This window comes from Nicotiana sylvestris, chromosome 4 (assembly GCF_000393655.2).
Source record: "Nicotiana sylvestris chromosome 4, ASM39365v2, whole genome shotgun sequence".
NCBI classification, from domain to species: domain Eukaryota; kingdom Viridiplantae; phylum Streptophyta; class Magnoliopsida; order Solanales; family Solanaceae; genus Nicotiana; species Nicotiana sylvestris.
The window spans coordinates 92,856,897-92,928,799 of record NC_091060.1 but is presented as its reverse complement, the minus strand read 5'-3'; the positions used below and the strand labels follow the sequence as shown (position 1 = coordinate 92,928,799).

The 71,903-nt window shown below is 40.5% G+C and overlaps 2 protein-coding genes and 1 pseudogene across 2 annotated transcripts; 2 read left to right on the top strand and 1 right to left on the bottom strand.

Annotated features, from left to right (window-relative positions):
• Window positions 1-210: 210 nt before the first annotated feature.
• On the bottom strand, window positions 211-1,493 carry LOC138889843 (uncharacterized). Its single transcript, XM_070173179.1, has 4 exons — window positions 1,356-1,493; window positions 718-906; window positions 505-627; window positions 211-345 (listed from the first exon to the last, which is right to left on the bottom strand). Exons 1-4 carry the CDS (start codon window positions 1,491-1,493, stop codon window positions 211-213), a joined length of 585 nt encoding a protein of 194 aa, XP_070029280.1.
• A 16,599-nt stretch (window positions 1,494-18,092) lies between these two features.
• Window positions 18,093-31,861, top strand: LOC104237435 (putative transcription elongation factor SPT5 homolog 1). Its single transcript, XM_009791590.2, has 22 exons — window positions 18,093-18,553; window positions 24,580-24,818; window positions 24,927-25,073; window positions 25,195-25,353; window positions 25,433-25,516; window positions 25,801-25,871; window positions 25,957-26,311; window positions 26,426-26,581; window positions 26,674-26,771; window positions 26,864-26,912; window positions 26,983-27,135; window positions 27,228-27,371; window positions 27,485-27,581; window positions 27,770-27,928; window positions 28,174-28,222; window positions 28,296-28,390; window positions 28,485-28,554; window positions 29,024-29,078; window positions 29,161-29,278; window positions 29,379-29,522; window positions 30,554-30,654; window positions 31,468-31,861. The coding sequence occupies exons 1-22, from the start codon at window positions 18,232-18,234 to the stop codon at window positions 31,711-31,713; spliced, it is 3,111 nt and encodes a 1,036-aa protein (XP_009789892.1). The 5' UTR covers window positions 18,093-18,231; the 3' UTR covers window positions 31,714-31,861.
• A 3,159-nt stretch (window positions 31,862-35,020) lies between these two features.
• LOC104237436 (putative transcription elongation factor SPT5 homolog 1) lies at window positions 35,021-59,336 on the top strand (annotated as a pseudogene).
• The last annotated feature ends 12,567 nt before the right edge of the window (window positions 59,337-71,903 follow it).

Here is a 71,903-nt window from a genome sequence, read left to right as displayed (position 1 = left end):
TGTACGACCCTATTCCTTGCAAAGAGTTCACACATTCCAGGAAACCATCCATCTCGTCATCACCAAAATTGAGCAAAACGGCCTCCAACATATCGCCAGCATTGATTGTAGCACTTGTATCATCAATAATAACATCGGTCACCAAGTCCACAAAATAACACATCTCATTGCTATTTGGTTTTTGTATTGACTTACACACATGGAATACCACTAGTTCATCACCAACCCGAAAAGTGAGTTCTCCGGTTTCCACACACAAAGAGCCTTACCCGTATCAAGAAAAGGTTTCCCAAGAATGATAGGCACTTCATAATCAACTTCACAATCTGGAATAACAAAGTCCACCTGAATAATGAAATTATCAACCTGGACCAAAACGTATTCAATCACACCCAATGGCCTCTTCATGGTATGATCGGCCATTTGCAACCTCATAGAAGTGGGTCTTGGTTGCCCAATTTTCAAAGTTTTGAAAACCGAATAGGGCATCAAATTTATACTTACCCCAAGATCACAAAGAGCTTTAGCAAACTTGACACTTCTAATTGTACAAAGAATAGTGAAAGCACGGGGATCCTCCAACTTAAGAGTCATGGAATGAACAATTGCACTCATTTGATGAGTGACCTTAATAGTTTCAAAATTCATTGACTGTTTCTTAGTCATAAGATCTTTCATAAACTTTGTATAACCGGGCATTTGTTCCAAAGCTTATACCAATGACACATTGATTGAAAGACTCTTTATCATTTGAATGAACTTATTGAATTGATTCTCGCCATTTTGCTTGGCAAGTCTTCGAAGGTATGGAGGTGGAGGCTTAGGCAATGGTGCCTTGGCATTTTGCACTACCAGTTCTGGTATACCAATGATGTGTTCCCTAGACGGGTTCACCTCCTCTTGAGTCTATTCAACACTATCATCAATATCAATCCAAACTTCCTCATTTGCTTGAAAAACATTGTTTGGGATCTCTTCTTCTAGCACCACTTGGTCATCATCGACAAGTCACCTTTCACTTGAGTCGGGTGCATTCCCGCCTCTTTCACTTCTTGTGATAACCGCCATAGCATGTATCGTATTGTTACCACCTTTTGGGTTCACTACCGTGTCACTTGGTAGTGCAACTTTTGGACGAGAATTTAGAGTTTGAGAGATTTGCCCCATTTGAACTTCTAGATTACGAATTGACATGTTGTGCGAGTCAAGTTGGGCATTCGAATCAACATTCTTTTCCATCATTTGCTTGAATATATTCTCAATATGTCTCATCTCATTGTTTGAAGAACTTGAATCATGGGAAGTATAAGGAGGTGAGTTGCTTTGTTGTCGATACATTGGGGGACTTTTAATACCTGACCCTTGGTTGCCTTGATTGTTTCACCAACCACCTTGATTGTTGCCTCCCCAATTTCCTTAGTTGTTTCCACTCTAATTTCCTCGATTGTTGTTATTATGCCAATTCCTTTGATTGTTGAAACTCTAATTGCCATGGTTATTTTGGTGGTCACCATTGTTGTTGATTAGAGCCTTAGAAATTATTTCTTTGCCCTTGAAAAGTGTTCACATATTGAACTTCCTCCTCTTGCTCATGATAAGGATTATCTTGATCAAAACCGCCATCATCTTGCACATAGTTCTCCACTCGGGTTTGCATTTGTGGACCCTTGGTCCTCTTCTTGTTCACCAAAACATTAATTCCCTCTGTAGCATGAACTTTCTTAGGAGCTTGTACTTGATTGAGTTGGGCCTTTGCTAGTTGAGTCATGGTTATTATCAATTCGGCAATGCCTTGCCCATGGTATTGAAACTCTTTATAGAGGTGTATCATATTCGAATCACCTTGTGGAACATTAGCTCGGGATTCAAGCCGATGACATTTCCGCCATCTCATCTAGAATGTCGCACGCCTCCGTATAAGGCGTTGTCATGAACTTGCCACCGACTAGTTGGTTCACTACACATTGGTTGGTTGTGTTAATCCCACGGTAGAAGGTTTGTTGCAACATGTTCTCCGTCATATCGTTGTTAGGACATTCCTTAACCATGGTTCTATAGTGTTTCTAAATTCGTGTAGTGATTCATTCGATTCTTGCTTTGAATACCGATATTTCATCCCGAAGGGTAGCCATGTGCCTGGGAGAGAATAACTTAGCAATGAACTTGGCCGCTAACTCATCCCAAGTGTGTATTGAATGGTTTAGAAAATGTTCCAACCAATCTAAAGCTTTACCCCGTAGAGAGAAGAGAAAAAGCCTTAGTCTCAAGGCATCCTCGGAAATATTAGTTTGCTTGATCCCCCAACTTGTATCCACAAAGCCTGTCAAATGTTTGTAAGAATTTTGACTTGGCACACCAAAGAAAAAGCCTCATTGCTCAAGCAAAGTGAGCATCATATTGGTGATTTGAAAGTTTCCCTCCTAATACGGGAAGGGACTATTACACTAGCATAACTTTCGTTGGGCAATATCCGATATTGTGCTGCTTATGGTTGAGGTGGTGGGGTGGGGGTGGTATGGGCACGTTGTCTTATGGCACCCAGCCTCGCCGATTAGATTGTGGCACTTGATGTACCTCATCGAGTTGTTCCTCCTCACTGTATAAGTCCCCTAAAGGCATATTTTCAAACTCATTGTTCGCCATGTTTGTACCTATGATTTCTTCAACAAGTTAATAGCACAGAAGGGAAAGAAGATATTTCAAAAGCACACTCAAATATATAGCTAACACTATTAAAACTCCCCGGCAACGGTGCCACAAATTGATCCACGCCCAATCCACACTCAACAGTGAGTGGAAACAGTCGTTGGAAGAACAGTACCCAACAATGAGTCGGGGTCGCTTTCCTCAGGGAGTTAAATATTGGTGTTAGGGTGTACACCTAATGAGCGTAGATGAAATAGGTCAATTACACTTCCAACCAAGGGGGTTTTGTCATTTACTTCTACAATTGACACTAGCAATAATTAACTAGAGAAAAGAAACTAGAAAATGAGTAATTATTTTTTGTTGTTTTTCAAATGGGTAAAAGGCCTAAGGATGTAACCTTCATCTAGGTGTTAGCCTAATGGGTTAATTATGTTAATGCTTATTTTAGTGATCAGGGTGTATTATAACTCTCAACTCTAAATTAACCACTCAATACATCTCGGTCAATGAGTGATTTTGTCCAAATTGGCTTTCTGAAGCCCAATTGTGTATCAATTCAATTAGTTGATATGAGCTCAAATCGGATTTTCTCTATCTCTTAGTTCAAACCCTTTAATTAGGCTAGCCAAAACCTTAACTAGCCCAATTTTTTGTTAGCCAAGTTTTCCTAGACTAAGTCCCTTTTTCTCAAGTAAGAATCAAGTCAAAAAAAAACATGAATCAATGTTTGCAACCATTAATTCTAGAAATAATACATGAACAAAGCTAAATAATAAACTCCCAATCATAAACAAGCATTAGATTAATTACCATAAAGTTTACACACTAGGGTTGAGTCACAACCCTAGAAAATATCTAACTACTCATAATAGGAATCGAAGAAAAGAAAGAAGAAATACTAATTAAAGCTATATACAAGATTAAAATGATAAACTAATGTGTTTTCACTCCAAATTGGTACAAATTATAAAAAGTAGTATATTATAACAGCTATAGCTCAAAAAACTATATAACTTTCCCTAAAAAGTGTTTTCCGTCTATTTATAGTGGCCCAAAATTCGCTAACAAAAATGTCCTTCGGGAGGTTCCTCGGCCGTACAATTCCATGTGTGGTCCGCACTTTGCTTGGTTCTGCAGGTGAAGAATTTCTGCAGCCGCACAATTTGATCTGCGCCTGCACTTTAGTTTCTACGGCCGCACTTTTCCTTCTGCGGCTGCACTTTTGGCAAGGCTTCACTCTTGGTCGTTTTGCACACTCTCTGAACTTTTTGAAATCTTGTCAGTGCGGCCATATTTTGCGACCGCACAAATTGTGTGTGATTCGCACTTGCGTCAATCATCATCTATGCTTCAGCACCAGATCTGCGGCAATAGAGATAATTCTGTTGTTTGTCCTTTCTTCTGTGGTCTCATAATTACTTCTGCGGACCGCACTTTTGGTCTGCTGATAAGTAGAGATTTAAGCCTATTATTTGCTCTTTTTTACTTAGGTTATGGGTCAAAAATGCGTGAAGGTATTTCCGGAAACTAACTTAATGTGCTTGTTTGTAGGGTTTGTTCAAAATGAGCCAAAGAAACCATAATCAACTCATAAAGGAGTCAAAATTGAACAAATCCAAGTCTGGGATAAGAGCGTGGACCGTGACATAAAAGTGCGACCACGTAAGGATCAACGCTGAGGCGGCCATAATTTGCGAACTACGAAGTAGAGATTCAGAGAAGTGGTTTTGGGCACATGCATGGGCACGGACAGGGACAAAAAGATGCGGCCGCTAAATTACTGGCGCGACTGCGATTGGAATTCCACTGACAGCATGTGCTAAGGTTCAGAGACTTTGCAAGTCATGCAAAAATGAAGAAAACAGTTTGCGTCAAGAATATGCGGCCGCAAAAATTGCCCACGCGGACGCGATGAAAAATACGCGGTCCACGAAACAAGTTTCAGCCCCGTTTCAGGTGTAAAGAGATGCAGACCGCACTCAATATTACGCGGCCAAGAAAGCAAGAGTGAGGTCGCGGTCAGAATTACGCTGTCGCGAAACCTCTGCAGGGGCATTTTTATCCGAAAATTTCAGCCTAGTATAAATAGATCTTTTCACATTTTTAGGTTATGTTATGTTTTTGCTGAGCATGGGAGATAGTTAGGTTTTCCATTTTGGGCAATTTTGTACAAGATTTACCTTATAACATTAGATTTTCATCTTTTAATTTAGCATTATGAATTTTATCTTCTATTTATCTTTGATTTATGCTATTTTCATGAGTAGTTAAACCCATAGCTAGGGTTGTGACCCAACCCTAGTGTGGGTATTTGATGGGTCTTGATTTTTAGGGCTTGAATGTGTATGGGTTAGTGATTTTTAGCCTAGTTCTTGCTAGAACTATTGAATTAGTTGTAACAAATACTGATTTATGACCTTATGACTTAGTCTCTACTTGAGAAAGAGGGACTAAGTCTAGAAAAACTAGGCTAACAAGGAATTGGGGAAAACTCAAGAAATTGATAGCCCCAATTAAAGGGTTAAACCTAGAGATAGTAATACCCAGCTTGAGCTAAAATCACTTGAATTGCATGAATACCCATTTGGACTTGAGAAAGCCAAATTTGGAAAAATCACTCAAACTACCAAGAGGTATAGAGTGAGTACCCGAGTGTGATAGCTATATTACCACCCCGATTGATCACATGATTGCCCTATATTCTTTCTACCCGTTAGATATCCACCTAGGCGGAAGTCACTACCGTAGTCCTTTTAAATCTTTGAAAACAACCAACAAAAATATTGTACTTAGTTTCAAATACTGCATGCTATAGAATGGAAGTAGAAGTAGAAAACAGACCAACCATTTGTGGAAGTGCAATTAAGAGCCAAACCCGCATCTCTACTTGGATACAAACCTAACTCAAAACAAATTAACTCCATGTGGATTCGATCCCGACCTTGTTGGGTAAAACTACATCTACCATCCTTACTACTCAATAGTAGTGCAGGCTTGGACCAGATCAATTTTTGGAACCGTTGTCGGGAAGTTAAACGGTTTTAGCTATATCTCCGAGTATTTGTGTGTTTTGTTTTTCTTTCCTTCTGTTTTTCTAATTTGTTTGTGAATTTCTTTTAGGTACCAAATGGCTCTTAACAATGATGCCCTCAAAAATTTTCCATTGGGGGAGGAGGTAGATGATGATAATGTAGATGAGATTCAACCCGAACCTCAAGTACAAAGGAGAGGTCGACTGCCTCATGATAATATTCTAAACCCTCCCCCACGTCCAGCAAGGGCAACACACCAGGTGTTGCCCAATGAAAGTTATGCAAGTGCAATAGTCCCGCCTCGGATTTGGGCGGGCAACTTTCAAATAACCAATATCATGCTTACACTCTTGGAACAGAGGGGTTTCTTCGTCGGACTTCCACACCAAAACTCCTACAAGCATCTCAAATGTTTTGTTGATACATGCTGGGGGAGCAAGCAAACTAACGTTTCTGAGGGCGCGTTGAGGTTAAGGCTTTTCCCATTTTCTCTAAGGGGGAAAGCTTTGGATTGGATTGAAAGGTTACCCAATCATTCCATCACCACTTGGATGAGTTGGCCGAGAAATTCATAGCAAAGTTCTTCTCTTCGGGGCATATGGCGACGCTAAGAGATGAGATACTCGCTTTTAAATAAGAGCCAAATGAACCGCTTCATGAGATTTGGGAAAGGTATCAGACGATGGTTAAAGAATGTTTGAAAAATAATATGACCGTAGCCATGATCCAACAAACATTTTACCGTAGCATCAACATTACCAACCAATGTGTAGTTAACCAACTCGCTGGGGGAAACTTCATGAACATGCCTTATGCTGAGGCATGTGAAATACTTGATGAGATTGCAGATACTTCTTTGGCGTGGCAAGGTCGAGCTAATATGCCACAAGGTGATCCCAATGTCATTCACCTACACAAGGAGCTCCACAACCACGACCAAGCAATAGCCTAGTTAACTACTACAATGAACCAATTGGCCAAAGCTCAGTTGCAACAAGTTCAAGGGCCAAAACAAGTGAATGCCATGGAAGGGGTTAAATATGATGGTCAACAAGAGGAGGCAATGAAGTAAACAAGTTCAACGAAATCCGGATCAATTTGAGCAAAGTGGTAGTGGTTACAATCAAGATGATGTGTATGATGATCAAAGTGAAGAGGTTCAATATGTAAACAACTACCAAGGTCAACGGTAAAATGCTCTGAATCAACAACAGTGGATATCCCAAGGAAATTGGAGAAATCAAAATCAACAAGGAAATTGGAATAGTGGCAACAACAAAGACTAAAACAACTATGGGAACAACAACCAAAATTAGGGCAACCAAGGAAACCAAGGCAATTGGGGTGGCAACAATAATACCAATTGGGAAGGTAATAACAACCAAGGGGGTTGGAACAACAATAATCAAGGGAATCGGGGGTCGGACTTTCAAAGACCTTCGATGTATCAACAACCAAACAACCCTCCTCCATATCCATCACAAGGTCCTAGCTCTTCCAATAATGAGATGGGGCGAATAGAGACAATGTTTGAGCAAATAATAAAGAAAAACGCCGACTCCGATGCCCAATTGGCCTCCCACAAGTTCATACTTTTCGCAAATTTTGTGATACTTGACTATGAGGTTGACTATGAGGTGCTGATCATATTGGGGAGACCTTTCCTAGCTATAGGGAAGGCCTTAGTTGATGTGGAAGCAGGGGAGCTCACCTTCCGGTGGGTGATGAAAAAGTCGTGTTCCATGTTTGCAAGTCAATGAGGCAGCCCAATAGCAACGAAGTATGTTCATTTGTGGATCTTGTGACCCGAAATGATTGTTGAAGACAGAAGTGTTGTGATTAATGTAGAAGACCCATTGGAAGCTGTGTTGTTGAATTATGATGTGGATGAGAAGGAAGGCTTGGTTGAATATGTCAATGCTTTACAAGGAATGGATTCATATACATATGAGCCCCGGAAACTTTCCTTGAACCTTGAGAACCGGAAGACTCCACTAACAAAGCCCTCAATCGAGGAGCCTGCCACATTAGAGTTGAAGCCTTTGCCTTCATACCTCGGGTATGAGTTCTTAGGCCCTTGTTCCACTTTACATGTTATTCTTTCTTCATGCTTAACTAACGTGCAGGTAGATGCCACCTTTGCAATGCTCCAAAGAAGGAAGAAGGCAATTGGATGGACTTTGGCTGACATTCAAGGTATAAGCCTTGCCTTTTGCATGCACAAAAGTATACTAGAGGATGATGCCAAACCCTCCGTGAAACATCAAAAGAGGTTGAAAGAGGCTATCTAAGAGGTCGTCAAGAAGGAAGTTATCAAGTGGCTAGATGTAGGGGTTGTGTACCCCATTTCGGATAGTTTATGGACTTTGCCGGTACAATACGTGGTGAAGAAGGGGTTATGACTGTGGTCAAAAATGAGAAAAATGAGGTGATCCCCACTAGGATTGTCACCAGATGGAGGGTATGTATGGATCACCAAAAGCTGAACAAAGTGACCCGAAAAGACCATTTTCCATTGCCCTTTCTTGATCAAATGTTGGATAGACTTGTTGGGCGTGCCTACTATAGCTTTTTAGATGGGTACTCAGGATACAACCAGATTCTGATTGCACTGGAAGACCAAGACAAAACCACATTCACATGTCTGTATGACACATTTGTATTCTCAAGGATGCTATTTGGTTTGTGTAATGCACCAACCACCTTTCAGCGGTGTATGATGGCAATATTTACGGATATAGTGGAGGACTTCCTCAAAGTGTTCATGGATGATTTTTCTGTTGTGGGATATTCTTTTGATGAGTGTTTGGGCAATCTTAATAAAGTTTTGGCACGTTGTGAAGAGACTAACTTGGTGCTTAATTGGGAGAAGTGACACTTTATGGTTGAAGAGGGAATTGTCCTTGGCCATAAGATCTCCAAGAATAGTATTGGAGTGGATAAAGCAAAAATTTAAGTGATATCAAAAATCCCTCCTACTTCCGTCAAAAGAGTGAGGAGCTTTTTAGGGCGTGAGGGGTTTTACCATCGGTTCATCAAGGATTTCTCAAAGGTGGTGAACTCCTTGTGCAAGTTGTTGGAAAAAGATGCAAAATTTGTATTCAATGATGATTGCATGAAAGTTTTTAAGCTACTCAAGTAAAGGTTGACTACCACTCCCATCATTACCGCACCAAATTGGAGCTTACCATTTGAGCTCATGTGTGATGCTAGCGATGTAGTGGTAGGAGCGGTATTAGGTTAAAGAATCAACAAGATATTCCATCTGGTCTACTATGCTAGTAAGACCATGAATGACGCCCAAGTCAACTATACGGTGACCGAGAAAGAACTCTTAGCCATTATCTTTGCTATGGAAAAGTTCCACCCGTACCTCATGGGTGCCAAAGTGATTATTCATACCGATCACGCAGCGCTTCGCTATTTGATGAGTAAGAAGGACTCAAAGGCTAGATTGATGAGGTGGGTAATTCTTCTACAAGAGTTTGATCTTGAAATCATAGACTGAAAAGGGAGTGAGAATCAAATGGCGGACCACTTGTCCCGTTTGGAAGAGGAGGGAAGGCCCCATGATGTCCTTGAGATCAATGATTCATTTCCGGATGAACAACTCCTTTCCAACTCTTTAACCGGGATGCCTTGGTTTGCCGATGTGGCTAACTATCTTGTGAGTGGAATTGTACCGAATGAGTTCTCTTCAAACCAAAGGAAGAAGCTCAAACGGGACTGCTTGGATTACTATTGGGACGAGCCATATCTTTTCAAAATTTGCACCAATAGTGTTATCTGGAGATGTGTTCCAGAAGAAGAGCAATTGGGTATTCTTGAGGCTTGTCATTCCTCACCTTATGGTGGTCACCATGGAGGGGCTAGAACTGCTACAATGGATTCTAATGGACTACTTTGTACAAACATGCTAGCGAGTTTGTTAAGCGGTATGATGAGTGCCAAAGAGCCGGTGGGATTTCCAAGAAGAATGAGATGCCCTCACCACCATCCTTTAGATTGATATTTTTGATGTATGGAGCATCGACTTTATGGGTCCATTTGTGAGTTCATGTGGGAACACTTATATTCTTGTTGTTGTGGATTACGTCTTAAAATGGGTTAAAGCTGTGGCTTTGCCCAACAATGAAGCACGGAGTGTGGTGGCTTTCTTAAAGAAAAACATATTCATAAGGTTCGGCACTCCAAGGGCGATCATCAGTGATATGGGTTCTCATTTTTGCAACAAAGCCTTTGACACTTTACTCTCCAAGTATGGTGTCACTCACAAGGTGTCAACCCCCTATCACCCCCAGGAAAGTGGACAGGTTGAGGTCTCCAACAGGGAGATCAAGAGTATTCTTTCCAAGACTATCAATGCAAATCAGACTGATTGGTCAAGGAAACTTGACGATGCTCTATGGGCCTATAGAACAGCTTACAAGGCTCCAATTGGTATATCCCCATATCGGTTGGTATTCGGGAAAGTATGTCACCTCCAGGTGGAATTAGAGTATAAGGCCATGTGGGTGTTGAAGAAGTTGAACTTAGAGTGGGATGTAGCTGCAAATCTTCGATTGGAGCAATTGAATGAACTTGATGAGTTCTGGTTCCATGCTTACTCCAGTTCGTCCTTGTATAAGGACAAGATGAAGTACCTACATGATATGTATATCCGGAACAAAAAATTCAAAGAAGGTGACCTTGTTCTCTTATTCAACTCTCGGTTAATGATGTTTCCGGGAAAGCTCAAGTCAAAATGGAGCGGTCCCTTTGAAGTGGTGCATATGACTCATTTTGGTGCTCTAGATTTGAAAAACAAGAATGATGAGATCTTTAGAGTCAATAGGCACCGAGTGAAGCACTACCTTAGTAAGGTTGATGATGGCCACATTGTGGCATTGATCCATTTCAAGTGAATGATGGTAACATACGTCGTGCCGCGACGTTAAATCATGCGCTTCTTGGGAGGCAGCCCATGTGTTTTTTGTTTTTTTGATTTTCTTCTTAGATTAGGCATTGTTATGGACTAACTGGTTGTGAAGTATATATAGGAATTGGTTGTGCGGTGCATCATATTGACAAAGGAAAAATTTGGCTAAGTGTTGGAAGTTCGCGGACCGCGCCCACAATTTCGCGGTCCGCGTGAGCATTTCGCGACCGCATCTTTTTGGTCGCGGATGCATAGTTGAAAAGAGCAAAAACCAACTCTCTGAAGTTGGACTGTCAAATACTCTTCAGCTTTTGCGGCCGCGTCCATTGTTTGGCGGTCCAAGGTGAATTTCGCCGTCGCGCTCAATATTTTGCGGACCGCGATCAGATGCTTGAAGTTGTTCTTCATCAGGTAACAAAACACGGACCGCGGTATAATTTTGTGACTGCATTCAGGTAATTCGTTGGGGTCCATATCTGTTAAGTATAAATAGGGGGTCCCTAAACCTTTTACATTTTTTCGAACCCTAAAATTTCACCGAACAAATAGCACTATTCATCTTATCTGGTTTTCAATCCCATCTCTTTCGAATCAAGCGTTGTTGTCTTGATAAAAATTCACAACTGGTATGTTCAAATCCATAAATTAATTTTATCTTCCTGTTTTCTTTTCTTTTTGTTTTAATTTTTCTTTTCAATTTTTAGTTAGAGTGAAATACAGCCCTTAATCTAAAATTATTAATTAATCATATGTGGCTAATGTTTACATGCCTAATGGGGGATAGGGTTAGTAACCTTGATTACTAATTGAACGGATTGTATGTACTTAGTGAAAAACCTAGGTTTATTTGTTCATCAGTGCCAGTAGCGTTAGAACTTCGTGGACGCAGTTAATTTTTTGCGGTCCGCGGTAGGGTATGCGGCCGCATTCCTTTTTCGCGGTCCGCGATACCCTACCTTTTCAGTTTGAGTTTTGGTATAAGTTCGTGGTCCGCGGTTGATTCTTTGCAGCCGCGTCCATGATTTCGTGGACCGCCTCTTGAACTTCAGAGAAGTCTGATAACAGCTTTTGCGGCCGCGTCCACTTTTTCGCGGTCCGCGGTTGATCATTCCCGACCGCGTCTTCTTTTTCGCGGTTTGCATTCAGCAAAGATCAGAGAGTTAGTATTCTGAACCTAACCTCTTTGCAGCCACGATTACTTTTTTGCAGTCTGCAATGTGCACTTCACGGCCACGTTCACTTTTTTGCGGTCCGCGGTGCCTGGTTCTGAGAAGCAGTTTCTACATTTCAACTGCACTGGTTTAACATAGCTTGAAGCTTTATTCCGACTGTATTCCATTGCTTTTTTGCTGCAGACAATGGTCCGCTCCAGAGGTAGAGGCGATACATCTAAAGGGAGGGCAAAACCCTCCCGAGGCAAGGATAAAGGAAATACCAAGATACCCCTACCAATCCAAAAATCAATTGGCAAGATGAGAGCTGCCCTCAAGGCTGCGGATAGAGCCGCGGACCACTCATACACTAGTGAGTATGTCCCTTCCCAAGAAGCTTCGGAAGGAGACTTTGTGCCCACTCATATCCCCATACAGTTCCAGGGGAAATTTTAGTTACGAGATGAACCTACACCCTCTTCTGAGTCGTCTGATGGCTCAGAGGAAGGTGGTGAGGCTTCGACATCATCTTCCCCACCTACTACAACTTTGGCCTCACCAGCTGCCCCTATTGATGTTGATGATGCCGACGTCCCAGATGATGGGAGAGGGGGTGATACTAATGTTGGGGGTTTGGCCAGATCCAAAAAAAGCCGAGGTATGGGCTGATAGATTTGTGAGCGAATTAGGTTATCAAAAGTTTCGAGAATGGTGGCCCTAAAGGTCATTCACCCATGAGAGACAATTTATAAAAAGAGACTTCCTTCCCCACAATCCAAATGTCAAGAGGCAGTTTAAGGGGAGAATAGGGTGGAAGTTCTTTACCAGCAAAGTTTCGGATGCCAATGAATATCTTGTCAAAGAATTCTATGCAAACGTTGCCCACATCATAAAGGGCACCACTGTGACAAAGGTCCGGAACTTAAAGATCCGATTTGATGGCCACACGTTGAATGAATATGCTAGTTTTGAGGATGTGGAAGAAGTGCAATACTTGAAGAAGTTGGCACTTGATGAAGCAGCCCGTCCATAGTTGGCAGAGATATTATCCCTAGGGACGACACCGGCATGGCTTATAGTTGGAGTCCCAATATACAGAAACACCCCCAGCTTTGAAGCCAAGGGGTGGTCCACTTTTGTGTGCAGCCGGCTGGATCCGTGTCAGTATGAAAATGTCCTCCCATTCACCCGGTGTGTCTTGATAGCCTCCATCATGGCGGGGTAACCTATCAACATGGGGAACCTCATGCACTATCACATCACAAAGGCAGTTGGAAAGGAAGAAAAATCCTACCCTAATTTCCTCACCATGTATTTCGAGGACCAAAGAGTTGAGAAGAAGATCTATGACACTAAGACAAAACCAAAAAAGCCCTTCTCCTGGTATAGAACCAAAGGACCAGACAACCCTAAAGCAAAGGGTAAAGTCGTTATCTCCACTGGCAAGTCTGAAGAGCCAAGGGTAGTGGCTACCGGATTAGAGCCTTCCACAGTAGGGAGATCTTCAGCTGCCATACCTCCTCTTTCATCTGGGCCATCCATCACTATGCCATTATATGTTCCCTATTCTTCCACTTACCCTCAGATTGCACTACGGGTTTCTCAAACTTTATCCAATGGATGCAAATAGCTACATCAAAGTTGTTTGTCTTATCCAGCACAGTAGCAGTACAGTCAGCCCCAGTACAGTCCCGGGTACCTTCATCAGTGGAGGAGTCATTGAAGAAGCTTCTAGACAACCAGAAGAAGCTTCTGGACAATTAGAAAAAGATCATGGACACTTTGGATATTCATGGAAGGGCTATAAAGGATCTGGGCAAGCAAGTCAAGAAGATGAAGAAGACTCAGGCCTCAAAGGAGTCAGTGGAGCAGCTGAAGAAGGATGTAGAGAGGTTCACTTCTGCTAGAGACATCCCATTGGACTTGCTCCGAGGAGCAAGTCACATCAGCACAGGCAGCAGAGCATGAAGCACCAGTAGCTGGCTAGTCTGAGGAGCCAACTGCCACTACACATACTACTGCGGAGATGATCCTGATGCTCCGCAACCCCGTGGTCCCCTAGTCAGATTTGGAGATCCAGTTAGAGGACCGGAGGGAGCTCCTGATCCTATACAGTCCGAGGACCCTACTCATGTGCCGGACCCGATGCAGACCACATAGGGAGTTTTCTTTACTCTCTAACCCTTTCCCTGATTTTGTTTTGATATTAGCATTGAGGACAATGCTATCTTTTATTTGGGGGGGGGGAGGGGCGATCTATTTTGATTTGGTGATAATTGGATAACATTAATATGTAATAACTATGAGACTATTTTTTTTTCTTTTATCTTTACTTCTCGTTATTTTACTTTTAGTATGTATATATTCGTTACTTTCATATTTGGTTTGTATATATTTTTACCATTTGATGTATATATTCGCTTTCATTTATGTAAATATTCGCTTTACTTCACTTTTGTATATATTCAGTTTGATTTCCGTAGTTTACTTCATAACTTCTTTCGTAATTTTACTTCATAGCTTCTTATTTCCTTTAGTAGTTTCTTTTTAAGTTGTTAGCTTCTTTTTACATTTTTGTGAACAATAAGTCTTTGGTTTTCTTAATGCCACGGTTCTTTCCAAAGGTGGATGTTGTGTGAACCGGGTGGCTCTTCCCGACGATGGATGGCGTGACAACCATCTTAAGGGATTGAGTGCGTTTTTATTTTTGCTTTAATATGTAGTAGTAATGAATAGAAGTGTCTCAGACAAGCTTCACTTGGGCCTAGTACATTTACCTTCGACCTTATGGTTAGAAGCAAGTTGATTTGCAAAGAATAGTTCTAGTTGCGACCTTTAGACTGTTGTGTTGACTAAACAATCATCGAGTGGCTTCTTGGAGCCATTTGTGATGCTCAATCTTAGCTAGAGGGCCCCCGACTCTGTTCTCTTTAGCAATCCAACAGCTTTTGAGGTGAGGTATTGAATTGCAAGTCCAAGTCACGTGCCAATAAGTCTAGAATTTGCCCTGAATGTTTGTCTAGGCGAAATTCTAAGTGTAGCTCGACTTGAGAAATGATTATAGGTTCTCCTTGATCCAATTTGAAACTTGAAATCATCCATAGCTATTTGATACCCCTAGTCAACCCCGTTGAGCCGAAGCCCTTTTTCTTTCAATAATCATGATACAAGCCTTTATCTGTTCTATAATGACCCTCTCTTGGCACCCAATCTTTCCTTAGAATATTGGAAAAAGCATAAATTTAGGGGAGAGACGAGGAATGTGAAAGTGATAAAAGGTACAACATGAAGAAAAAAGCAGGCAAAAGAAAAGAAAGAAAAGCCAAAAAGAAAGTGAATAAGATAGAAAAGTGAAGGGATTCAATGAAAGGCATGGAATGATTAGAAAATAAGAAAAATGATCATCATGAACAAGAAAGAGTGACATTGTGTCTCTCTAGTTCCCCTAATGAAGAAGAAAATGACTCAAAGAGTCAAGAAAGTGTGAGTCGAAATGAGAAAATGAAGTGCTTAACGAAAGATGAAACCTTCATAGACCGATAAATCCTACCTTGATCCAAAAGCCTTTATTACATTCCTGCAAAAGCCCTATATGATTTCGACTTGAGTGAGCTTACATTAGTGGTAATTCACATAAGGGGCAAGCTTATGGTACTTAGAACCGGACTTGTGACATTCCCTTGTGAGAGATGAGTGTACTTCTTCACAATCCTTGTCTTGAGTGCACCAATTCTTAAGTGAGATTTGCTTATGAAAAGTAGAGGAGAAAGAGTTTGAGTTCCACAGCGACCTACGTAATAGAGCGAGTTTCCTTGGCGAATTCAGTCAACTCTTGATGCTCTAGTGTTGCATTAGAACTATGGTACTCAAAAGATTTTGTGTTGTTGATAATTCATTTGTGTTGAGGGTAATTGTTAGTCTCAATTGATGCTTGATGAAGACACCTTCGGACAACTGAAATTTTCCCCTCTTTTTCTTGTGGATGTAGGAATTACCTTGTTTGCTTGAGGACAAGCAAACGCTTAAGTTTGAGGGAGTTGATAAGTAGGGATTTTAGCATATTATTTGCTCTCTTTTACTTAGGTTATGGGTCAAAAATGCGCGGCCGCTAAATTACTGGCGCAACCGCGATTGGAATTCCGCTGACAGTGTACTTAGTTTCAAATACTGCATGCTATAGAATAAAAGTAGAAGTAGAAAACAAACCAACCATTTGTGGAAGTGCAATTAAGATAAAAACCCGTATCACTACTTAGATAAACCTAACTCCAAATAAATTAACTCCTTGTGGATTCGATCCCGACCTTGTTGGGTAAAACTGCATCGACCATCCTCGCTACTCAATAGTAGTGCAGGCTTGGACCCGATCATCTGCTGCACTCCTTCTTGCCTTATGAGCCATAACACTCCTTTTTGAGTTAGATTTCTTCATTAAGGTCCAATTCTCCAATATTCTTACAATTTGCACAAATTTATTGGTTTTGGGAATAAAAATCAATACTTTCGGACTAAAACTAAAGCAAGAAGGTACTAATAAGTGGTTAAAATCCACACTTATCAGTTGTTCACCTTCATCTTGAGTGTGTCTATTTTTTTAGTTTTATATTCTCTTGTACATTACGAAATGAAATTGCCCGTTATTTTCTTTAGGTACCACCTATGAAATTACTAATTATTTTCTCAAAGTCCACCCATAAAATCATTCATTATGAAACTTATAAAAAGTGAAACTCCAAGATAATGTCTTGGAGTTAGAAACTTATTCAAGTAAAAGCTTGAACTATCTTATTCTCGAATTGATAAAGGACCACGCTCCATGATTTTTTATGGAGTTAAATTGATAAAGGTTCAAACTTCATGAATTTGTTCAAGTTTGAATTTCACATTTCAAACTTCAAGTATCATATAAAAGTTTTGAACTGCAAGATATTATGCTGGCCTTTCTTTATCAAGAGATATTTTTTTGTCCAAATTCTTATTTAAAAGAGGCTAAAGCTAAACAATCTTAAAATTATAGCTAAATGTTGATTAGTGAACTGAAAATTGATATTTCTCCATCTTTCTAACAAAGAAATATAAAGCCAAATAATCCATCGGGATATTCTTGTCTATACCAATTCCCACCCTACTTACCAAGCGATCCTTTAGAGCCTAAGTGAGGTCCTAAGAATGGCTATTTGTGGGGACTTTGGCATGGTACGTACCTACATAATTAGCAGAAAAAAGCCCTATTTATAAATATTTGCCACATAGCCAATATATACATCATACCAATAATGTGTATATCAAAATATATATCACAATTTTAATTTTCTTCTTTGTTATATTAAAATTTTATTTTCCTTCTTTTATATCTAAAATATAAAATTATAAATATAGTTGTTTAAAATTCATTATTGTCGCTATATCAATGTATGTCACAATAAAAATAATTACATTATATGTATATCGAGTTATATAACATATCAAATAATGTGTATACCAAAATATATATCATAAGTTTATTTTTCTTCGTTGTGTATATTAAATTTTTCTTCTTTGTATATCAAAATATATATCAGAATTTTATTTTTTTCTTTGTATATCTCAATATATATCAAAATTTTATTTTTCTTCTTTGTATATCTCAATGTATGATACATATTTCTTGTGGATATATACAAATATATATGCTAGAGATACATAGATATACAAGATTAAAATCAAAACTATTTTTTAATTAAAAAAAGATATCAAACGAAATACAATACAGTTGCACTCGATAGCCCAAAAGTTAGGTTTAACAAAGAGATCTGTAAATCAAATCAGCAAAAGTGGTCTTTTCAATCTCAATTGTTTTCAGTTTTTTGGTTTTCTCACAACACGAGGGCTTGTGAATAACCCATTAGAAACCTTCAGTAATTGGGAAAATTTTGAAAAAGATAAAGAAAATGGAACGTGATTTCTTGAATGGACTAAACAAAGACTCATATAATTTAACGAGTACAAACCTAAATTGATGAAAGAAGAAGAATTTGTGGTCTGACCATATGTGTAATGGAATATATCTACACAATGAGAGAGGAATAAATAGGGAAGTAAGTTTTTTGGGAATTGGTTATAAAATGGTAATTTTTTTGAGCTATCTTTGCCAAACGTAATCTAAGTCCAAATATTTGCCAATTCCTTATTATATGTCGTCACCCAATATCAATTTCTCCTATTTGTGCACTTCCCCAAAAGAGTCGCTAGCTATCGACATTGAGCCCAATTGTGAGAAAAGAAACATAGAGCCCAATAGACTCAGAGGCCCAAACGCACTGTCTCTCTCACAGCCACTCACCATTTTCCCTTTTCACTCTCAAATCTTCTCCTCTCACCTAGGGTTCCATTACTCTATACACCCAGAGAACCCCTCCATACTCTACATCTACACCTACACAGATTATCGAAACCTCCCTATAACTCCACAAAACTCTCCAAATTCGGCGGAATTCACACTATGCCGCGGCAACGGGACTACGACGATGACGACGTGGAACCGGAGGAGGAAGAGGAAGACGTGTACGAAGAGGAGGACGAAGAGGAGGAAGAAGAAGATGATCATAGAGGAAAGTCTGGACGCAAACGGCGTAGATCGGATTTTATTGATGACGTAGCGGAGGAAGATGATGATGAAGAAGAAGACGATGATGATGAGGATTATGGCGGCGGCGGCGGCGGCGGTAGACGACGCCCTAAAAGGAGGACTGGTTCAGAATTTTTTGATCTCGAAGCTGCTGTAGATAGTGATGAGGACGAGGAGGAGGAAGAAGGCGAAGACGGTTAGACTTACTACCTATTCAGTTTTATTTTGGTCGTTAATTTGTTTTATTCTGTTCATTTACTAATTTGCCTGCATCGAAGAATGAAGAGTTCTCATAAATATGTATTGAAAATAGTGTTTTGTTGAAATTTGTGGATGAGCAGATGAAGTAGGATTGGGAGGATAGGTAGAGAGAGCTCTGCTTTGATATTTAGGGCTCCTTTGAACATTTATTTGAAGTTTAAGTTGGAAAATATCATTTGAAATTGAAACCGAAAAAAGTTTGTGGAAGTTAAAGTTGTGTTTGGATTGTTATAGTTTTTTCGGTGGAAGAAGATGATTTGAGAAACTTATGACACAACTTCAAGTTGAAAAAATAAAATTTCTCAAAGTTCAAAGTTCAAATTCATTCTTGATTTCACAAAGCTTCAGCCTCTTCAATAGAGACTACAAAACGCCACCTCCTTTTTTTTTGATAAGGTAAATAATTTTATTGAATGAAAAAAGGGGATAACCGCATACAAAAGCCACCACCTTAATGAGATTATATATTGTTTTGGTGATATGAAAACGTGGAGCGCTTGTATATACCATAGGCGAGTATATGTGATGAATAATCATAGGCGTGAGAAAAAGTATGTAGTATAACCTATAGTTGATGTGGCAATAGAGAGAGTTGCTGATGTTTTTTCAAGGGAAGTTAGATGTGGCAAGAGTTGGTGTATGGCAAGTTGAAGAGGTTTCACTTGCCCAGGACTGGTGCTGTAATATAAAATTTTGGGCTTGTAGTTTTGTTCAAGCATTGATGTATATAATGGGCTAACCAACAAAATACAAGATGAGGTCTCATGGTGTATGATATGTGTTGATAATATTGTGCTAATTGACGAAACCAGTGAGGGTGTCAATCGAAAGCTTGAGTTATCGAGAAGCACCTTAGAGAGTAAGGTTTTAAGATAAGTAAAGGTAAGACTGATTTCATGTACTGTAAGTTTAGTCAGCATGAGAAAAGCGAAGCTAAGGTGAGACTAGATGGAATTGCAGTGCCAAAATGCAAACAATGTAGATATCTAGACTCGTTATTTCAATAAAATGGAATGATTGATGAAGATGTTACTATAGGATTAAAACCGGATGGTTGAAATGAAGAAGTGCTACCAGGGTGTTATATGATAGAGGGATGCCTATCAAGGTGAAAGTTAAGTTCTATAGAACAACTATAAGACCGATTATGTTATATGGTAGTGAATGTTGGGCTGCTAAAGTTCAACATATTCACAAGATGAGTGTTGCAGAAATGCGAATGCTAAGATAGATGTGCGGTCACACAAGATAAGATAAAAAATGACCACTTTCACTAGAAGGTGCAAGTAGCACACATTGAGAATAAAATGAGAGAAGGCCACCTGAGATGGTTTGGTCATGTCCGGCGTCGACCTATAGATGCACCGGTATGTAGGTGTGAAACCATGGTGGGAGAGTGCGTGAAAAGGGACGGGGTATACCTAAAATCACATGGAAGGAAGTTATCTCAAAAGAAATCCTTGGAATCGATATAGACTTAGCTAAAGATAGGGCATAATGGAAGAGAAAAATCCGTATAGGTGATACCTACTAGTTGGGAGTATGTTTTAGACCGGATAGGAAACTTCTATATATATATAGAGAGAGATATATTATTACCATTATATATATATATATATATATATATATATATATATATATGTTTTAGATATATAGTATGTTTTAGATATATTATTACCATTATATATATATATTACTTGTATTTCTATTTATTTTGGTAATGATGATGAGTTGAGCTAAATGAAAGGAATGAGGTTTCCTCAACTTGCTTGGACTGAGGCGTAGTTGTTATTACTGATGTATAGGAGGATTGGGACTAGTGGAATATGGTGTAAGCGTGTGGAAAGGAATTAAGGAGAAGGCAGTAATCCATAACTATTATGTGACTGCAACTATAACCTGAGAAAGAAAATTCAGCTTTTCTGTAGTTAGTACAAGGATTTTGTTGCAGACAGTTCTTGTCTATTGACTGTAGAACAAGGATGGACGCTGAAGGACAGAAAACAGGAAATAGAGAAGGATACATAGATTTATCATTGAGGTGTTTTACTTATAAATTTGTTAGCAAAAAATAAATAACTGTTAAAGACAAGGTACTTAGGTTGAATAAGCAGGCGTTTGGACATAGAAAAATGTAAAATTTGAAAAAAGTCATTTTTGAAGTTGAGTTGAGAAAATGTATTTGAAATTTGAGATTGTGTTTGGACATGTATTTGACTTGGAAAAATATTGTACGTTTGTGAGGAACTACATTGTTTACTTTACCACTTCTTCAAACTTGAAGCTCATCTTCAAAAATTCTGTCCAATTTATAACCAAACAATAATTTGAAGATGAGTTCGGGAAAAAAGGAAAAATTTCTTATGGACAAACGGATCGTAAGAGTCGGCAAGAAGTAGCACATGTTTCACAAAGAGGAAACTACTTTAGATAAATTAGGAAAAAAATTACATTAGATTTATCATTGAGGTGTCTTCCCTATAAATTTGGTAGCAAGAAGTAAATAGACCCCTCAAGACAAGGTACAAAGGTTGAATAAGAGTATGCAAGAAGTAACACGTGTTTCGCAAAGAGGAAACAACTCTAGATAAATTAGGAAAAAACTACATTAGATTTATCATTGAGGTTTTTTGCCTATAAATTTGGTAGCAAAAACTAAATAACCCTCAAGACAAGGTAAAGGTTGAATAAGAGTGCAAAAGAAGTAACACATGTTTCACAAAGAGGAATAAAGTGTTGGAGATAAATTAGGTCCCAATTTGAGCAGAATAAACTGAAAGAAGAGGAAACAGTAAAGAAAAAAGCAGCCCTGGATTTTATATTTGACATTTCCAAGACTGACCGCTAAGGTAAAGCTATATAAAGCACCTAAGAATCTGCAAAAATTCACAAGACAACATTGAAGATCAAACCGTTACTCTTAGCCTCTTATTATTATGAATTTATGATTATGGTTATTTGGGAAAACTGAGTTTAAGATAAGACCATGGAGCTTTGAGATTGGGTACCCTGAGTAGATTTATCTGAAGCTTAGTAGGTCCAAGAGAAAACAAAATGCATGCATAATTGTCAGCAAAAGGGCAAAGCCATAATTACCGGGGTCCCGGAAAAGAATGTTACTAAAATATCAGGGACATAAAGTAAAGGACACTGGTTCGAGAATTGAAAACACATTTTAATAAGCGCCATATGAAGTGAGACCAGTCCAAATTAATGTGGTAAGGAGAAAGAGAACATTGCAACTGATTGTGAAAAGGCTAATTAAGTTCTGTAAGGGGGTACGAAGGACTGTCTTTTGTTTTTGTTTGGTCTTTTGGTTTGTTCAAATACCACTTAGGTGTTTGTGTACAGATTTTATGTTGGTGTTTTTTTGATAAAGTAAGTGATTCAGTAGAAGGCATCAAGCAGATGCAAGAGGGTTTTATGTGGGTGTTTATTTGGGTTTACTTGAACACCATTTTGCGGTGTCTATATTACATGGGTATATACATGTATCATCCCCTTAGACCATAGACCAATATTATAATTTACCTATCAAGAAAGAGTGTGTCGATAATATTTCAATTAGCAGTGCATAATTAGCTGAAATTGCAGATATGTCTTTCTCTTAGAATCCATGTAACATTTTGTTCTTTGATGACCGAGAAATTCATCTAGAGCCGACCCTTTGGGCCAACTGAAGCCTCCGAAACTCGAGGATGATGGACTTGCCCCTCTACCCTTCTCCACTTACATACCAAAGTTGATTTGCCAATTGAGCTAACCTCTGGTGGCAGAATTCATGTATGGTTGCCTGGATCAATCAACCTGTCCTAGTTTGCCTTCTGTAATCAGATTTTAGGGAATCAATTGGATGGTGAAGTTGCTTCACACCATTCGATATTGAGTAACTGGAAAATAAACTTGTCCCTAGAAAAGGTAGTTCACTGCTTGAAGGTGAGATCCCTGATACCATCCTCTCTCTGGTCACAGAGGAAGTTAATAAGACAACTTTTTGTTTGCATTTTATGAGATAAAATGATTGCTAAATCAGGATATAGAGCAATCCTGTGATCTGACTGAATGGGCAACATTAGCGCCCCAAAGTGATACGAAATAGCAGATCGTGGCAATAGATTAGGTCGCACGAAATTGTGGGTGATCGTCGAAGCTGTAGTATTGGTGACTCAATTTACATAATTATGAGTTTGGCTAAATGGCTAAATGCACTCTCACAAAGGTCACAATGAGTTTAAAACATTATCGTCTCAATATTTTGACATATTATGTACAATCTAGAAAGAAGAGGGAAGAATGCCTAATTTGCTTACATGTGATAAATTTGCAGCTAATCAGTTTCGTCTTTGGCAGTTGAAAACTAACATTAACCACCACCACATGGTTAAAAGCTACAAAGCACATTTCCATACTGTACCTCTGGAAGAGCAAGATACAATAGACCAATGAGTCCAAGCATTTGAATGTGTAATGATACAGATAGACAGGGATTAAAAGGGAGACAGACAGAGAAATATCTACCATTATGTCAAAAAAAAAAAGGAAAAAGAAAAAGAGAGAAACCTTTGGACACTTTACCAAGAATAGAGTTGAGTGTATTCTTGATAACTTATAAATATTTTAGTACCCCTAAAATTTTCAAAAGAATTTCTCTTGGAATCTATCAGATATGGAAATTAAACATGAAAATATGAATGTGGACATCTGCTTCCAGAAATATAATCAACTCACAAACAAACCATATTGCTTTCTTTCCTAACTCATTGGTTTCTTGCACATAAATGTAACATGTTTAATGTGCAAAATCTCATTTTATTGAAGATAAGCTTTTCACACTACCAATATGAGAGTTTCAAATAGATCATATCTCCTAAAGATGTAATATAGTAGTGCGTTGGCACAATGGTAAAATTTGTCGTCGTGTGACTCGGAGGTCACTGGGTTCAAGCTGTGGGAACAACCTCATGCAGAAAGCAAGGTGAGACCGCGTACAATAAAACCCGATGTGGTCCGGTCCTCCCCTAGACCCGGACATAAAGGGAGCGTAGTGCACCGGATTGCCTTTTCTAATTCGACATTATAAACAAATGTTCATCTAATGCACTTTTTCCTAGAATTCATGCACAACCGTCAGATTATTATCTTCTAGAACCTATTGAATGGTGGTGCGATAGTTTTAGCTATTTCTTTTAATATTATTATTGGCATAAGCTAGATATTGTCATAACCATTGGAAAAGAAAGGAAAAGCGTATGTTGGGAATGGTAAACATTGAAAATTGGTTTATATATAGTGTCTGAACTGGATTTTGATGAGGTGATTTCTTGTAGAGGTTGGATAGTTGCTTTCTTGAGGTGAACGTACGAAACTTTGGGAACCTCAACCTTGATATAGGAGAAACTCTAAAAAGGGTTGCGCAATGAGCGTGGTGACTTACTTTTGCTAATAGTTTGAGACAGTTGTCCCGGATTGCTTGGCCGTTAAAACATGTCTAGGTCGTGGTTAAAGAGAATTTTTTGCTGAAATGTTCCTCACGAAACTGAGTCTGGGATCAGATGGTTTGGTTATATTTACCATTGGCTGAAAGGAAATTATTTGACACAGATCCTCTCTGCAGCAGCCAAATGGTTTGGTTAGATTTAACACCATTGGCTGAAAAGGAAATTATTTGAGACACATCCTCTCTTGTTTAACTTTTGTAGACAGTGGCGTCAGCTCAGGGAAATCTTCAGTAGGAAATACTCCATATAGTTTATGTGCAGTCCACTTTGTGGTTGCTGAATTTTGTTTTCCAGTTTTTGAGTTCCAAGCTAGTGGGGCGTGAATTTGTCTGTCTAGAATGAACCTATCAGACACTTTGTTGTTAATTAATGTTAATAGGTTTGAGCGTTTTCTATTCTTCTATATCTCTCCGTGCATAGCTTCTTTTGGTTGGTGTTGATTGTTAGATTTTTCGGTTTGCAGATTTCATAGTAGATGGTGGAGCGGAGATACCTGATGAGGATGGTGCCAGACGTGAATATCGTCACCGGATGTTGCCACATGATGACCAAGAAGAAGACCTTGAGGAGCTTACGAGAAGCATTCAGCAAAGATATGCGAGGTCAGCTCATGTGGAGTATGATGAGGAAGCAACAGAAGTTGAGCAGCAAGCTCTCTTGCCATCTGTCAGGGATCCTAAGCTGTGGATAGTGAAATGTGGGGTATGATATTGGCAGGCTACCTTAGAGTTCAGCATCTTATCTTTTTGTTTTTTGTTTTTAACCTTAAACATTTAATCTTCTAATTTATTTCTACATCGTATTTTGTAGATTGGTCATGAGAGGGAGGTCGCTGTTTGCCTAATGCAAAAGGCGATTGATAGAGGATCAGAATTGCAAATTCGATCAGTTGTAGCCCTTGATCATCTTCAGGGCTATATATACATAGAAGCAGACAAAGAAGCCCACGTGAGGGAGGTACATTATAAGAGGATACATTATGCATTGTTATGACTCAAATTACAGCATTAATGTTCCATACAACATAATGCGTCTGTTGAGTAACAATAACCGATTATATGTACGCTGGCTGCTACAGGCTTGCAAGGGTATGCGCAGTATATATGCCCAAAAAGTAACACTAGTTCCTATCAAAGAGATGACTGATGTCCTTTCCGTTGAAAGCAAAGCGGTTGATCTTACGAGGGATACTTGGGTCAGAATGAAGACGGGAACTTACAAGGGAGACCTTGCGAAGGTTGTCCAGTACTCTACATTATGTGTTTCAATGAGTAAATTTGACGTCTCATCTGACATTCAACGATTCTGCTTTGTAGGTTGTGGATGTATATTATGACACACAGAGGGTCACTGTAAAATTAATTCCACGGATTGACTTACAGGCTCTCTCTAACAAGTTGGTATGTTTACTTGATGGATTCTTGTACTTTGACATTTACTAGGTCTTTATTTGGCTGGAGAGACTGATAGGTTCAGTATTCTTGAGATACATGATTGTTAAATGTCAATGTTGTAAGAACCTTTTTACTTCCTAATCTCATTATCAGGATCGTTAGTACCTGGCCGACTTATACACCTTTTGTAGAGCATTACTAAAATTTTTGCTTACCTGTTCAAAAGAAATATTGATGTCCTAAGAGCCAGTTGATATGCCGCCTTGCTTTTGTTGATACTGTTTTTGTAGGAAGGAAGGGAAGTTCAAAAGAAAAAGGCATTTATTCCTCCGCCACGCTTTATGAATATTGATGAAGCTAGGTAATTGTTCCTTGGTGTCTTGTTTCAGCAAGAGCACAACCCATGGTCTATATAGAACTGTTGAATTTGTTTCTCATTGTTGTAGAGAGATGAATATACGTGTAGAGCGTAAGCGACACCAGTCAGGTGACTATTTTGAGAATATTGGAGGTATGCTGTTCAAAGATGGTTTCTTATATAAGACAGTAGCAATGAAATCAATCAGCACCATGAACGTACAGCCAAGTTTTGATGAACTTGAGAAGTTTCGCCAACCTGGTGAGGGTGGGGATGGTGATATGGCTAGTCTATCTACTTTGTTTGCCAACAGAAAGAAAGGTCACTTTATGAAGGGTGACCGCGTTATTGTGGTAAAGGGGGATCTCAAGAACTTGAAAGGATGTGTTGAGAAAGTTGAGGAAAATACTGTTCATATCAGACCAAGTGTGAAAGATCTTCAGGTGGATAGTATTCCCCCTTCTTTAAATACGTGTTAAATATGTGTCATTCATTCATCAAGTGTCTCAGAAGGAACGAGTACTATATTTTTCATCATGTTTCCCTGACTTTGGCAGGATACTCTGGCTGTTAGTGACAGAGAGCTCTGCAAGTACTTTGAGCCCGGAAATCACGTGAAAGTAATATCTGGTTCATCTGAAGGTGCAACCGGTATGGTTGTTTCTGTTGAGGGGCATGTGGTAAACTTGGTATCAGATACAACCAAGGAGCTTGTAAGTTGAGGAAGTCTGGTAATTTGAGTCTCTAATCTGAAGTCCTTCAGAATAATGCTGATATATACCATATGTTTTTTTTATATCTGCAGCTCCGTGTATTTGCTGATAATGTTGTTGAGAGCTCTGAAGTAACATCTGGTCTCACTCGTATTGGGGAATATGAGCTCCATGACCTTGTAATACTAGAGTAAGCACTTTCTTGTTATAAGAGTAACATTAAACAGTTTAGTCCTTTTCGAACCAATAGCTAATTTTCTGAATTGATTACTTTTTGTGCAGCAATAAGAGTTTTGGCGTGATTATACGTGTAGACAGTGAAGCCTTCCAGGTGAATACTATAATTTTGAGGTGGGAATTATTTTGTTAATTGTGTTGCTCACATTTGAGTGATATTATAGGTCCTTAAGGGTGTACCTGATAGACCTGAGGTAGCACTTGTTAGACTTAGAGAGATCAAAGGGAAAATTGAGAAGAAAGGGAATGCCCAAGATCGGTTTAAGAACCAGTTAGCGGTGAAAGACGTGGTAAAAGTTCTCGAGGGTCCTTGCAAAGTGAGTAATTGGCGTTTCAAAAGATTTTCTTGTTACTAACATTGTTCATACATGGTGTTTGTTTTCATCATAACCATTCCTGTTACTTGTAGGGAAAACAAGGTCCTGTAGAACACATCTTCAGAGGAATTGTTTTTATTTATGATCGCCATCACCTTGAGCATGCTGGTTATATTTGTGCCAAAACTCAATCTTGTGTGTTGATTGGTGGCTCGCGGGCAAATGGTGATCGAAATGTATGTCTGTATTTTCTTGCTTCTGGAAGTTTGAGCTCGCTTTTGATTTTTCAATTCTATCTTAACTATTGTCTTGCGGGCTGAATTTTGTGCTTGCAATGGAACTCCTCTAGGGTAACCCCTTCTCATCAAGATTTGCGAATCTCAGAACTCCACCACGTGCTCCTCAATCTCCAACAAGATCTTTTAGAGGTGGCCCACCTATGAGCTGTAAGTTTATGATAATGGTGCTATCTTGATGTTTTAGGTTATTTCTTTTTAAATTTTATTCCCCCCTGCGGAGTCCATCTGATCATCTGGCTATTATATTAAATGCTATTTGTTACATTTGTGATCTTTATTTTGCTGTTTTCCGTTTAATCATTAGTCTTTGAACTTTTATGTTTTGTGTGCTCTAGATGGAAGAGGGCATAGAGGTGGAAGAGGGCATGATGCTTTAGTTGGTGCAGATGTGAAAATTCGTCTTGGGCCATTTAAAGGTTGTAAGGGGCGTGTTAAAGATATCAAAGGAACTTCAGTCCGTGTTGAACTGGAAGCCCAGATGAAAGTTGTTACAGGCAAGTGTTTCTTCAATGTCAGTAATTGCCCTCATTTATTTTTTCCTTTTTTGGTTTTGGGGTGGGGGTTGGGGGACCAAAAGTGATTCATTATAAACAAAGAACCCTTTTTGTAATTTTTGTGGAGGGAGACTTTGCTGAATCTGCATTTTGGACAGAATCATCCAAATTTAGGCAGAAATTTCCTTTTTTTCCCCCAAGTTTTGAATGCTTACATTCTTTGCTGACTGCAATGTTTCCTGCAGTTGATCGCAATCATATTGCGGATAATGTTAACGTGACAACACCATTCCGGTAAGTATATTTCCGATTGCAAACTTTGAGTTATTGAGTGTTCACCATCTTACTGTTGTTCTGTTTATTATAGGGAACCATCTAGATATGGTTTGGGAAGTGAAACACCATCACATCCTTCAAGGACTCCACTCCACCCATTTATGACACCTATGAGAGATCCTGGAGGTCCATTTTTCTGCTGCCATGTTTCAATGGTGTTTTTCATTTCTTTTTTTCCCACTTGTTTGACTTTATCTCTTTTCATCAATTTCCTCTACAGCAACACCTATCCATGATGGTATGAGGACGCCAATGCGTGACAGAGCATGGAATCCAATGAGTCCGCCTAGGTATGTTGTATCACTGGCGAAAACAATCCAAATGGCTTAAGCTTTTGAAAATTGAAGTAGTGAAGGCCATGTATCTGTCTAGTTCTTACGTGGCATGAACTAATTGATCTCAGGTTTGAAGAAATGAAAAAGAGCTTTTTCTTTACTTGAAGTATGACATTATGGAAACAGGGATCTGTCCATGTACTTTGATGTGTGACTTTCTCCTCTTTGTATGGCTGAAATTCTTTTCTTTGTATATAAAGGGGTGAGGATCGGATTTGGTCTTGAACTTGAAAGCCTGTGTGTGTTAGCTAGATAGTGAGTGCTGATTTTTGGTCTTCATTTGTGTTCATGATTACACTTTTAAGTGACATGCTCTCCCTTTAGATTAGTCTTGCTATTTCAGTTTGTTGCTTTTACTGTCATAGATTTAGTGAGTTGCAATTCCATTCTCTTGATATTAAATGGTTGCATGGCAAAATACCAGGGATGATTGGGAAGAAGGAAACCCTGCTTCCTGGGGGTCAAGTCCGCAATATCAGGTTTTCACTCTTTCCACTTTATTTCCATATAAAATGAAGTTTTCTCTTTTAATGTGATTATGACGCTTCCTTCATGTTTCAGCCATCTAGCCCTCGTTCAAGGGCTTATGAAGCACCTACTCCTGGTTCTGGTTGGACCAACACTCCCAGCGGTAATTACAGTGATGCTGGGACCCCAAGAGACAATGGTTCTGCATATGGTAATGAACAGTTTCCGTTTACAGGAGTGAAAACCTATTACATCGTCTTTTTCAGGTCCTTGTTGGAGAAAATAATGCCATTTTCCTTTATTCCATATAGCTAATGCTCCAAGTCCTTACTTGCCGTCAACTCCTGGTGGACAACCACCAATGACACCGAGCTCAGCATATATACCTGGTACTCCAGGCGGGCAGCCAATGACTCCTGGAAGTGGTGGGCTGGATATGATGTCACCTGTAGGAGGTGAGTCCCCTGCTCAACACCATAGTTTGTGTATCTTTTGGAATTACAAATTACTATAATATATCTTCATTCAAAAAAGAATTTACTATAATATGAAAGATCAAATGAAAAACATTTTATTCTATTGAGCTGGTGAACTTGTGATCGCTGCAGAATTAGTTATTTTTACCCATAATCTCTTACATTCTAGGAAAATAAAACATTTTATTGAGATCAGCGTTTCCACTTTCCGAAGGATGAACTAGTGGGCGTTGTAATTCATGTTCATGCATTTTACTTCAATGTTTTAGCGTGTAGCTGTCTTCCATGTTTTTGATGGTATTTATAGTGTGTGTTTCAGTAGTAGACCGTTGCAGTATTAGATTGAAAATTTGTCTTTTAGCTTAATGTGCTAAATTTTTGCATATTCACAGTGATATTTGTTGATTATTAATGTGAAAATTGCTCTAATATTAATCAAAATCACTGTGGCTAATACAAAGAAGTCCTGACAGTTGTGTATTTACAGCTTGAAGCTTTAGGCATAGAGGAGAATGACGTGTAATGCTGTTCATTATTGCAGATGCATCTTATTATTTAAGCTTTGGGTGTATAGTTGGGTAAATTCAATATATGTGGATTCTCTTGGTACCTGTTGCTGGTGGGAGGTGGCAGGTATCCCGTGGAATTAGTTGAGTTGCGCCGTAGCTGGCCCGGATACCATGGTTATAGAAAATATATATAAATCTGGATTCTCTTGGATAGTTCTATACAAACTTTTACTTTATTGGCTTGTGTTTTACCTGTTATACGGTAGGAAGAGAGTTGCATGAAAATGTCTGATATTAATGATGATGCATTTCCATAGTCAAATGTGAGCCCCCAAATGTAAATCATAACATCATTGTAACTGGATTTGTTTGATGGTTAGTTGGAGAACCTGTCTTATCCTTGATTGATACTCCCGTGCAACTTCACTCTTCTCGTCTAGTAGAGTGTTAGATAATGCTGTTTTCAACTTTCAGCAATGGTTGGTAACTTTGTAATTGCAGGTGGGGATACTGAAGGTCCTTGGCTCTTGCCTGATATCTTGGTCAATGTACGGAAGTCCAATGATGATACTGTCACTGGAGTTGTCCATGACGTGCTAGCGGTATGTATATCCTATGATGATTTGGCTTCCCTTTAGAAGGCATTTGCTTCATAAACTATGACATGGGTGTGCATGTGATAAATATTAACATGTAGAGGGTGTTATCTTTGGGAAGGGCATAGACACCTCTTAACCACTTCCCAAGCAGATGCATTCAACGTGTAAATATTAATTTGGGAAGTGATTATTAAATATTTATTCAAGGTATCCTAGGCAATGGTAGTGAAAATGGCGAACTTATAATTTATATTTGTAGTTGAATTCATACCTTTTAATTGCTGGTTCGATGTTCATGTTAGAAGAATGAATGTTAATCATCTCTGATTTTGCTGGATTAGATCTTGAACTTTGTAATATAACATCTGCTCCAATTTTCTTACTCTCGAGTCGTATCAAAATGATTGATATCATTCTATTACCATAAAATATTCAAAACTTTCAAGCATTTAAATTCATTAAACTGTTCAAGCTTCAACTTTGATGAGATCATGAGATGTTTTTTTTAAAGCCATTTCTTTTTATATTTTCTTCCGCCATCAGTAATATATATATACAAGCCAACAAAGTTAAGCAGACTTTTTTTTAGCTTATATAAAAGTATGTTAATGGCTACACATGTCATATCATACCAACATACTTGTGCACTTGTTATGCATATCCTGTGAAGATGATTGACTGATTGCATTGATCAGACTTCAAGAGGTTTTTTCTTCTGCTTCTTGGTACCCTAGTTAAAACCTCCTTTTGAAGGAGAATAATTTGTCTTTTTCCGCGGAAATTAATCCTACATTCTTTAACTTGCCGCCGGAACAGGATGGTTCTTGTAGCGTTGGTCTTGGATCGAGCGGCAATGGTGACACTATCATTGTACACCCAACTGAAATTGAGATAGTTGTACCAAAAAAGTCGGATAAGATCAAGATCATGGGTGGTCCCCAACGTGGTGCCACTGGTAAGCTTATTGGTGTTGATGGCACTGACGGGATTGTAAAGGTTGATGATACTCTTGATGTTAAAATTTTAGACATGGTACTTTTGGCGAAGTTAGCGCATGCATAGGGACTATCAATTCTAGTTAGCGAGCACGTTGTGGTCAATAGCAATAGTTTGCATTTGTATCATATTTTTCATGTTATGCTAATCATGAGTTCAAGGCTCAATCTTTATGTGTAAATCTTTTCTTCAGAGTTACTGTCCTTTTGTTCAATGGTCTGTTACGTATGGAAGGACGGTATAAATGCATTTCAAAAGAAACAATGTTTAAAAGGACACTATAAGTGCAGCTCACATTTCTCTCATAGTTGAGCGTAAGACACGGAAGGCCATCATTCACATAATATCTGGTGTGTTCTTTATTTGGGTTTTAATTGAAGGCACTAGTGATCTTCTGTAGAATTCGTTTTAGTTATTGCTATTCTCTGGCAGCTGTATGGTTGTATTTTAAAAAACAACAGAAGACGATCGCTGAAATCTTATTTCACCTTTACTGCGAATTTCTGTATGGGGCAGGCCTCTTTATTCTTGGCTATTTTTAGACTTTTGTATTTTGTATTTCCCGATCGCTGAGAGCACTCTCACTAGCACAAGGTTATCTTCACATAGTGCTTTGCTCCTGCTGCTACTTGCTTACGACTTTATAGGGTCTTGTACTTGAATGTGGGGATTAGGGATGCACCGTCTGAGTTAGTATAATGTTGTGCCATCTCATTATTTGGAATTACTTTTGTTCTTTTGCCTAAACTGTGTAAAAGTACAAGCACGTGAAACCAGCGGAATTTATTACACAGGGAATTTCATTTATTTTCGCGGATCAACTTCTATAAATTGCGGACTATGACAAAAATATAATATTAGCTAGTTTATGTTTTATGGTGTGTTTGTTTTTCTCCCAATTCAAGGCTATGGACAACAAACGTGCGGCAAGGTTTTGATTTTCAATTGGCAGGTACTAGTAAAAAAAAAGAGACCAAATCTTCTTGCTTGGCGTAAGATAATTTGCATGCCCTGTGACAGATAAAGCGACAAGGATTAATTGGAATAAACAATTCATTTAGTGCACCATAAGTTTAAGACTAACATGAGTTCAATTTATAATGAGAACACGGAAATAAAAATAGGGCCAATTAACATCAGAACTTCATCGCAAAGAAGATTAGGAAACACGAACCATCGTTGACAGGGACTCGGCCTAAACAAATGACATCTAGTTATCAAAATTTTCATTTTCTGATTGTATTACATCTGATGACTTTGCACTTGGATTCGGCCCAACCAAATTACCATGTTGAGCTATATATGATAAAAGCAAACCATAATTTTGAGAAATAGTGCGAAATTTATATGAATCTATTGACTGATTAATTAGGATGTTGGTTATATTCGAATAGTTCACTAATCAATTTGTTTATTGTACCTTGTCAAGTCGTGACAGATCGGTAATCACCAACCATCTACTATTATTTTCTTCCATATTTACAAACATCATCAACAAGAAAAAGAGATGTATAATACTCGCGGATATAACTTCCTTAACAATTCAACAGAAATGCAAAGATACCTTCATTATGTCAGTATTATACTATGTATATTTATTCTACAAATAAATTCTTGCAACAAACCAAAATAAGGTTAGAGAAAGAAACATTGTTCAATTATGTTCAGTTATTCAACTATGTTTCTTTTTAAGTTATGCACTGTTATGCCTCGATTCAATTTAGCTTTTAGTAGTAATTCAGAAATTGAAAAGAACAATTGGAACTCTTTATTCAATTTCAATGGATAATAGCCTTCGTTATTACATGCAACTGTCAGAAATGAAGAATTGGGTTTAAGAAAGAAGAGGAGAAGAAGAATCTAGAAGAAGGAATTAGATAGAGAACTAGTGGAGAGTGTAACTGAAAATATCGACTAACTCCCTTCCACTACCTAACTAACCGTATTTATTCACTTCCATTTGGGCTGAATGAGAGAGTCGGCGCTATTGGGCTTCATACTTGGCCCAATTCCTTGGTCTGCCCGTCTGCTAAAGTGGCCCAGCCCATTTATTACACAACCAACCTTATCTACCTACTTTCCCAATTCATAACATTCCCTATCCCTTCGAGAATAAGAGTGTATTGTGGGCCGGGCCAAGCCCGGGACCGCGTGCCAAACGGGTCAGTCTCAAACGGGCCGGTCTCTAGTTGTGCAAAAGCCCATAGCGAGCCGGTCCTTACCAAAAAACCGTGAGCCCGGGACAACGGTCAACCGGTTCAACCGGGCCCAACGGCTAATTTTAAAAAAAAAAAAATTAAAAAGGGACAACGGTCAGATATTTAAAATGTAGCCGTTGGACTGCATTTTTAGCCGTTTGACACTTTCAAAAACAGCCATTTGGCTCCCAAACTTTTTTTTAACCCCAAACTTTTTATAATTACACCTTTTCCCTATTCTCAACTATAAATACCCCCTCATTCTTTCATTTTATTCACAAATTCATCAATCTCTCTCATTTCTCAAACTCAAATTGAAGTATTCAAGTCTTCACTCATCTCTCATTTCTCAAACTCCAATTCTTAATTCAAGTTAAATCATGCCCGGTGATTCTAGATTGCACCCATTTGTTTTGGAACATTTTAATGTGGTAGAAGAAAATGAAGAAGTTTACATAATAAAGTGCAAGAACTGTGGTCGAGTCTACACTCGTCGTCGAAAGGAAGGGAAAGGCTCTTTAAGGAGGCATATAAAAAGTTGTCTTGCGCGTTCCCCAGACATTCGTATTTAAGATTTTAAGTTGATTTGAGATAATTTGTGTTATTTTAAAATTATTAGACGTATTATGCTTAATGTTCTAGTTTGTTAGATTAATTTGAAGTATTATGTTGAAGGTATTGAACTTTAATTTGAAGTATTAAATGTAAACTTTAATTTAAACTATATCTATAGCTTATATATATATATAGAGAGAGAGAGTTTAGATGTATTGAAAATATATATTGCCTTATATATATATATATATATAGTTATATATAAACAATTTATATTAGTATATACATATATAGTTTACAAGAAATTACCTTAGATAAAAAAAATAGTCCGGAACGAAAAAGCCCGTTTAGGCCTGCGGGCCCGACCCATTTAGCCTGAGACCATGTGGGCTTAGGAACGCAGTGGGCAGTTCCACTCATTTGGCCCGTTAGGTCCGGGACCGTTTGGCCCGTTTAGGCTCGGGCCCGGACCACAATACAACCTTATTTGAGAATGACCTTGTCCTCAACGCCGATGTTGAACCTGTTGAGCACAAAATCTGGAAAATGATGTTTGATATACCCCCAAACTTTTGCTAATAGTTTGAGACAGTTGTCCCGGATTGCTTGGCCGTTAAAACATGTCTAGGTCGTGGTTAAAGAGAAGTTTTTGCTGAAATGTTCCTCACGAAACTGAGTCTGGGATCAGATGGTTTGGTTATATTTACCATTGGCTGAAAGGAAATTATTTGACACAGATCCTCTCTGCCTTCACTGACAACACGGTGCCATCAGCTTAAGGGGTATTATTTGCCACAACAGCGTAAGCATTGGGCAGCAGCCAAATGGTTTGGTTAGATTTAACACCATTGGCTGAAAAGGAAATTATTTGAGACACATCCTCTCTTGTTTAACTTTTGTAGACAGTGGCGTCAGCTCAGGGAAATCTTCAGTAGGAAATACTCCATATAGTTTATGTGCAGTCCACTTTGTGGTTGCTGAATTTTGTTTTCCAGTTTTTGAGTTCCAAGCTAGTGGGGCGTGAATTTTTGTCTGTCTAGAATGAACCTATCAGACACTTTGTTGTTAATTAATGTTAATAGGTTTGAGCGTTTTCTATTCTTCTATATCTCTCCGTGCATAGCTTCTTTTGGTTGGTGTTGATTGTTAGATTTTTCGGTTTGCAGATTTCATAGTAGATGGTGGAGCGGAGATACCTGATGAGGATGGTGCCAGACGTGAATATCGTCACCGGATGTTGCCACATGATGACCAAGAAGAAGACCTTGAGGAGCTTACGAGAAGCATTCAGCAAAGATATGCGAGGTCAGCTCATGTGGAGTATGATGAGGAAGCAACAGAAGTTGAGCAGCAAGCTCTCTTGCCATCTGTCAGGGATCCTAAGCTGTGGATAGTGAAATGTGGGGTATGATATTGGCAGGCTACCTTAGCGTTCAGCATCTTATCTTTTTGTTTTTTGTTTTTAACCTTAAACATTTAATCTTCTAATTTATTTCTACATCGTATTTTGTAGATTGGTCATGAGAGGGAGGTCGCTGTTTGCCTAATGCAAAAGGCGATTGATAGAGGATCAGAATTGCAAATTCGATCAGTTGTAGCCCTTGATCATCTTCAGGGCTATATATACATAGAAGCAGACAAAGAAGCCCACGTGAGGGAGGTACATTATAAGAGGATACATTATGCATTGTTATGACTCAAATTACAGCATTAATGTTCCATACAACATAATGCGTCTGTTGAGTAACAATAACCGATTATATGTACGCTGGCTGCTACAGGCTTGCAAGGGTATGCGCAGTATATATGCCCAAAAAGTAACACTAGTTCCTATCAAAGAGATGACTGATGTCCTTTCCGTTGAAAGCAAAGCGGTTGATCTTACGAGGGATACTTGGGTCAGAATGAAGACGGGAACTTACAAGGGAGACCTTGCGAAGGTTGTCCAGTACTCTACATTATGTGTTTCAATGAGTAAATTTGACGTCTCATCTGACATTCAACGATTCTGCTTTGTAGGTTGTGGATGTATATTATGACACACAGAGGGTCACTGTAAAATTAATTCCACGGATTGACTTACAGGCTCTCTCTAACAAGTTGGTATGTTTACTTGATGGATTCTTGTACTTTGACATTTACTAGGTCTTTATTTGGCTGGAGAGACTGATAGGTTCAGTATTCTTGAGATACATGATTGTTAAATGTCAATGTTGTAAGAACCTTTTTACTTCCTAATCTCATTATCAGGATCGTTAGTACCTGGCCGACTTATACACCTTTTGTAGAGCATTACTAAAATTTTTGCTTACCTGTTCAAAAGAAATATTGATGTCCTAAGAGCCAGTTGATATGCCGCCTTGCTTTTGTTGATACTGTTTTTGTAGGAAGGAAGGGAAGTTCAAAAGAAAAAGGCATTTATTCCTCCGCCACGCTTTATGAATATTGATGAAGCTAGGTAATTGTTCCTTGGTGTCTTGTTTCAGCAAGAGCACAACCCATGGTCTATATAGAACTGTTGAATTTGTTTCTCATTGTTGTAGAGAGATGAATATACGTGTAGAGCGTAAGCGACACCAGTCAGGTGACTATTTTGAGAATATTGGAGGTATGCTGTTCAAAGATGGTTTCTTATATAAGACAGTAGCAATGGAATCAATCAGCACCATGAACGTACAGCCAAGTTTTGATGAACTTGAGAAGTTTCGCCAACCTGGTGAGGGTGGGGATGGTGATATGGCTAGTCTATCTACTTTGTTTGCCAACAGAAAGAAAGGTCACTTTATGAAGGGTGACCGCGTTATTGTGGTAAAGGGGGATCTCAAGAACTTGAAAGGATGTGTTGAGAAAGTTGAGGAAAATACTGTTCATATCAGACCAAGTGTGAAAGATCTTCAGGTGGATAGTATTCCCCCTTCTTTAAATACGTGTTAAATGTGTCATTCATTCATCAAGTGTCTCAGAAGGAACGAGTACTATATTTTTCATCATGTTTCCCTGACTTTGGCAGGATACTCTGGCTGTTAGTGACAGAGAGCTCTGCAAGTACTTTGAGCCCGGAAATCACGTGAAAGTAATATCTGGTTCATCTGAAGGTGCAACCGGTATGGTTGTTTCTGTTGAGGAGCATGTGGTAAACTTGGTATCAGATACAACCAAGGAGCTTGTAAGTTGAGGAAGTCTGGTAATTTGAGTCTCTAATCTGAAGTCCTTCAGAATAATGCTGATATATACCATATATTTTTTTTAATATCTGCAGCTCCGTGTATTTGCTGATAATGTTGTTGAGAGCTCTGAAGTAACATCTGGTCTCACTCGTATTGGGGAGTATGAGCTCCATGACCTTGTAATACTAGAGTAAGCACTTTCTTGTTATTAGAGTAACATTAAACAGTTTAGTCCTTTTCGAACTAATAGCTAATTTTCTAAAGTGATTACGTTTTTGCAGCAGCAAGAGTTTTGGCGTGATTATACGTGTAGACAGTGAAGCTTTCCAGGTGAATACTATAATTTTGAGGTTTGAATTATTCTGTTAACTGTGTTGTTCACATTTGAGCGATAATATAGGTCCTTAAAGGTGTCCATGATAGACCTGAGGTAGCACTTGTTAGACTTGGAGAGATCAAAGGGAAAATTGAGAAGAAAGGGAATGCCCAAGATCGGTTTAAGAACTAGTTAGCGGTGAAAGACGTGGTAAAAGTTCTTGAGGGTCCTTGCAAAGTGAGTAATTGGCGTTTCAAAAGATTTTCTTGTTACTAACATTGTTCATACATGGTGTTTGTTTTCATCATAACCATTTTTGTTACTTATAGGGAAAACATGGTCCTGTGGAACACATCTTCAGAGGAGTTGTTTTTATTTATGATTGCCATCACCTTGAGCATGCTGGTTTTATTTGTGCCAAAACACAATCATGTGTGTTGATTGGTGGCTCATGGGCAATTGGTGATAGAAATGTATGTCTGTATTTTCTTCTTGGAGTTTGAGCTCGCTTTTGATTTTTCAATTCTATCTTAATTATTGTCTTGCGGGCTGAATATTGTGCATACGATGGAACTCCTCTAGGGTCATCCCTTCTCATCAAGATTTGCGAATCTCAGAACTCCACCACATGCTCCTCAATCTCCAACAAGATCATTTAGAGGTGGCCCACCTATGAGTTGTAAGTTTCTGATAATGGTGTTATCTTGATGTTTTAAGTAATTTTTTTTACGTGTGGAGTCCATCTGATCATCTGACTTTTAAGTTAAATGCTATTTGTCACATTTGTGATCTTTATTTTGCTGTTCTCTGTTTAGTCAGTAATCTCTCAACTTTCATGCTTGGTGTGCTCTAGATGGAGGAAGACAGAGAGGTGGAAGGGTACATGATGCTTTAGTTGGAGCTAGTGTGAAGATTTACCATGGACCATTTAAAGGTTGTAAGGGGCGTGTTGTTGCTATCAGAGGAACTTCTGTCCGATTTGAACTGGAAGCACCGATGAAAGTTGTTACAGGCAAGTGTCCCTCATACTATTTTCTGAGTTGTGTGTGTGTGTGTGTGTGTGTGGGGGGGGGGGGGGGGGTTACCAAAGGTGATTCCTTAAACACAAAGGGCCCTCTTTCTAATTTTTGGACAGTCATCCAAATTTAGGCAGAGATTTCCTTTTTCAACTTTCTGTTGTTTCCATCTTTTGATTGCTTTCATTCTTTGCTGACTGCGATGTTTCCTGCAGTTGAACGCAATCATTTCAACACAATTCCGGTAAGTATATCGCTGCAAACCTTGAGTTGTTGAGTGTTTTAGTGTTCACTGTCTAGCTATTGTTCTGTTTATTTTAGGGAACCATTTAGATATGGCTTGGGACGTGAAATACCATCACTTCTTTCAAGGACTCTACTCCCCACCCATCTATGATGAAGACAGCTTCAAAATAGTGTTGGATGAAATAACCAAATTAGTTTAATTTTTGAATGTTGTGCTACTTTTTAATTGTTTAGAGTTTTTAAGTTTTGCCCGTGAGCTTAAAAATCTTTGTTGCATACAATTTTGCCTGGGGATTGGAAAAAAATTGATGGGTGGCACAAAAGAAAAAAAGTAAGTTGTTTTTAGGGGTGCCACAAAAGTAAAAAAGAAAACCCTCTAATTTTAGGAATTTTTGTGCGGTGGCAACCAAAACTTTTACGGAGTTGTGTGAAAAAGAAATATTTTTTGAAAAAAAGGGGTAGTAAGTCGGGAAATCTTCCCTCTTAATAGAAATATATAATAACGTGTAAAATAAAACAGCCTTTAGTTTTAGGAATTTTTACGCAGATTTGCTTAATTATAAACATGCTTATTCTTTTATAGAGGTTCTGTTTAATTGCATATCTCATATATAATTATCAATTGTATACTGTTTAAAGTAACAAATTGGGCTCCAATTTTCTCTATTTTCTGTTTTTCTTTTTTCTTCCCCAAATTCAAACCTCTTCACCCAAAATTGAATACACTAATTCCACCATTGAAACTTAATACGCTATTAGAATTTGAGGATTATGACATCGAGTTAAATGCAGTACGGAAAGGAAATTGAAGTATTTTCCAAAGGACAGTTTTATGTTAACAGAGTGATGGAGTGGGTCAATTCCTTATTTCCATTGTAACTCAGTTGAACTTTCAAGATCCGAATTGAAATTCGTTCTTATTTACAGTTGAGTGAGTTACTAAAGATTAGAGTTGGTTTAGTTAAAATTTCAAGACTTAAACTCGGAAAGGAAGGAGAATAATATTGTACAGTCCTACCTCTTTAAAACGTCTTCATATAACAGTCATTCACTATAAAGCTAAGTTTTGCTCGGAACCAATTTTTTATGTTATATTTCACTTTTCTATAATAACCTTTTACCTATAAAAGCAACATCCATCTTTATAGTAGTACGTTCTTTATAAAATTACCCCTCTATAACATCCATGTAGAATTCCTAATAAGATCGCCAATAATAAGTTTAAAGATTTGACCTCAACATACTGCTACTTGGATTGAGATAGAAGATTCAACTGTTAACCTCTTAGATTACCTTCAAGGGAAAACTATTAGATATCCTTTTGTTGAAAGTTTGGATATCTTCACTAATTCAAGCGTTATATCGCTAGAAAGAGACTGAAATCTACGAAACAAGTTATAATTACAGAGTTTTTCCATCAATCTTAAAAGAATTTAATGTTCTAGTAGCTTTAAAATCTATGCTCTAGAGTTTAAATCTTCTACAAGTATATTTAAAATATATGTTGTTCGTATAATTGCTATAAATTTTTTGAATTGAGATTGAAGATTGAAATTATTTGGGTAAGTGTAATGACCTGACCGGTCGTTTTGAGCTCGAGCATGTTGTTCGACGGTTTGAGACTTTGAGCAGCTTCACTTCATGTATTATGACTTGCACGTGTAGTTGGTTTTGATTTTCGGAAAGTTCGGCATTGATTTGGAAGGATAATTCTCAATTCGGGAGTTCTAAGTTGGAAGAGTTGACCAAGGTTTGACTTTTAAGTAAACGACCTGAGAATCGAGATTTGAATATAGGTTCGTAAGATGGTTTCAGACTTGGGCGTATGTTCGGGTTGAGTATTGGATGGTATGGGAGCGTTTCAGCGCTTAATAATGGAAGTTTGTATTTTGAAGGTTTTGAAACTTGCTAAGTTTGACTTGGAGTGAATTTAGGTGTTATCAGACTCCGGGCGGTATTCCGGGACCTTGAATTGGTTTATTTTATTGATTGGAACTTCTGCGTGAAGTTTGGTTGTGATCCGGAATGTCTAAGTGTGCTTTGGATGCATTTCGGTAAAGTTTGAATGTTTGGCAGTTAAGAGAAGGTTTTGATTGTCGATTCGTGGTTTTGATGTTATTCATGGTGTTTTGAGCCTTTGGACAAGTTTGGATAAGGTATTTGGACTGTCTTATATGGTTGGACGGGGTCTCGAGGATCTCGGGTGTGTTTCGAGGTGGTTTCGGACCAAGTTTTGATAATTTGGTGCTGCTGGTGTTGGTTAGAAGAAGCATTTTTGGCTGCTGGGAATTTGTGCTCAGTGTTCGTGATGGAGGACTCGCGTTCGTGAAGGTGTGGGGGGCATAGGTGCATCGCGTTCGTGACAAGCGCGTTGCGTTCACATAGGTGAGGCTGGGTCTAGAGAATGGCCTTTGCGTTTGTGAAGGTAAGGTCGCGTCCGCGATGATCGGGCCTGGTAAGGAATCGTGTTTGCGAGCCTGATCTCGCAATCACAAAGAAGGATTTGGAGCTGGAGTTGAGTTTGTGCTTCGCGAACGTGAGGCACATGTCGCGTTCGTAGAGAAGGACGCCTGGCAGATTATATGTTAGCCAAGTCAGGATTTTTCTCATTTCAACTCATTTCTCTCTTGCTTTGGCGATTTTTAGGCAATTTTGAGGAGCCATTTTCATCATCTATCATGAGGTAAGTTATTCCCACTTGTTGCAAGTTAAATACATGGATTTTAAAATGGAATTTGGTAGAAATTATGAGGGTTTAAAAAAAATCCTAGAAATAGTATTTTTGAGTTTTGACCACAAAATTGGACATGGAATTGAGAATAAATTATGTATTTGAGTTCGTGGTGCTATGGGTAATAACTATCTTCGAAAATTTTCAAAATCTGGGCGCGTGAGCTCAAGGGTTGACTTTATTGACTTTTCGGATGGAATTGAGAACTATTATTAATTGTTAAATTACGAGTCTTTGGGTATATTTTGATTGATTGGCACGCTGTTTGATTAGTTTCGGATCGTTTGGCATTGGTTTGAGGAGTTAGAGAGGCATTGGAGCCTGTTATCGAATTTTGAAGCGAGGTGTGTCTCCTGTCTAACCATGTGAGGGAAAATATACCTGGTAGGTACTATAATTGTTATATGCTACATGTTGTGGGAGCTACGCATGTATGAGATGACGAGTGTCAGTGCATATGCTAGAATTCCTAATTAGGTCCAAGTAGACTTAGACTCACACCATGCTTTAATTGTAATATTTGAGTTATTCTTGCCTATTTAATTGCTTTAATATATATTTGCCTGAGACTAGAGTTGCGTAAATTATCGGACTTGCGATTTTAGATATTTGGTGAGCTACTTGATTAGCAGAAGAGAGTATACTTCCTTCTACGGATTTTTTCCGTGTTGTACGAATTTATCCGAAAGTTTCTTGAATCTCATAACTCACACATATATTCGTGAGTGGGGCCAGTGACACGTCATGTTTCACTATTTGTGACGACCCAGAGGGTCATCACCAGTTTTCTCCCTTTTTTCGTTCTTTCGAGGCCTTGAAAACCTCACCTTTAGTTGCCTCGATTTGTGTGAGCAGTCCGGGCGCGTAGCTAGAAAAGCTTATGTGTTAAATTATGTGAAATTTGATAAATTGTGGCTTTAAAATGGTTAAAGTAGACTTTAGTCAACATTTTGGGTAAACGGACCCGAACCCGTGATTTGACGGTCCCGGAGGGTCCGTAAAAAAATACGGGACTCGGGCGTATGCCCGGAATCGAAATCCGAGGTCCCGAGCCCGAGAAATGAATTTTTAAAAGAAATTATTTTTCTGAAATTTATTTGGAAATTTGAAATGAAAATGGATTAGAAAGCATTGGTATCGGACCCGTATTTTGGTTCCGGCGCCCGGTACAGGTCTTATATGTGGTTTAAGCGCTTTCTGTGAAATTTGGTTGAAATAGGACGTCGTTTGATGTGTTTCGGACTTAAAACTCTAAATTTGAAAGTTTATGAAGTTTGAAGAAAAATGATGATTTTGAGGCTTGATTCATTGATTTTGATGTTATTTCGGCGATTTGATCGCTCGAGTAAGTTCGTAAGATGTTATTGAGTTAGTGTGTGTTTGGTTAGGAGCCCCGAGGGCTCGGGAGTGTTTCAGAGTGGTTTTAGCCTTAGAGATGTTGCAGAATCTGCTGTCTGCTGTTGCCCAATTCTTTGTTCTATGTGATCGCATAGCTGAGTCCGCGATCGCATAATGTAAATTCTCAGGGGTCCAGTTTGTTCTATGCGATCGCATAGATCCTCCCGCGATCGCATAGTGTTAGCCTGAGAAGCCCTATATTTTCCTCCTATGCGATCGCGACCTTGCTTCCGCGATCGTAGTGCATACCAGACCTGACCATATGCGATCGCAATCCCTTCTCCGCGATCGCATAGAGCAATTTTGCCTAGTTATAAATTTTTATTCCAGAACAGTGTAGTTACGGGATTTTCATAATAACACACGAGCTCTTTCTTCTCCAAGGTCCTTAGGTGTCCATTGAAGCTCTCTTTCACCAATACTTCTTGGGTTAGTAAATTCCCACTTATTTTCTTCATTTTCCATCATTAACTATTGAGTTCCTAAGCTTAAATCATGTAATTTAGAGTAGAAATTAGGGATTTTGGGAATTTTGCGTGATTCAACCTCAATTTGGGGTCGGGTCTTAAAATAAATTATATATTTGAACTCGTGGGGTTATGGGTAATCGGGTTTTGGTCCGAGCCTCGTGTTTGGATCGTGTGGGCCCGGGGTCGAATTTTTGTATTTTTGGAAGAATGCTAGGAACTTTATACCTAAGCTATGGGATTTTGTTATCGAGTCTTCATTGATATTATTGAATTAATTATGCCTAGATATCGTTGTTCCGCAGTCAGATTATAAAGGAAAGGCGATATTTGAGGGTTGATTGCTATTCTTTGGACCGAGGTAAGTGTTTGTTCTAACTTTGGCTTGAGGGAATAGGATTAGAGTGTTGTTTGCTAATTGTTGAGTACGGTATATAGACATGGTGACGAGTATCTATACACCGGAGTCTAGCATGACCGTGAGTCTTATTTGTGTTTATTCGGATTTTGTGATATCTCTTCCTTGTTAAATTGATAAATTTCATATGATGTGAAGAGTTTGAGGAAGAATTATGATTTGTACATTCTTGGAGCATTGGCTCGAGTATATTATAAAGCGTGAAAGTATATGAAATGATTGAACCCCTTTGGAGCGTTGGCTCAGGTGGTAAAGTGAGATAAGAGGCAAAAGTGAAAGAAAGAGAAAGAATTATCGAATTGTTCCCTAGCCGGGATGTTTGCCCTTTTGTTGATTATCTCCCTTGTCGGGATGCTGAGATTATTGATATTGTTCCCTTGCCGGGCTTTGATTGTTTAATTGTGCTCCCTTGCCGGGATTTAGCTGTTTAATTGCATTCCCTTGCCGGGATTTCCTATCATTATTTGTTCACTCCCTTGCCCCTTTGTTTGTGATTGTTGTTGGGTGAGGAAGAGCGATAGAGCACGAAGGGTGATGCCGTGCATTGTTTGTTATTGTGAGGAAAGAGTGTAAAAGCACGAAGGGTCATTCCGTGCCATGTTTTGAATAATTATGCATGAAGGGTCATTCCGTGCCATGTTTTGAATGATTATGCACGAAGGGTCATTTCTGCCATGTTTTGAATATTATGCACGAAGGGTCATTCCGTGCCATATTTTGAATATTATGCACGAAGGGTCATTCCGCTATGTTTTGAACATTTATGCACGAAGGGTCATTTCGTGCCTTGATATGAGAGTTTATGTGAGGAAGAGCACGAAGGTTAATGCCGTGTACCTTATATGATTGTTTTGATGAGAACGAGAGTAAAAGCACGAAGGTTGATGCCGTGCAACTGTCGATTAACCTGTTCTCCTTAACTGTTGCTATTGTACAGTTTCACTTCTCTATCTGTTGACTTTATATCTGAACTGTTACACCCCTATAACATGTTCCCTCCCCCTCTTAGCTGTTTAAATTCTGTGTATTCCTTTTTTATTGCATATATCTGCATAGGTTGTTTTTGGTAGGCTCCGTCTAGCCTCGTCACTACTTCGCCGGGGTTAGGCCGGACACTTACCAGCACATGAGGTCGGTTGTGCTGATGCTACACTCTGTGCATCTTTTTGCACAGATCTAGGAGCAGCTTTTGGACCTCAGCAGTAGGATTTGATCGGGAGCTGACTTCAGTCCAGGGACTTTCGAGGTAGCCTAGCTGACGTCCGCAAGCCGGAGTCCCTTCCTATTTTACTTAGATTGTTTCCTTTTTGTATCAGAACAAAGCATTGTATCTTTTATTCAAACCTTGTTTGTAGTACTCTCTAGTAGTTCGTGAGTTAGTGACACCAGTTTCTTGTCGTGCGGTTCTATTTCTCAAATATTGATTGTCTTTCTACTCTGTTCTTTCGCAGATAGCGAGGACACACGCTTCCTTATCGAACGCGCAGCAGCCCGAGCCTCCAACAACAGCTCGTAGTAGGGACAGAGGGCGAGGTCGAGGCCGTGGCAGAGGCCGAGGACGGGGCAGAGCTCAGCCCCGAGCAGCAGTTCCAGAGGTGGAGCCTCATGTTGATTATGATGATGAGGTTCCAGCTCCAGCAGCTCCGGTGGGCCCAGCTCAGGTCCCAGAGGGTTTCATAGCCACTCCAGTGCTTCAGAACGCTTTGGTCCAATTGGTAGGCTTCATAGAGAGCGTCTCTCGAGCGGGTTTGCTTCCAGTAGCACCAGCCACTTCTCAGGCTGGGGGAGGAGTTCAGACTCCTGCTACACGTACTCCGGAGTAGGTAGCTCCCCAGGTTCAGGTTCCGGTGGTTCAGCCAGCAGTGACAGTTCAGCCGGGTACAACGGCTCAGACCGGCGATGGTGCGGCTATGTCCGCCGATGCTCTGTGGAGATTGGATCGATTCACCAAGCTATTCACTACCACATTCAGCGGTGCTTCTTCAGAGGATCCCTAGGATTTCTTATACAGCTGCCACGAGGTTCTCAGAAACATGGGTATTGTTGAGACCAATGAGGTTGATTTTGCTACATTTCGCTTGTCTGGATCCGCCAAGACTTGGTGGAGGGATTATTGCTTAGCGAGAGGCCTATCGGAGGCAGTTTGAGCGCCTCCAGCAGGGTTCCATAACTGTTATCCAGTATGAGACTAGGTTTATCGACTTAGCTTGCCATGCTCTTGTCATACTTCCTACCGAGAGGGAGAGGGTGAGGAGGCTTATTAATGGTCTGATTCGGCCGATTCGTCTTCAGATGGCCAAGGAGGCCGGGAGCAAGATCACATTTCAGGAGGCAGCCAATGTGGCCCGCAGAGTTGAGATGGTTCCGTCATAGGGAGGTGGTCATGGGTCGGATAAGAGGCCCCGTCATTCAGGCAGATTCAGTGGTACCTCGTTTGGAGGTAGAGATTCGTATGGTAGAGGCTATCCTCCTAGGCCCTTTCAGTCAGCTCTCTAGGTCTCTCAAGGTACTCCAGGTGGTAGTGGTTCTCAGCCATATTATTCTGAGCAGCAGTCCGTCAGTGCACCACCACTTCAGAGCTTCAGGGGAGGACATTCAGGTCGACAGGTTCAGCAGTCTCCGCAGCCGAGGGCTTGTTATAGTTGTGGTGACCCGAGTCACATTGTTAGATTTTGCCCTCGAGCTTCGGGTAGTTCTCAGCAGCAGGGTCCTCGTCCTATGGTTCAGGCACCAGTTGCTCCACAACCTGCCCATCCAGCTAGAGGTGGGGGTGGAGGACGTAGAGGTGGAGCTCAGACCGCCAGAGGTAGAGGTCAGCCAACAGCCGATCGTCCCAGGGATATGATTCAGGGAGGTGGGGCCTAACCCCGATGTTATGCTTTGCCAGCCAGGCCAGAGGCTGAGTCATTCGATGGTGTTATTACAGGTACTATTTTGGTCTGTGATAGAGATGCTTCAGTGCTATTTGACCCTGGATCTACGTATTCATATGTGTCGTCCTATTTTGCACCCTACCTGGTTACGCCTAGTGAGGCCTTGAGTATTCCTGTGTATGTATCTACACCAGTGGGTGATTCTATAGTGGTTGATCGGGTTCATCGTTCCTGTGTTGTGGTGTTTAGGGGACTTGAGACCCGTGTTGATTTGTTGCTCTTAGATATGGTGGATTTTGATGTTATATTAGGGATGGATTGGTTGTCCCCGTATCATGCGATCTTGGATTGTCATGCCAAGACTGTGACTTTAGCCTTACCGGATTTGCCCCGTTTAGAGTGGAGAGGGACTCCTGGTCGTTCTACCCGCAGTGTTATTTCGTATGTGAAGGCTCAGCATATGGTCGAGAAGGGGTGTTTGGCCTACTTGGCTTATGTTCGTGATTCCAGTCCTGATATTCCCTCTATTGAATCTGTGCCCGTGGTTCGTGAGTTTCCTGAGGTTTTCCCATCAGACTTGCCAAGGATGCCACCCGATAGGGATATTAATTTTTTGCATCGATTTGGCTACGGGCACTCAGCCCATTTCTATTCCGCCATATCGTATGGCCCCGCCAGAGTTGAAAGAGCAATTGCAAGACTTGCTTGATAAGGGTTTTATTAAACCTAGCGTATCGCCTTGTGGTACGCCGGTTCTGTTTGTAAAGAAAAAGGATGGCTCGATGAGAATGTGTATTGATTACCGACAATTGAACAGGGTTACAATTAAGAATAAGTATCCATTGCCGAGGATTGTCGATTTGTTCGATCAGCTTCAGGGTGCCAAGGTATTTTCAAAGATTGACTTGAGATCTGGCTACCATCAGTTGAGGATTAGGGCATCCGATGTCCTTAAGACAACATTCCGCACTCGGTACGAGCATTATGAGTTCTTGGTTATGTCATTTGGGTTGACCAATGCCCCAGCAACCTTTATGGATTTGATGAACCGAGTGTTCAGGCCTTATTTGGACTCGTTCGTGATAGTCTTCATTGATGATATTTTGATATATTCCCGCAGCCGGGAGGAGCACGAGCAACATCTTAGAGTGGTTCTTCAGACCTTAAGGGATAGTCAGTTATATGCTAAGTTCTCGAAATGCGAGTTCTGGTTGAGCTCAGTTGCATTTCTGGGTCATGTTGTATCAGCAGAGGGTATTCAGGTTGATCCAAAGAAGATTGAGGTAGTCAAGAACTGGCCTAGACCAGCATCAGCCACAGAGATTTGGAGTTTTTTGGGGTTAGCAGGTTACTATCGTCGGTTCGTGGTGGGGTTTTCATCCATTGTAGCCCCGATGACCAGGTTGACCCAGAAGAGAGCCAGTTCAGATGGTCGGACGAGTATGAGGCGAGCTTTTAGAAGATCAAAACAGCTTTGACTACGGCACCGGTATTGGTTTTGCCTATAGGTTCATGGCCTTATACAGTATATTGTGATGCATCTCGTATTGGACTTGGTGCAGTGTTGATGCAGGATGGCAAGCTCATTGCCTATGCTTCGAGGCAGTTGAAGGTGCATGAGAAGAACTATCCAGTGCATGATTTGGAGTTGGTAGCCATTGTTCACGCATTGAAGATTTGGAGGCACTATCTGTACGGCGTGGCGTGTGAGGTGTTCACGGATCACAAGAGTCTTCAGTATTTGTTTAAGCAAAAGGAGTTGAATTTGAGGAAGAGGAGGTGGTTAGAGTTGTTGAAAGATTATGACATCACTATCATATATCACTCGGGAAAGACCAATGTGGTGGCCGATGCCTTGAGTAGGAAGTCAGCCAGTATGGGCAGTCTTGCTTATATTCCGGTCGGTGAGAGGCCGCTTGCTTTGGACGTTCAGGCTTTGGCCAATCAGTTGGTGAGGTTGGATATTTCTGAGCCTAATAGAGTATTAACTAGCACGGTCGCTCGTTCTTCGTTATGGGAGCGTATCCGTGATTGGCAGTTTGATGATCCCCATTAGATGATGATGATGGTGTTTTGAGATTGCAGGGGCGAGTTTGTGTGCCCAATGTTGATGGGATTCGAGAGTTGATCTTAGCGGAGGCCCATAGTTCCCGGTATTCTATTCACCCAGGCGCCGCGAAGATGTATCAGGACTCGCGACAACATTATTGGTGGTGTAGAATGAAGAAGGATATCGTTGCCTTCGTGGCTCGGTGTTTGAATTGTCAGCAGGTTAAGTATGAGCATCAGAGGCCTGGTGGTTTATTTCAGAGGGTTGAGCTTCTCGAGTGGAAGTGGGAACGGATCACCATGGACTTCGTTGTTGGGCTCCCGCAGACTCGTAGGAAGTTCGACGCAGTTTGGGTCATTGTTGATAGGCTGACCAAGTCGACACATTTCATTCCTGTGGCAGTCTCCTATTCATCCGAGAGGTTAGCTGAGATCTATATCCGGGAGATTGTTCGCCTTCATGGTGTGCCGATATCTATTTGCTCAGACCGAGGTACGCAATTTACCTCGCATTTCTGGAAAGCAGTCCAGCGAGAGTTATGCACCCAGGTTGAGTTGAGCACAACATTTCATCCTCAGACGGACGGACAGTCTGAGCGGACTATTCAGATATTGGAGGATATGCTCCGAGCTTGTGTCATTGACTTTGGAGGTTCGTGGGATCAGTTCTTGCCTTTAGCAGAGTTTGCCAACAACAACAGCTACCAGTCGAGTATCTAGATGGCTCCTTATGAGGCTTTGTATGGTAGGCGATGTCGATCTCCGGTTGGATAGTTTGAGCCGGGACAGGCTCGGTTGTTGGGTACAGATTTAGTCCAGGAGGCTTTGGACAAGGTCAGGATCATTCAGGATAGACTTTGTACAGCTCAGTCCAGGCAAAGGAGCTATGCAGATCGAAAGGTTCGAGATGTGGCTTTCATGGTTGGTGAGCGGATATTGCTCCGAGTGTCGCCTATGAAGGGCGTGATGAGATTTGGGAAGAAGGGTAAGCTTAGCCCTAAGTTCATTGGTCCATTTGAGATTCTTGATCGAGTGGGAGAGGTGGCTTATATACTTGCATTGCCACCGAGCTTTTCAGCCGTACATCCAGTGTTTCACGTGTCCATACTTCGGAGATATCGCAGCGATCCATCCCACGTGTTAGATTTCAGCACTGTCCAGTTGGACAAGGACTTATTTTATGAGGAGGAGCCAGTAGCTATTCTAGACAGGCAGGTTCGCCAGTTGAGATCGAAGAGTTTTCCTTCGGTTTGTGTTTAGTGGAGAGGTTAGCCTCCTGAGGCATCGACCTGGGAGTCCGAGTACGATATGTAGGACCGTTATCCTCACCTTTTCCCCAACTCAGGTACTTCCTTCGTACGTCCGTTCGAGGACGAACGATTGTTTTAGAGGTGGAGAATGTGACGACCTAGAGGGTCATCACCGATTTTCTCCCTTTTTCCGTGCTTCCGAGGCCTTGAAAACCTCACCTTTAGTTGCCTCGATTTGCGTGCGCAGTCCGTGCGCGTAGCCGGAAAAGCTTATGTGTTAAATTATGTGAAATTTGATAAATTGTGGCTTTAAAATGGTTAAAGTTGACTTTGGTCAACATTTTGGGTAAACGGACCCGGACCCGTGATTTGACGGTCTCGGAGGGTCCGTAGAAAAATATGGGACTCGGGCATATGCCCGAAATCGAAATCTGAGGTCCCGAGCCCGAGAAATGAATTTTTAAAAGAAATTGTTTTTCTGAAATTTATTTGGAAATTTGAAATGAAAATGGATTAGAAAGCATTGGTATCGGGCCCGTATTTTGGTTCCGGTACAGGTCTTATATGTGGTTTAATCGCTTTCTGTGAAATTTGGTTGAAATCGGACGTCGTTTGACGTGTTTCGGACTTAAAATTCTAAATTTGAAAATTTATGAAGTTTGAAGAAAAATGATGATTTTGAGGCTTGATTCATTGATTTTGATGTTATTTCGGCTATTTGATCGCTCGAGTAAGTTCGTAGGATGTTATTGAGTTAGTGTGTGTGTTTGGTTAGGAGCCCCGAGTGCTCGGGAGTGTTTCGGAAGTGTTTCGGAGTGGTTTTAGCCTTAGAGATGTTGCAGAATCTGTTGTCTGCTGTTGCCCAGTTCTTTGTTCTATGCGATCGCATAGCTGAGTCCGCGATCGCATAGTGTAAATTCTCAGGGGTCCAGTTTGTTCTATGCGATCGCATAGATCCTCCCGCGATTGCATAGTGTTAGCCTGAGAAGCCCTATATTTTCCTCCTATGCGATCGCAACCTTGCTTCCGCGATCGCAGTGCACACCAGACGTGACCATATGCGATCGCAATCCCTTCTCTGCGATCGCATAGAGCAATTTTGCCCAGTTATAAATTTTAATTTCAGAACAGTGTAGTTACGGGATTTTCATAAAAACACACGAGCTCTTTCTTCTCCAAGGTCCTTAGGCGTCCATTGAAGCTCTCTTTTACCAATACTTCTTGGGTTAGTAAATTTCCACTTATTTTCTTCATTTTCCATCATTAACTATTGAGTTCCTAAGCTTAAATTCCTGTAATTTAGAGTAGAAATTAGGGGTTTTGGATGGAGTTAGGTTTTTGGGAATTTTGAGTGATTCAACCTCAATTTGGGGTCGGGTCTTAAAATAAATTATATATTTGAACTCGTGGGGTTATGGGTAATCGGGTTTTGGTCCGAGCCTCATGTTTGGATCGTGTGGGCCCGAGGTCGAATTTTGGTATTTTTGGAAGAATGCTAGGAACTTCATACCTAAGCTATGAGATTTTGTTATCGAGTATTCATTGATATTATTGAATTAATTATGCCTAGATATCGTTGTTCCGGAGTCGAATTATAAAGGAAAGGCGGTATTTGAGGGTTTATTGCTATTCTTTAGACCGAGGTAAGTGTTTGTTCTAACTTTGGCTTGAGGGAATAGGATTAGAGTGTTGTTTGCTATTTGCTAATTGTTGAGTACGGTGTATAAGCATGGTGACGAGTATCTATACACCGGAGTCTAGCATGACCGTGAGTCTTATTTGTGTTTATTCGGATTTTGTGATATCTCTTCCTTGTTAAATTGATAAATTTTATATGATGTGAAGAGTTTGAGGAAGAATTATGATTTGTACATTCTTGGAGCATTGGCTCGAGTATATTATAAAGCGTGAAAGTATATGAAATGATTGAACCCCTTTGGAGCGTTGGCTCAGGTGGTAAAGTGAGATAAGAGGCAAAAGTGAAAGAAAGAGAAAGAATTATTGAATTGTTCCCTAGACGGGATGTTTGCCCTTTTGTTGATTATCTCCCTTGCCGGGATGCTGAGATTATTATATTGTTCCCTTGCCGGGCTTTGATTGTTTAATTGTGCTCCCTTGCCGGGATTTAGCTGTTTAATTGCATTCTCTTGCCGGGATTTCCTATCATTATTTCTTCACTCCTTTGCCCCTTTGTTTGTGATTGTTGTTGGGTGAGGAAGAGCGATAGAGCATGAAGGGTGATGCCGTGTATTTTTTGTTATTGTGAGGAAAGAGTGTAAAAGCACGAAGGGTCATTCCGTGCCATGTTTTGAATAATTATGCACGAAGGGTCATTCCGTGCCATGTTTTGAATATAATGCACGAAGTGTCATTCCGTTCCATGTTTTGAATATTATGCACGAAGGGTCATTCCGTGCCATGTTTTGAACATTTATGCACAAAGGGTCATTTCGTGCCTTGATATGAGAGTTTATGTGAGGAAGAACACGAAGGTTAATGCCGTGTAACTTATCTGATTGTTTTGGTGAGAACGAGAGTAAAAGCACGGAGGTTGATGCCGTGCAACTGTCGATTAACCTGTTCTCCTTAATACTTGGCTGGTCTAACTCCAATAGTAGGCATCATCACGACTCCCGATGATGGAAAATTCGGGTCGTGACAAGTTGGTATCAGAGCACTAGGTTACTTAGGTCTCACAACTCATGGACAAGCTCGGTAGAGTTTGAGGTATCGGTACGGAGACGTCTGTATTTATCCTCCAGATGCTACAGAGTTAGGAAAACTTCACATTGGTTCTTTTTTGTCGTGCGATTCTGATTCTTAAATACTGATTGTTTTTCTATTCTGTTCTTTCGCAGATGGCGAGGGCACGCGCTACCTCATCGACCGCGCAACAGCCCGAGCCCCCAGCAGCAGCTCCTAGTAGGGGCAGAGGGCGAGGCTGAGGACGGGGCAGAGCTCAGCCCCGAGCAGCAGTTCCAGAGGTGGAGCCTCATGTTGATTATGCTGATGAGGTTCCAGCTCCAGCAGCTCCGGTGGGCCCAGATCAGGTCCCAGATAGTTTCATAGCCACTCTAGTGCTTCAGGATGCTTTGGTCCGATTGGTAGGCTTCATAGAGAGCGTCTCTCGAGCGGGTTTGCTTCCAGTAGCACCAGCCACTTCTCAGGCTGGGGGAGGAGTTCAGACTCCTGCTACACGTACTCCGAAGTAGGTAGCTCCCCAGGTTCAAGTTCCGGTGGTTCAGCCAGCAGTGGCAGTTCAGCCGGGTACAGCGACTCATACCGGCGATGGTGCGGCTATGTCCGCCGATGCTCTGTGGAGATTGGATCGATTCACCAAGCTATTCACTACCACATTCAGCGGTGCTTCTTCAGAGGATCCCCAAGATTTCTTATACAGCTGCCACGAGGTTCTGAGAAACATGGGTATTGTTGAGACCAATGGGGTTGATTTTGCTACATTTTGCTTGTCTGAATCCGCCAAGACTTGGTGGAGGGATTATTGCTTAGTGAGACCAGCCGGATCGCCATCTTTGAATTAGGAGCAGTTTACAGTGTTGTTTCTAGAGAAGTTTCTCCCCGTTACTTAGAGAGAGGCCTATCAGAAGCAGTTTGAGCGCCTCCAGCAGGGTTCCATAACTGTTACCCAGTATGAGACCAGGTTCATCGACTTAGCTCTCCATGCTCTTGTCATACTTCCTACCGAGAGGGAGAGGGTGAGGAGGCTTATTGATGGTCTGATTCGGCCGATTCGTCTTCAGATGGACAAGGAGGCCGGGAGCGAGATCACATTTCAGGAGGCAGCCAATGTGGCCCGCAGTGTTGAGATGGTTTCGTCACAGGGAGGTGGTCATGGGTCGGATAAGAGGCCCCGTCATTCAGGCAGATTCAGTGGTACCTCGTCTGGAGGTAGAGATTCGTATGGTAGAGGCTATCCTCCTAGGCCCTTTCAGTTAGCTCTCCAGGTCTCTCAAGGTACTCCAGCTGGTAGTGGTTCTCAGCCATATTATTCTGAGCAGCAGTCCGTTAGTGCACCACCACTTCAGAGCTTCAGGGGAGGACATTCAGGTCGACAGGTTCAACAGTCTCCGCAACCGAGGGCTTGTTATAGTTGTGGTGACCTGAGTCACATTGTTAGATTTTGCCCTCGAGCTTCAGGTAGTTCTCAGCAGCAGGGTCCTCGTCCTATGGTTCAGGCACCAGTTGCTCCACAGCCTGCCCATCCAGCTAGAGGCGGGGGTGAAGGACGTAGAGGTGGAGGTAGAGGTCATAGAGGTGGAGCTCAGACCGCCATAGGTAGGGGTCAGCCAGCAGCCGATCATCCCAGGGATGTGATTCAGGGAGGTGGGGCCCAGCCCCGATGTTATGCTTTGCCAGCCAGGCCAGAGAGTCATCCGATGCTGTTATTATAGGTACTATTTTGGTCTGGGATAGAGATGCTTCAGTGCAATTTGACCCTAGATCTACGTATTCATATGTGTCGTCCTATTTTGCACCCTACCTGGTTACGCCAAGTGAGGCCTTCAGTATTCCTGTGTATGTATCTACACCAGTGGGTGATTCTATAGTGGTTGATCGGGTTCATCGTTCCTGTGTTGTGGTGTTTAGGGGACTTGAGACCCGTGTTGATTTGTTGCTCTTAAATATGGTGGATTTCGACGTTATATTAGGGATGGATTGGTTGTCCCCGTATCATGCGATCTTGGATTGTCATGCCAAGACTGTGACTTTAGCCTTACCAGATTTGCCCCGTTTAGAGTGGAGAGGGACTCCTGGTCGTTCTACCTGCAGTGTTATTTCGTATGTGAAGGCTCGGCGTATGGTCGAGAAGGGGTGTTTGGCCTACTTGGCTTATGTTCGTGATTCCAGTGCTGAGATTCCCTCTATTGAATATGTGCCCGTGGTTCATGAGTTTCCTGAGGTTTTCCCATCAGACTTGCCAGGAATGCCACCAGATAGGGATATTGATTTTTGCATCGATTTGGCTCCGGGCACTTAGCCCATTTCTATTCCGCCATATTGCATGGCCCCGCCAGAGTTGAAAGAGCAGTTGCAAGACTTGCTTGATAAGGGTTTCATTAAACCCAGCGTATCGCCTTGGGGTACGCCGGTTCTATTTGTAAAGAAAAAGGATGGCTCGATAAGAATATGCATTGATTACTAACAATTGAATAAGGTTACAATTAAGAATAAGTATCCACTGTCGAGGATTAACGATTTGTTCGATCAGCTTCAGGGTGCCAAGGTATTTTCAAAGATTGACTTGAGATTTGGCTACCATCAGTTAAAGATTAGGGTATCCGATGTCCCTAAGACAACATTCCGCATTCAGTATGGGCATTATGAGTTCTTGATTATGTCATTTGGGTTGACCAATGCCCCAGCAACCTTAATGGATTTGATGAACCGAGTGATCAGGCCTTATTTGGGCTCGTTCGTGATAGTCTTCATTGATGATATTTTGATATATTCCCGCAGCCGGGAGGAGCACGAGCATCATCTTAGAGTGGTTTTTCAGACCTTGAGGGATAGTCAGTTATATGCTAAGTTCTCGAAGTGCGAGTTCTGGTTGAGCTCAGTTGCATTTCTGGGTCATGTTGTATCAGCAGAGGGTATTCAGGTTGATCCAAAGAAGATTGAGGTAGTCAAGAACTGGCCTAGACCAGCATTATTGGTGGCGTAGAATGAAGAAAGATATCGTTGCCTACGTGGCTCGGTGTTTGAATTGTCAGCAGGTTAAGTATGAGCATCAGAAGCCTGGTGGTTTATTTTAGAGGATTGAGCTTCTCGAGTGGAAGTGGGAGCGAATCACCATGGACTTCGTTGTTGGAATCCCGCAGACTCGGAGGAAGTTCGACGCAGTTTGGGTCATTATTGATAGGCTGACCAAGTCGGCGCATTTCATTCCTGTGGCAGTCTCCTATTCATCTCAGAGGTTAGCTGAGATCTATATTCGGGAGATTGTTTGCCTTCATGGTGTGCTGGTATCTATTATCTCGGACCAAGGTACGCCGTTTACCTCGCGTTTATGGAAAGCAGTCCAACGAGAGTTAGGCACCCAGGTTGAGTTGAGCACAACATTTCATCCTCAGACGGACGGGCAGTCCGAGCGGACTATTCAGATATTGGAGGATATGCTTCGAGCTTGTGTCATTGACTTTGGAGGTTCGTAGGATCAGTTCTTGCCTTTAGCAGAGTTTGCCAACAACAACAGCAACCAGTCGAGTATCTAGATGGCTCCTTATGAGGATTTGTATGGTAGGCGATGCTGATCTCCGGTTGGATGGTTTAAGCCGGGACAAGCTCGGTTGTTGGGTATAGATTTGGTCCAGGAGGCTTTGGACAAGGTCAGGATCATTCAGGATAGACCTCGTACAGCTCAGTCCAGGCAAAGGAGCTATGCAGATCAAAAGGTTCGAGATGTGGCTTTCATGGTTGGTGAGCGGGTATTGATCCGAGTGTCGCCTATGAAGGGTGTGATGAGATTTGGGAAGAAGGGCAAGCTTAGCCCTAAGTTCATTGGTTCATTTGAGATTCTTGATCGAGTGGGAGAGGTGGCTTATAGACTTGCATTGCCAACGAGCTTATCAGTCGTACATCCAGTGTTTCATGTGTCCATGCTTCGAAGATATCACGGCGATCCATCCCACGTGTTAGATTTCAGCACTGTCCAGTTGGACAAGGACTTGTTTTATAAGGAGGAGCCGGTAGCTATTCTAGACCGACAGGTTCACCAGTTAAGATCGAAGACTTTTCCTTCGGTTCTTGTTCAGTGGAGAGGTCAGCCTCCTGAGGCATCGACCTGGGAGTCCGAGTCCGATATGCTGGACCGTTATCCTCAACTTTTCCCCGACTCAGGTACTTCCTTCGTACGTCCGTTCAGGGACGAACGATTGTTTTAGAGGTGGAGAATGTGACGACCTAGAGGGTTATCACCGGTTTTCTCCCTTTTTCCGTGCTTTCGAGGCCTTAAAAACCTCACCTTTAGTTGCCTCGATTTGCGTGCGCAATCCGTGCGCGTAGCCGGAAAAGCTTATGTGTTAAATTATGTGAAATTTGATAAATTGTGGCTTTAAAATGGTTAAAGTTGACTTTGGTCAACATTTTGGGTAAACGGACCCGGACCCGTGATTTGACGGTCCCGGAGGGTCCGTAGAAAAATATGGGACTCGGGCGTATGCCCGAAATCGAAATCTGAGGTCCCGAGCCCGAGAAATAAATTTTTAAAAGAAATTGTTTTTCTGAAATTTATTTGGAAATTTGAAATGAAAATGGATTAGAAAGCATTGGTATCGGGCCCGTATTTTGGTTCCGGCGCCCGGTACAAGTGTTATATGTGGGTTAATCGCTTTCTGTGAAATTTGGTTGAAATCGGACGTTGTTTGACGTGTTTCAGACTTAAAATTCTAAATTTGAAAGTTTATGGAGTTTGAAGAAAAATGATGATTTTGAGGCTTGATTCATTGATTTTGATGTTATTTCGGCGATTTGATCGCTCGAGTAAGTTCGTAGGATGTTATTGAGTTAGTATGTGTGTTTGGTTAGGAGCCCCGAGTGCTCGGGAGTGTTTCAGAAGTGTTTCGGAGTGGTTTTAGCCTTAGAGATGTTGCAGAATCTGCTGTCTGCTGTTGCCCAGTTCTTTGTTCTATGCGATCGCATAGCTGAGTCCGCGATCGCATAGTGTAAATTCTCAGGGGTCCAGTTTGTTCTATGCGATCGCATAGATCCTCCCGCGATCGCATAGTGTTAGCCTGAGAAGCCCTATATTTTCCTCCTATGCGATCGCAACCTTGCTTCCGCGATCGCAGTGCACACCAGACCTGACCATATGCGATCGCAATCCCTTCTCTGCGATCGCATAGAGCAATTTTGCCCAGTTATAAATTTTAATTCCAAGAACAGTGTAGTTACGGGATTTTCATAAAAACACACGAGCTCTTTCTTCTTGAAGGTCCTTAGGCGTCCATTGAAGCTCTCTTTCATGAATATTTCTTGGGTTAGTAAATTTCCACTTATTTTCTTCATTTTCCATCATTAACTATTGAGTTCCTAAGCTTAACTATTGATCGGGAGCTGACTTCAGTCCAGGGACTTTCGAGGTAGCCTAGCTGACGTCCGCAGGCCGGAGTCCCTTCCTATTTTACTTAGATTGTTTCCTTTTTGTATCGGGACAAAGCATTGTATATTTTATTCAAACCTTGTTTGTAGTACTCTCTAGTAGTTCGCGAGTTAGGGACACCAGGCTCTGGGTAGAGATGTATTTAGACTTCCGCATTCGATTTCCGTTATCTAAGTTTAAAGACTTCCGCTTTTATTTAATTGTCTTGTTTTATTTATATTGTTGCGAATGTTATCAGCAATGTATTAATACTTGGCTGGTCTAGCTCCAATAGTAGGCATCATCATGACTCCCGATGGTGGGAAATCCGGGTCGTGACAAGTTGGTATCAGAGCACTAGGTTACTTAGGTCTCACAACTCATGGACAAGCTCGGTAGAGTCTGAGGGATCGGTACAAAGACGTTTGTATTTTTCTTCTAGAGGCTACAGAGTTAGGAAAACTTCACATTGGTTCTTTCTTGTCGTGCGGTTCTGTTTCTCAAATACTGATTGTTTTTCTACTCTGTTCTTTCGCAGATGGCGAGGACACGCGCTTCCTCATCGACCGCGCAGCAGCCCGAGCCCCCAGCAGCAGCTCCTAGTAGGGGCAGAGGGCGAGGCCGAGGACGGGGCAGAGCTCAGCCCCGAGCAGCAGTTCCAGAGGTGGAGCCTCATGTTGATTATGATGATGAGGTTCCAGCTCCAGCAGCTCCGGTGGGCCCAGATCAGGTCCTAGATAGTTTCATAGCCACTCCAGTGCTTCAGGACGCTTTGGTCCGATTGGTAGTCTTCATAGAGAGCGTCTCTCGATCGGGTTTGCTTCCAGTAGCACCAGCCACTTCTCAGGCTGGAGGAGGAGTTCAGACTCCTGCTACATGTACTCCGAAGTAGGTAGCTCCCCAGGTTCAGGTTCCGGTGGTTCAGCCAGCAGTAGCAGTTCAGCCGGGTACAGCGGCTCAGACCGGCGATGGTGCGGCTATGTCCGCCGATGCTCTGTGGAGATTGGATCGATTCACCAAGCTATTCACTACCACATTCAGCGGTGCTTCTTCAGAGGATCCCCAGGATTTCTTATACAGCTGCCACGAGGTTCTCAGAAACATGGGTATTGTTGAGACCAATGGGGTTGATTTTGCTACATTTCGCTTGTCTGGATTCGCCAAGACTTGGTGGAGGGATTATTGCTTAGCGAGACCAGTCGGATCGCCATCTTTGACTTGGGAGCAGTTTACAGTGTTGTTTCTAGAGAAGTTTCTCCTCGTTACTTAGAGAGAGGCCTATCGGAGGCAGTTTGAGCGCCTCCAGCAGGGTTCCATAACTGTTACCCAGTATGAGACCAGGTTCATCGACTTAGCTCGCCATGCTCTTGTCATACTTCCTACTGAGAGGGAGAGGGTGAAGAGGCTTATTGATGGTCTGATTCGGCCGATTCGTCTTCAGATGGCCAAGGAGACCGGGAGCGAGATCACATTTCAGGAGGCAGCCAATGTGGCCCGCAGTGTTGAGATGGTTCCGTCATAGGGAGGTGGTCATGGGTCGGATAAGAGGCCCCATCATTCAGGCAGATTCAGTGGTACCTCGTCTGGAGGTAGAGATTCGTATGGTAGAGGCTATCCTCCTAGGCCCTTTCAGTCAGCTCTCCAGGTCTCTCAAGGTACTCCAGGTGGTAGTGGTTCTCAGCCATATTATTCTGAGCAGCAGTCCGTCAATGCACCACCACTTCAGAGCTTCAGGGGAGGACATTCAGGTCGACAGGTTCAGCAGTCTCCGCAGCCGAGGGCTTGTTATAGTTGTGGTGACCTGAGTCACATTGTTAGATTTTGCCCTCGAGCTTCGGGTAGTTCTCAGCAGCAGGGTCCTCATCCTATGGTTCAGGCACCAGTTGCTCCACAGCCTGCCCATCCAGCTAGAGGCGGGGGTGGAGGACGTAGATGTGGAGGTAGAAGTCATAGAGGTGGAGCTCAGACCGCCAGAGGTAGGGGTCAGCCAGCAGCCGATCGTCCCAGGGATGTGATTCAGGGAGGTGGGGCCCAACCCCGATGTTATGCTTTGCCAGCCAGGCCAGAGGCTTAGTCATCCGATGCTGTTATTATAGGTACTATTTTGGTCTGTGATAGAGATGCTACGGTGCAATTTGACCTTGGATCTACGTATTCATATGTGTCGTCCTATTTTTCACCCTACCTGGTTATGCCTAGTGAGGCCTTCAGTATTCCTGTGTATGTATCTACACCAGTGGGTGATTCTATAGTGGTTGATTGGGTTCATCGTTCCTGTGTTGTGGTGTTTAGGGGACTTGAGACCCGTGTTGATTTGTTGCTCTTAGATATGGTGGATTTCGACGTTATATTAGGGATGGATTGGTTGTCCCCGTATCATGCGATCTTGGATTGCCATGCTAAGACTGTGACTTTAGCCTTACCGGATTTGCCCCGTTTAGAGTGGAGAGGGACTCCTGGTCGTTCTACCCGCAGTGTTATTTCGTATGTGAAGGCTCGGTGTATGGTCGAGAAGGGGTGTTTGGCCTACTTGGCTTATGTTCGTGATTCCAGTGCTGAGATTCGCTCTATTGAATCTGTGCCCGTAGTTTATGAGTTTCCTGAGGTTTTCCCATCAGACTTGCCAGGGATGCCACCCGATAGGGATATTGATTTTTGCATCGATTTGGCTCCGGGCACTCAGCCCATTTCAATTCCGCCATATCGCATGGCCCCGCCAGAGTTGAAAGAGCAGTTGCAAGACTTGCTTGATAAGGGTTTCATTAAACCCAGTGTATCGCCTTGGGGTACGCCGGTTCTGTTTGTAAAGAAAAAGGATGGCTCAATAAGAATATGCATTGATTACTGACAATTGAAAAAGGTTACAATTAAGAATAAGTATCCACTGCCGAGGATTGACGATTTGTTCGATCAGCTTCAGGGTGCCAAGGTATTTTCAAAGATTGACTTGAGATCTGGCTACCATCAGTTGAGGATTAGGGTATCCGATGTCCCTAAGACAACATTCCGCACTCGGTATGGGCATTATGAGTTCTTGGTTATGTCATTTGGGTTGCCAATGCCCCAACAACCTTTATGGATTTGATGAATCGAGTGTTCAGGCCTTATTTGGACTCGTTCGTAATAGTCTTCATTGATGATATTTTGATATATTCCCGCAGTCGGGAGGAGCACGAGCATCATCTTAGAGTGGTTCTTCAGACCTTGAGGGATAGTCAGTTATATGCTAAGTTCTCGAAGTGCGAGTTCTGGTTGAGCTTAGTTGCATTTCTGGGTCATGTTGTATCAGCAGAGGGTATTCAGGTTGATCCAAAGAAGATTGAGGTAGTCAAGAACTAGCCTAGACCAGCATTATTGGTGGCGTAGAATGAAGAAGGATATCGTTGCCTACGTGGCTCGGTGTTTGAATTGTCAGCAGGTTAAGTATGAGCATCAGAGGCCTGGTGGTTTATTTCAGAGGATTGAGCTTCTCGAGTGGAAGTGGGAGCGGATCACCATGAATTTCGTTGTTGGGATCCCGCAGACTCGGAGGAAGTTCGATGTAGTTTGGGTCATTATTGATAGGCTGACCAAGTCGGCGCATTTCATTCTTGTGGCAGTCTCCTATTCATCTAAGAGGTTAGCTGAGATCTATATCCGGGAGATTGTTTGCCTTCATGGTGTGCCGGTATCTATTATATCGGACCAAGATACGCAGTTTACCTCGCGTTTATGGAAAGCAGTCCAACGAGAGTTAGGCACCCAGGTTGAGTTGAGCACAACATTTCATCCTCAGACGGACGGACAGTCTGAGCGGACTATTCAGATATTGGAGGATATGCTCCGAGCTTGTGTCATTGACTTTGGAGGTTCGTGGGATCAGTTCTTGCCTTTAGCAGAGTTTGCCAACAACAACAGCTACCAGTCGAGTATCTAGATGGCTCCTTATGAGGCTTTGTATGGTAGGCGATGTCGATCTCCGGTTGGATAGTTTGAGCCGGGACAGGCTCGGTTGTTGGGTACAGATTTGGTCCAGGAGGCTTTGGACAAGGTCAGGATCATTCAGGATAGACCTCGTACAGCTCAGTCCAGGCAAAGGAGCTATGCAGATCAAAAGGTTCGAGATGTGGCTTTCATGGTTGGTGAGCGGGTATTGCTCCGAGTGTCGCCTATGAAGGGCGTGATGAGATTTGGGAAGAAGGGCAAGCTTAGCCCTAAGTTCATTGGTCCATTTGAGATTCTTGATCGAGTGGGAGAGATGGCTTATAGACTTGCATTGCCAACGAGCTTATCAGTCGTACATCCAGTGTTTCATGTGTCCATGCTTCGAAGATATCACGGCGATCCATCCCACGTGTTAGATTTCAGCACTGTCCAGTTGGACAAGGACTTGTTTTATAAGGAGGAGCCGGTAGCTATTCTAGACTGGCAGGTTCACCAGTTGAGATCAAAGAGTTTTCCTTCGGTTCGTGTTCAGTGGAGAGGTCAGCCTCCTGAGGCATCGACCTGGGAGTCCGAGTCCGATATGCGGGACCATTATCCTCACCTTTTCCCCGACTCAGGTACTTCCTTCGTACGTCCGTTCGGGGACGAATGATTGTTTTAGAGGTGGAGAATGTGACGACCCAGAGGGTCATCACCGGTTTTCTCCCTTTTTCCGTGCTTTTGAGGCCTTGAAAACCTCACCTTTAGTTGCCTCGATTTACATGCGCAGTCCGTGCGCGTAGCCGGAAAAGCTTATGTGTTAAATTATGTGAAATTTGATAAATTGTGGCTTTAAAATGGTTAAAGTTGACTTTGGTCAACATTTTGGGTAAATGGATCCGGTCCCGTGATTTGACAGTCCCGGAGGGTCCGTAGAAAAATATGGGACTCGGGCGTATGCCCAGAATCAAAATCTGAGGTCCCGAGCCCGAGAAATGAATTTTTAAAAGAAATTGTTTTTCTGAAATTTATTTAGAAATTTAAATTTAAAATGGATTAGAAAGCATTGGTATCGGGCTCGTATTTTGGTTCCATCGCCCGGTACAGGTCTTATATGTGGTTTAAGCTCTTTCTGTGAAATTTGGTTGAAATCGGACGTCGTTTGACGTGTTTCGGACTTAAAACTCTAAATTTGAAAGTTTATGAAGTTTGAAGAAAAATGATGATTTTGATGCTTGATTCATTGATTTTGATGTTATTTCGGCGATTTGATCGCTCAAGTAAGTTCGTAGGATGTTATTGAGTTAGTGTGTGTGTTTGGTTAGGAGCCCCAAGGGCTCGGGAGTGTTTCAGAAGTGTTTCGGAGTGGTTTTAGCCTTAGAGATGTTGCAGAATCTGCTGTCTGCTGTTGCCCAGTTCTTTGTTCTATGCGATCGCATAGCTGAGTCCGCGATCGCATAGTGTAAATTCTCAGGGGTCCATTTTGTTATATGCGGTCGCATAGATCCTCCCGCGATCGCATAGTGTTAGCCTTAGAAGCCCTATATTTTCCTTTTATGCGATCGCAACCTTGCTTCCGCGATCGCAGTGCACACCAGACCTGTCCATATGCGATCGCAATCCCTTCTCCGTGATCGCATAGAGCAATTTTGCCCAGTTATAAATTTTAATTTCAGAACAGTGTAGTTACGGGATTTTCATAAAAACACACGAGCTCTTTCTTCTCCAAGGTCCTTAGGCGTCCATTGAAGCTCTCTTTCACCAATACTTCTTGGGTTAGTAAATTCCCACTTATTTTCTTCATTTTCCATCATTAACTATTGAGTTCCTAAGCTTAAATCATGTAATTTAGAGTAGAAATTAGGGTTTTGGGAATTTTGAGTGATTCAACCTCAATTTGGGGTCGGGTCTTAAAATAAATTATATATTTGAACTCGTGGGGTTATGGGTAATCGGGTTTTGGTCCGAGCCTCGTGTTTGGATCGTGTGGGCCCGAGGTCGAATTTTGGTATTTTTGGAAGAATGCTAGGAACTTCATACCTAAGCTATGTGATTTTGTTATCGAGTCTTCATTGATATTATTGAATTAGTTATGCCTAGATATCGTTGTTCCGGAGTCGAATTATAAAGGAAAGGCGGTATTTGAGGGTTGATTGCTATTCTTTGGACCGAGGTAAGTGTTTGTTCTAACTTTGGCTTGAGGTAATTGGATTAGAGTGTTGTTTTCTATTTGCTAATTGTTGAGTACGGTGTATAGGCATGGTGACGAGTATCTATACACCGGAGTCTAGCATGACCGTGAGTCTTATTTGTGTTTATTCGGATTTTGTGATATCTCTTCCTTGTTAAATTGATAAATTTTATATGATGTGAAGAGTTTGAGGAAGAATTATGATTTGTACATTCTTGGAGCATTGGCTCGAGTATATTATAAAGCGTGAAAGTATATGAAATGATTGAACCCCTTTGGAGCATTGGCTCAGGTGGTAAAGTGAGATAAGAGGCAAAAGTGAAAGAACGTGAGATATTTGCCCTTTTGTTGATTATCTCCCTTGCCGGGATGCTGAGATTATTGATATTGTTCCCTTGCTTGGCTTTGATTGTTTAATTGTGCTCCCTTGCCGGGATTTAGCTGCTTAATTGCATTCCCTTGCCGGGATTTCCTATCATTATTTGTTCACTCCCTTGCCCCTTTGTTTGTGATTGTTGTTGGGTGAGGAGGAACGATAGAGCACGAAGGTCGGGTTATTTAGGGAATTATACACTTGTAAATTGATTCATCGACTTACAACCTACTCAGATGCATCATTGAATATTAAAAACAAAACGTCTCGACTTATATCAATTAATATGTTTGTAAGCACGTGATTTTTGCCCTATATGAGAATTACTCCCAAAAAATTCAAAAAATAAAATGATTTTCTTGGTGTGCAATTTTGTGGTATTTTTGTGTAATTATTTGTATTTGTTTGTGCATGTTTATTTGCTAAATTAATAAAAAATACAAAAATATGTCGCATTTTGCATGTAGGATTTAATTATACAATTTGTTAGTAATTAAATTTGTTTTACAAAAAAATAAAAATTTACAAAATAGGCATCGTTTGCATTTTTAGCATTTAATGTCCAAATATACAATTTTATGCTTAATTATTACTTAATTGTGCGTTAATTGTTATTTGGAATTAATTTGCGCTTTTATAACTTAATTTAGTTCTTAATAATAGTTTAAGTATTTTTATAATTTAGTTTTAGAGAAATAAAAGAAGAAAAGAGAGCGAAAATATAAAGAAAGTCGGAATTGGGCCTCTTCTTCGATTTCAAGCCACAGGCCCAAAAAATGGCCCAATCTTCCCTACGACCCAGTCCATTTCGAACTGGGTCGACCCAGTCCATAACCCAAAAGACCCAAACCCCTTTGTCTTACATTTTACAAAACAAAACAAAACCCTAAAAAAAATACCTAAACCATCCGCCCCCCCTATCATTCTTCTTCTTTTCTTCTTTTCTTCATCTTCCCCAAAGATAACACAAGCATCCAGCCATGGCTGCCCCCTTACACCCCAACCATGGCTTCCCCTCCATCTTCACGTCTTCATCTTCTCCGTCGACGTCGTCCATGGTTTCTCCGTTGCTTCATCTTCTTCGTCAAACCTCCGTTGTGCGCACTACTGCTCGTTTCTGCTCCTTCTGTTATGTCCAGCCATGGACGAGCTTCATCGTCACCTTGATGCTGCGTCGTCCATGGCTTCCCCTACTGCTGCTACTGCTCGTCGCGGCAGTAGCTTCTGCTGTTGCTCCTTTCCTCTTCGTTTCGGCAAAGTTTGAGGGTTTATCGTCGAATCGAGATCCTTCGTCGAGCTTTACATGATGAGTTGTTTGGTCGAGGTGCTGCTTCTGTTGTTGCTTCATTCTTTGTACATGAATGCTTCGTCAAAATCCGGAATGACATGGTTGTTTGGTCGAGGTTTGTCGAAACAGTCCGTATATATTTCGTGTCGATCCGGTTAGTAGATTTTGGGTTTTATTTTTTTCCATATTTTTGTTTGATATTTTCCGGATCCAAAATCGTTAAATGTCAATTCTTGTTTTGTTTGTTCGTCGTTGAAATAATTTTTTAGTTTGTTCATGTGTTTTGTTGAATTAATTTTCAGATTTTAAATGGAAATTTAATTAGTTTTTTTTCATGTTTATTTCATGTTTGTTTTATTGTTTAGGTAAATGTTGTTAGTTTAATGTTAGTTAGATACAAATTGAAGTTTAATTAATTGTTTCTTCAATTTGTTTCATGTATTTTATGTATTTTCCAGAAATTGTTAATATTGTTAAGTTCAAGTTTAAATTCATAATTGTTTCTTCTTAGGTTTTGTTTTGTTATTTGCCTAAAAGAATTTAGTTGTAATAGGGAAGTATGTTGGTTTTAATCATTTGAATCCGTCGTTTTTATTTTTAGATTTAATTCATGTTCATATTATGTTTGGTTGATCTTGAATCCGAAATTTGTATAGTTTGATTTCTTGTTTATCATTTATGATTATTTCTTGAATTTGTTTCATAATCTTGTTTAAGTTTAATATAGGAATTGTTGTTGTAATGTTGTTAGAGTTGATTTTAAGTTCAATATTATTGAATTTAGAAATTTGAATATACTTGTTTGTTGTTGTTGAATCTGAAAATAGGTTTGTTGCTAAAAATATTGTTCAAGCAAATTTTTAGTTGTTCTTTGTTGTCCAATCATGTTCATGTGATTTGTTGTTGAAATGTTGAATAAATCATGTTCATGAGATTTGTTGTTTGAATTTGTGTAGAAATTGGTCACATTGGCTATATTTTGGTTGAGTGTGATTAATTGATTTGTTATAGCTGATAGGGTAGTTTGGTAATTTGCAGTACGTTCAGGGGTAGTTTGGTAATTTCAGTAAGGTCGGAGGGGTAGTTTAGGAATTGTACATTTTGTAATTTTTTATGTGAAGCATGAGGGACAAAATGAAATGGGGTGGGTTGTGATATAGTTATTTAATATAAAGGGGGGACAAGACAAATTTTAGTTTGGGGGAATCTCGTATTTGTTTATGTTAGGCATGGGGGACAAAATATAATGGGGTGATATGATATATTTGTTTAATGTAATGGGGATGAGTGAGAAGATAATGGGTTTGGTAGAGAAAATGGGTTGATTTTAATTGATTAAAAGATTTATGGGTTGGGATTATATATAGGAAGTCTTGAACACAAAGAACACGGAGAGAATACAGAGAGAAAAAAATCTGACAGAAAGAGAATAAGAGAGAGAAAAAAGGGCTGAACATTTAAGAAAGAGAAAATTCCGAAAAAATATTTAAACTTTCAAATAAAAAATAAAAACTAAAAAAAATCTTCTGCTTTCTTTCATTGTTTGAAATCAGAATTAATTGTTGTTTCATCAAAGCTTGAAGCTTTTATTTTTTTTGGATTACTGCTCCACTGGTTTGCAAACTCTGTTCCTGGGTTGTTACTGCTGCTGGACTGTTGTTGCTGTATTGTTATTACTGCTGCTGATTCTCATCTTCATCTTCTTTTTCCAATACCAGGTACACGACTGTAATACTAGCTATTGCAAAGCTAATAATGTGGAAGCATGAATACATATGAAGAATGAAATTTTGAAGTTTTAATTTCATTTTTATTTCCTTTTATCGATTGTATTTAAACTATTTCATGTATTACTGAATAATAATTGAAATAAGAAAAAATAACATAAGTTAGTCTTTAATGAATCAGTTCGGCAAAACAGGTTAATTCACTAGTTATGAAGGTTTCAAGATTATCAACAGTAGTTTAATCATGAATAACTAGCTAAATTTAGCTAAGACATGAATTTAAATTAAATTTCGTAAATTAGGCATTAAGGCATGATTTGAGTTCAAACAAAATTAGAAGAACATTTAAGTTTAATAAACTTTCTAATAAGCTTTAGTAATTATGGTTAAATTTAGTTTCAAATGGTTGTGAATAATTAATCTTAATAATTTTTTTTATAACAATGCTGAATTGTATTTGATTCTTTTGAATATTAGTTGTCGAATTTTTATTTTATTCATAATTTCGAATTTTTGAGTAAAAATTCCTTTTTCATCAATATTTGTATTAATCTAGCAATTAGCATGTCATGTTTTCTTAAAATAATAAAAAGGCTAGGAATTAATTAGGATTTTCTTTATTTATTTTAGAGACTAATTTTTATAGAAAAATGTAGTCGCTTTCAGATTTGTCCATTTAAAATAAATGAGATGAGCCTCGCTTAATAAAATGTATAGATTGCGGGGCCCTCAATAAATGTACATTTAATTGCTTAGAATTCGGGAGGAGCCGTTTTAGCAAATTTCACGGCCCTACCCAAAATAATGATACGCTAGTCGCTTTAGGCGCGTATTTAATAATGTTACCTTCTTAAACACGGGTGCGCATTTATGCGACCCAAATCCAAATCCCAAAACATTGAATAAAAATGCGTCAACAAATCACGTGTGCACTGGTTGTGGCGTGGTTCGAGATGCGTTTTCACGACGTTGCAATTTTGTATAAAATAAATAATGATAAAAGCGGTTTTAAAAGTTAAATTTGCATATAAGTTCTTAATTGTTTAAAAATCAGATAAATGAGCCAAATATGACAATTGAGCGACCGTGCTAAAACCACGGAATTCGGGAATGCCTAATACCTTCTCCCGGGTTAACAGAATTCCTTATCCGGATTTCTGGTTCGCGGACTGTAATACAGAGTCATTCTTTTCCTCGATTCGGGATTAAAATTGGTGACTTGGGACACCCTAAATCTCCCAAGTGGCGACTCTGAAATAAATAAATAAATCCCGTTTCGATTGTCCTTTAATTGGAAAAAACTCCTACGCCCTTCGCGGGGTCGGAAAAAGGAGGTGTGACAGCTCTGGCGACTCTGCTGGGGATGAATTTTTGGTAACCCAGAACCACTGGTTCGGGGTTAGAGATTCGAGCTTAGATAAATTGTTATATTTGGCTTTATCTGATTTTTACATGTTTGAGCCTAATGTGCTAAATGCTGCTTTTACCGCTTTGATATTATTTGACTGTATATATAAACTGTGCCGAACCCTTCTCTCTTCACCTCCGGGGATGTGCTTACTGGTTGAGACTCCCTGTTCTGTTAGTGTTATACCCTGAAATAAGAAAGAGGTCGGACAAGTTACGAAGCCGGATGGCCTTTTGGTTCCCGGTAAGTTGCCCCCTCCTCGACTCGAGTTGTCCGCTCGGGTACACAGTCTAGAACATATACCCAGGTTATAAACCTAGTATAACGAAACCTCATGCCGGATCCCTAGTAGGAACGCTTATTTGCATCACGTTGCATTTGACTTAGGGGACTCAACACAGGGGTTGGGTCCGTCTAGGACTAGCAACCTGAAATGAAAAGACCATTCTGATGCATCCTACTTGCTCTGTACATATATTTGTTTCGAACTTGCATGTTGACCGGTTTCTGAATCTCGGGAATGTTGGAAAATTGAAGGAAAAAAAGGAAAAAAGAATATATCAGTTAGGGAGTTAATTGATTATTTTAGAAAAAAAATCAATGACCAATTACTGGCGAAACTCTGCCGAAATTTTGAGAAAAAAATGTTTTATTTTGTTTTACTAAAAAAAAAAAGCAAAGAGAAATAGAAAAAAAAAGTCTTTTATTTTTGGAAAGTTGGTTGTTGAAAAAGAAAAGGATAAAAAAAAAAGTTTTTATTTTAGTTTGAAAAACATAAGTTGTTTCATTATTTGTTGAAAAAGGAAAGGAAAAAGAGTCTTTTATTTTTAGTTTGGAAAACAGGTTGTTTTATTGTCTGTGGAAAATGAAAAAGAAAAAAAGAGTCTGTTATTTTTATCTTGGAAAAATAGGCTGTTTTATTTGTTGAAAAGAAAAAGAAAAAAAGAGTCTCGTTGCTAAAAATAGTTTGTATTCGCTTATGAAATGCCAAAAAATAAAAATGGAAAAGAGTCATGTTTTAAAATAGTTCGGTTAATTTGCCCGAACTACGCATGGTTTGATTCTCACCGGATGTGAGATACGTAGGCAACCCTCATCGGGTCCAACCCCCCTTTTTTGCTGAAATAGCTAAAAACCAATAAATAATAAAAACGTATCAAAATTTTAATTTTGTCATAAATAAGTCGGGTGGTGTCCAGCCTTCCCTTTTGCTAAAAATAGCCAAAAAAATATATGTCAAATTTTAATTTTGTCATAAAGAGGTCGGGTGACGCTGTTTTGACAAGACATAGCCGAATGTTCCCGAAAGGAACGTTGGAAGGCTGACTTTGCATAAACAGCCACCTTTTGGGTCATGTTTAGGATTTTTGGTCCAATTGACCCACACAGCCTTAAAAGATCTTCGTCCCCGAGGCGCTAAAGGGTCGTGTTTGCAACACCAGGTTTTTATTGTAATTTGAAAAAACAAAAAAAAACAAAGAGTCAACGGTCAGGTGAATACCGTTTGAATATTTTGGTAAAAATAAGCCAAGCCAGCTTCGGCCACGTCTTAAACCGTTCTTGCCGAAATAGCCTCAGAGTATCTTTCAGTTGTCAAAGGGCTATTTTCGTAAAAGAATGGACAAGTTTGCAAAGTGTCATAAAATAATCCTCTCCGGCCTCAAAATTGGGAAAAGGCCACATTTGCAAAAAATAACCACTTGGTTGCATTTGTCAAACGGAGAAAGGAAGATTGCCATTTGTTTTGGAGTTTGTAAATCTTTTAATTAGAATAGGTGGGTTGTTTGATTTTCGAGTTTGAAGGTCATCTTCAAACCTTTGAAACCCAGTTTGTTTTAAATTGAAAAAAAAATGTTTAGTATTGTTTATCTTTTATTGGTCCGAACTACGCAAGGTCTGATTCATGCGGGGTCATGATACGTAGGCAATCTCCATAAGATTCGACCACAACAAAAAAAAATGAAAAAAAAAGAAAAAGAAAAAATGAAATGAAAAAAAAAATTGAAAAAAGGAAAATGAAAAAAGAAAGAAAAAAAAATAAAAAAAAATGAAAGATCGAAAAAAAGAAGAAAAAAAACGAAAAAAAGATGTTAATGAGGACCGACGGAGTCCATTCTAACCTATTTGTTTCCCAAATAAAGTTAAGGTGGTTGGTTTGTGGTAAGCCAGACAATGACACCTAGAATCCTTTACTTGCACCTCATGATACACACTCTGCTGGGATTAGGCCTGATAACAGAAGCACTTGAATCCTATTGGGGACTTGTTGACTAAGGTTGATGATATTGAAGTTGGTAATGGTCTAGGCAATACTGATGCGAAGCTCAGTGGCTACGATACCAAGTTTGATAAAATGGGAAGACGCTCCGTTCCTTGGTTAGCAAAAGAGAAGCTGGTGGTGGCTTATTTTGTTGTCATTTTTGTTTTCCGGATTATTCTTAGGGTTATAATCCGAATATTTTCTTGTGTCAAACCTTCCTATCTTTCCAATTTTGTCATATCAGTTTGTTTAAGTTTTGTCGAGGCTGTGTTAGGATTTTATTCTGGTTGTTTTGTTTGTTTTATTATTCAAACCATCTCGCCG

Excerpts from the sequence above, each read along its gene's own strand:
- LOC104237435 (XM_009791590.2), top strand. The coding sequence starts at position 18,232 with ATGCCGCGGCAACGGGACTACGACGATGACGACGTGGAACCGGAGGAG. Across the intron at positions 27,372-27,484 it reads GGGCAAATGGTGATCGAAAT|GGTAACCCCTTCTCATCAAG; the intron begins GTATGTCTGTAT and ends GAACTCCTCTAG. Across the intron at positions 28,223-28,295 it reads AACGTGACAACACCATTCCG|GGAACCATCTAGATATGGTT; the intron begins GTAAGTATATTT and ends TGTTTATTATAG.
- LOC138889843 (XM_070173179.1), bottom strand. The coding sequence starts at position 1,493 with ATGGCAATTAGAGTTTCAACAATCAAAGGAATTGGCATAATAACAACA. Across the intron at positions 907-1,355 it reads TCAAGGCAACCAAGGGTCAG|ACTCAAGAGGAGGTGAACCC; the intron begins GTATTAAAAGTC and ends AGTGTTGAATAG. Across the intron at positions 346-504 it reads AAGCTCTTTGTGATCTTGGG|GTGGACTTTGTTATTCCAGA; the intron begins GTAAGTATAAAT and ends TTCATTATTCAG.